Source organism: Medicago sativa, chromosome 5 (genome assembly GCF_051527215.1).
Source record: "Medicago sativa cultivar Bolivia chromosome 5, Bolivia_mono, whole genome shotgun sequence".
Lineage (NCBI taxonomy): Eukaryota > Viridiplantae > Streptophyta > Magnoliopsida > Fabales > Fabaceae > Medicago > Medicago sativa.
Genome location: NC_140753.1, coordinates 78,681,512 through 78,753,600, shown reverse-complemented (window position 1 = coordinate 78,753,600; position 72,089 = coordinate 78,681,512). Strand labels below are relative to the sequence as shown.

The following is a 72,089-nucleotide window of genomic DNA, read 5'->3' as shown; positions in this document are numbered from 1 at the left end:
CAGAGCTGGTTACGATACCTAGGAGTTGAGTTTGTGCGAAAAAAATCAACGGAAAGTGAGTTTTCAAGTGAGCAAGGAGTTGCCTTTGAAAAACTTCACTTTGCGGCCATTTTGTTCGCGAAACTAACACCTTCATTTTGTTCGAGCGAAGAAATCAACGGAAAGTGAGTTTTCAAGTGAGAGCAAGGAGTTGCTTTCTCAAAACTTCACTTTGCGGCCATTTGTTCGCGAAGCTAACATCACCAACAAAACAACCACGCACCGCCACGATCTTCACCCAAAAAAATAATCATCAACCACCATTGTCAAAATAATGCCACCTAGAAGACAAAATCAAAGATCTTTTCATGAAATTGAAATGGAAGAAATGAGGCGACAAATTCAACTACTACAGGAGACTGTCAATGTCCAACAAGCCTTATTGGAGGTACACCGAAGAAGATTTGATGATGATGGCTCTGGCAGTGACTCTTCATTATCTAGAAGCAGTCGCTCGCACAGATGTCAACCTCGGATGAATGATATCAAGATCGACATTCCAGATTTCGAAGGAGAACTGCAACCAGACGAGTTTGTTGATTGGCTCCAGGCTATTGAACGTGTATTTGAGTACAAGGAGATACCAGAGGAGCACAAGGTAAAGATTGTTGCAGTAAAGCTAAAGAAACATGCTTTAATTTGGTGGGAAAATGTTAAAAGGAGACGTAAGTGTGAAGGGAAAAGCAAGATCAAGACGTGGGACAAAATGCGTCGGAAACTAACCCGTAAGTATTTACCTCCTAATTATTATCAAAACAATTTTACTCAAAAACAATTAACCAAAAAATATTCATACAAACCACTTTCCTCCACCAAAAATCATATCAATTATCACAAACCCCTAACCCATCAACCTATTTCCTCATTTAGACCCCAACATAACACAATCACAAAGAGAAATACCAAGATACCTAAATGTTTCATTTGTCAAGGGTATGGACACATAGCCTTAGATTGTGTCAATCGTAAAGTAATCACCATTGTCAATGGGGAGATAAACAATATTTTTGAAGAAGAAAGAGAAGACATCCATGAATTATTTGAAGAAGATATAATGGGAGAACCAATCTATGATGAAGAATATGTTGGTGCTGATATTTGTGAAGTGTTTGAAGAAGAGCGAAAAGGAGATCCAATATATGATGATGAATATGTTCCCGATGATATTCATGAAGTTTTTGAAAAAGAGGAGAAGGACAGACCAATATTTGATGAAGAATATCTTCCTGCTGAATATGGTGAATCTTTGGAGGTTAAAAGAAGTTTGCAAACAACAACAACCAAAGAAGAACTATGGTTAGGACATGATATCTTCAACACTCATTTCACCCTGCAAGACATGGCTTGTAATGACATCATCAATATTAGAAGAAGTGAAAACGTTCCGTCACACTACATAGCAGAAAAGTTAAAGTCCCAACCGATTGAGCACCAAGATCGATGCAAGCTACAGTGGCTAAACAAGAACAATGAGGATGTGATTAAAATCAAGCTGACACATCTACCACTCAATGAAGTCAATGAGGGAAAAGAGGAATTTAAGCCACTTGAAATTTTAGTCCCAAAGGAACCATTCAAGGAGAAAACAAAGTTATACATGCATCGTCCAGTTCCTAAGCCACCTTGGGAAGATGTAACTATTGATTTTTCCCTTGGATTACTTTGGTCTCGACAACTGAAAGATTCTAAAATAGCAGTCGAAGAAAAGTTTTCAAGAATGACTCATTTCATCCTATGTCGGAAGTTTACGAATGTTGTCTTGAGGACGAAGAAGAAGAGCTTGACTCGAGGACGAGTCTTCTCCAACCCGGGGAGAATGATGGAGAATAATATGGAAGACTCTAGAATTCTAGAGAATAATGTGGAAATCTTTAGAACACTAAAGAATAATATAGAAGTCTCTAGAATACTAGGGAGTAATAAGGAAACTACTAGACACTACTAAATAAGCACTAGGGAAGTCTTAACTTTTCTAGATCCTTCTAGGCTTATGTACTAGAGTATCCATATCTCTAGACTTTTCTTTGTTTCTAGATATTTCTAGTTGGTAATGGAGAGCCTTCCTAGAGTAGTATAAATAAGGCTCACCACCTAGTGTTTTGGCATCATCAAGCATTCAAGCATTCAAGTAATAACAACTTTCTTTGAGAACATTAGAGAGTTTTCTCTATTTTCTCTACCTTTCCTTTTGTCCCTGAGCCATATCGGTTATGTATGGTTACATTATTTTCATTGATTCGATTATCTTCTATGTGGTAGGACCCGTGCGGTAGCACGGGTCAATGGTCTAGTTATTATAAAAGCTAGACTTGCTTGGCTATCATGGGTGCCCTAATCCTCCCTACTTTGCCCTAATTCCCTAGCTTTTTTCCCTCCTAAACATGTACTACTTGCTCGAGTAATCTCATCCGTTCAAGCACTTGATCACATCCGTTTATTCAAACTTGAAAAAAGTTCTCTCACTTCGTTAATGCAATTGAATACGTATTAAAGCCTAATCAAGTCGGTCAACATTCCCATACACTAATTGCTAATCAGAAATAACTAATTCCCCTACACTAATTGCTAATCAGAAATAATATAAACATCCCTTAGAAAGCGGCAATTGAAAATGTTTCACGCATACATTTTTTACTGTTTCACGCATACACTAATTCCTATCACATTATTCTACTAACATTTCAATGTTGCACGCATGCATTTTTTAAACTATAATGTGCTATCCGATATAGAGTGATAGGAAGATATGCGTTTCAAGGTGAAATTTCCCTCGAATTTTACCACTAAAGTATGCACTAATCACTCTACCAATTACTACCTATTAAAAGCAATTATGACCTACTTATTTCAAATATTAACACGTATCAAGGTTGATTTGATTTTGAATATGAATTATTACGTATTGTTAAAGGCAATTAAGAACGTAGTTAATGGCTTGAAAACGTCGTTAGTGACAATTAAAAACTTTTAAGTCGCATATTTTTGTATAGGAATTACTTTTAATTGCTTTTATGCATTATGCACACCAATCACTCTACCAATTACTACCTATTAAAAGCAATTAACTACGTACTTATTTCAAAAATTAACACGTATCAAGGTTGATTCGATTTTGAATAGTAATTATTACGTATTGTTAATGGCAATTAAGAACGTAGTTAATGGCTTGAAAACGTCGTTAATGACAATTAAAAACTTGAAAGTGGAATATTTTCGTATAGGAATTACTTTTAATTGCTTTTATGCATTATGCACCAATCACTCTACCAATTACTACCTATTAAAAGCAATTAACTACGTACTTATTTCAAAAATTAACACGTATCAAGGTTGATTCGATTTTAAATATTAATTATTACATACTGTTAAAGGCAATTAAGAATGTAGTTAATGGCTTGAAAACGTCGTTAATGACAATTAAAAATTTGAAAGTCGAATATTTTCGTATAGGAATTACTTTTAATTGCTTTTATGCATTATACACTAACCACTGTACCAATTACAACCTATTAAAAGCAATTATGACGTACTTATTTCAAAAAATAACACGTATCAAGGTTGATTCGATTTTGAATAGTAATTATGACGTAGTGTTAATGGCAATCAAGAACGTAGTTAATGGCAATTAAAAACTTTTGAATAGTAATTATTACCAATAGAAAACTATGATTAATAATCACATTTGAAACTAACGAAGAGAATTGCCAATTACCTATTTAAATACCACTTAGTTGTGCTAATACAGCCATTCTCGACTTTAAGCAAATATAACTCTTTCTTGCATTTGCTAATATGGCAAACATATTCACCCCCATTTCAGCTGTGACAGGTGGAAAGAAGGATTTGAAGTTGATTGTCTGTGTGGCCCATATATGGCTGATCCGTGATAAGGAAAATCCAGACGATATCATCTTTATGAACATGATATTGGTTGATGAGAAGGTATATTATATAAATCGATTGAATAAATAAATGATCCTTTTTTCAAGTTGCCACTACGATAACATATACTATGGTTTATGTTAGTGACATGTTATTTTTTGTTTAGCGAGGACGGATCCATGCCACTGTTCATAAGTTCCTGGTGCCAACGATTCAAGGAATGGTTGAAAGAAGGAGGAACATATAAGCTAGAGAATGTCATGATAGGATTTAATGAGGGGAATTACAAACTCTTGCCACACAAGCACAAATTTATTATGGAATTGGTCTAAGGCTTGGATCAAGTTTCAAAGGAGTCAATTTTTGTTTGTTTTATTTGTAATGACTATTAACAAGAGTTACTTTAAGAGATGAGTTGAATACGTAAAAAAAAAATGCTATTCTAGTGGAAATAGAAATAGAAAATCCTGTTATATAGGATTCACCAAGTAATTACAAACGTTCTATTTGACCAAGCAACAAAACCACAATAATGTGCATAATAAATATTAATATTCTGACAAAAAAAAAATAAAAAAATATTAATTTTTTTTGAGGGATAAAATAAAATAAATATTAATATTAATTAATAACAGTTTTTTTGGGGGGAATTAATAACAGTCATATTTGTTCTTAATATATCCTTATTTATTAATTTTGTTACGTCTGCAGCAACTTAACCTAATTTTTTCCCGGTCATTTGCTTTATTAGGTTTGCAATTATTTAACCTAACAAATTTCATCCAAAAAAATGCATTGCACACCAATTTGATTCCTATCGGCTTGCCTTGTTTTTTTTTTAAGAAAATATTTTCTACCATATCAATGATCACGTATTATCCTTCTATTTTATACTTTTTTTTTTGGTCAAGAATTTTACACTTTTTTTTTGAATTTTTTTTTAATTTCATGCCTTTAATTTTTTTTCTACCATATCAATGATCACGTATTATCCTTCTATTTTATACGTTCTTAATTGCCATTAACACTACGTCATAATTACTATTCAAAATCGAATCAACCTTGATACGTTTTAATTTTTGAAATAAGTACGTGATAATTGCTTCTAATAGGTAGTAATTGGTAGAGTGATTAGTGAATAATGCCTAAAAGCAATGAAAAGTAATATTCCTATACGAAAATATGCGACTTAAAAGTTTTTAATTTTCATTAACAACGTTTTCAAGCCATTAAATACACTCTTAATTGCCATCAACATTACGTAATAATTACTATTCAAAATCAAATCAACCTTATACGTGCTAATTTTTGTAATAAGTACGTAGTTAATTCCCTTGATACGTGTTAATTCCCTTGCTCTTAATTGTCATTAACAGTACGTAATAATTATTATTCAAAATCGAATCAACCTTCATACATGTTAATTTTTGTAATAAGTACGTAGTTAATTGCTTTTAATAGGTAGTAATGGGTAGAGTGATTAGTGCATAATGCATAAAAGCAATTAAAAGCAATTCTTATACGAAAATATGCGACTTAAAAGTTTTCAATTGTCATTAACGACGTTTTCAAGCCATTAACTACGCTCTTAATTGCCATTAACAGTACATCATAATTAATATTCAAAATGGAATCAACCTTGATACGTGTTAATATTTGAAATAAGTACGTCATAATTGCTTTTAATAGGTAGTAATTGGTAGAGTGATTAGTGTATAATGCATAAAAACAATTAAAAGTTTTTCCTATAAGAAATTATGCGACTTAAAAGTTTTCAATTTAGAAAATAAAAGCAATTTCAATTTAGAAAATAAAAGCAATTTCAATTTAGAAATATGCACCTTAAAAGTTTTCAATTGCCATTAACTATGTTTTCATGCCGTTAACTACGTTCTCAATTGACATTAAAAGTGCGTCATTTCGCTTTCAATTGCATTAAAAGCTTGTAATTCGTTTTTAATAAGTGTTAAGTAGCATTATGCAAAATTACTTTTCATTATACACCGTTAATGACCAATAAGTTTCTATTATTCAGAATCAAAAATCACTAACAAATTCAATAAATATTTAATTGATTTTATTGATACAAAGCTCTTAACAATTGAAATGTTACATGGATGACGGTCAAATTTCAAATCGATTTTATTGATACAAAGCTCTTAACAGTTGAAAATTAAAACTAAATTACTTTTTCTTTCATAAAAGAACTTAACCTATTATTAATAAAAAAACTTCAGTCATGCTTTTATCAACGCTTGGATACGGTAACATATTTTTTGTCCATGACACACTTGCACTTGAAAATTAACACGTCTCCGACCTCAATACCATTGGCAGCACAAAAACTTGTCAAGCCTTTTCCAAACATCACAATTGGTATGGGGTCGTCTGTATATTTAAGTCTCACAGGAATGACGTAGTCATATGGAGCGCACAACATGACGTAGTCGTGATGTTTCACTCTAAGGAATTTGCCAAAAGTATCAGGTAGTTCCTAAAAAAAACAAAAAATTCAGAATAACATACAAAAATATACCGTATTAAAATAGCATATATAAACCTCTAATTGAATAGCATGAAAAAAACAACAAACAACCTTCGGTGATTTCGTCGATCCATATCCAGCGATAGGAATTTCAAAAGTACAATAACACTATGCTACCGCACTCATGGAATGGTAAGGTGGATAATCAGCTGGAGTAATGTTATGAGCAAAAACAAAGATTTGAAATCTACTTCCACCAAGGTACTGGAAAGCAATAATCTTACTTCCACTAAATTCGTTGAATAATCGCAATGCACTCCAACCATCTGTCAACAACGGCCGACTAACTGATTTGTTTAACATGACGTTGTGAGTATTCCATCACCATCTAGCAAGCGCCATTGCTCCGGTAGCTCGTAGAAATATTGAGCAACGAAGAATGGTTGTAGTTCTCCAACATCCTAGAAGTCAAACAGTGTATCAAAAAAGGGAAAACAACTGCAAGCTGGATTCAACAACAACAAAAAAATATTAAATCCAACCAAAAAAGAATTTAATTTTCATGCACATTAAAAGTTTACGGACTCTGTTCATCTTATGTAAATAGAAAAAGGTTAAATCTAGTGGTAAAATTCGAGGGTAAATTCGACAACAAACCTGATTTTGCAATGCACTGTGAAGAACGAACATTTAACTTTAGTGGTAAAATTCGAGGGAAATTTCACCTTGAAACGCATATCTTCCTATCACTCTATATCGGATAGCACATTATAGTGTAAAAAATGCATGCGTGAAACATTGAAATGTCAGTACAATAATGTGATAGGAATTAGTGTATGCGTGAAACAGTATAGTGTAAAAATGCATGCGTGAAACATTTTCAATTGCCACTTTCTAAGGGATGTTTATGTTATTTCTGATTAGCAATTAGTGTAGGGGAATTAGCAATTATTGTAGGGGATTGTTGACCGACTTGATTAGACTTTAATATGTATTCAATTGCATTAACGAAGTGAGAGAACTTTTTTCAAGTTTGAATAAACAGATGTGATCAAGTGCTTGAACGGATGAGATTACTCGAGCAATAAAGGATGTTTAGGAGGGAAAAAAGCTAGGGAATTAGGGCAAAGTAGGGAGGATTAGGGCAAACATGATTGCCAAACAACTCTAGCTTTTATAATAAAGGATGCATTGCACACCAATTTCATTCCTATCTGCTTGCCTTTTTTTTTGAAGAAAATATTTTCTACCATATCACGTGTTATTTTTTTCACCGTTACCAATTATATATTGCATTTTATTATATTATCACGTGTTATTTTTTCACCGTTACCAATTATATATTGTATTTTATTATTGGTATGTCAATTTTTTTACAATAAACCCGAGCGGAGCACGGGTCAAAAATCTAGTATATACATAAATTGTATTTATAACTGTAAAATAAATTCAGCGGAAAAATATTAGGTTAAATTGCTGCAGAGAAATTAGCTTGCGATTTGCGATTTAGGTTGCGATTTGCGATTCTCCAAGGCTATTGCGATTTGCGATTCTCCAAAAATAATTGCACCGCTAACTAAACTAAACACAACGTGGGATAGGCAAACAATAGCTTGAAGTACTATTGGTGCTGATTGATTGTCCACATTCCTGGTGAATTGTGATTACGGTTTAGCAAATTCTTTGTGGTACATGTATAAAAAAATAATCCTTTAGGTGCCACCGATCTCTTGCTTTGTTTTATCACAAACTGCCTAGTCATGATTGCTTGAAGATGGAAACACTGCTTGGTGGGTTCATCACAAGGGTTCTAACTATCGTTAGAAAATTCAACACATTATTAATTTTAACGGAATGATTGACCACTGAGAAGACATACGCTACGTATTCCTGAATAGAGCTACCATTGAAATTCATTCGTCTACCTCTATTAATATCAAGTAAGGATGCCCTCAACCTATTTGATGAATTACTAAGAATGTTTTTTGGTTTTCCCTTTTAATAAGGAGTATTGATTTTCCCTTTCAATAAGGAGTTTTGTTTTTCCCTTTCAATAAGGAGTATTGTTTTTTCCCTTTCAATAAGGAGTTTTTGTGTTTAACGGAGACAATGAGTTGCATATCTTGGAATTGTCGTGGGCTTGGTAATCTTCGAATGATTAGTGCGTTCAAAAAGCTCTTACGCGATAAAAATCCAACATGCGTATTTCTCTCAGAAACCAAGAAAAAAGATTTTGAGATGAACAGGTTTCGGAATGTTCAAGGTTTATCTGGTGTTGTTGCAGTTAGTTTTTCTGGAGAAGGTAATAGACGTGCCGGCGGTCTTGCAATGTTTTGGAAGGAAGGAGTTGAAGTGGAGGTATAATCACTTTCCTCTAACCATATTGATGTCTTAATTGCTATTGAGAATGGAGATGAGAAATGGAGGCTTACTGGGGTATATGGCTTTCCGGAGTCTCGAATGAAGCATAAAACGTGCGAGTTAATTGACCAGTTATCATTGGTGGAAAGTACTGATAAGTGGCTTCTCATGGGGGATTTTAATCTGATTCTTTCACAAGATGAAAAGGAAGGTGGAAATTTTGGAAGCTCTCATATGATTTTGATGTTTTGGGATACTCTTCAAAATCACAATCTCTCTGACTTAGGTTTTGAGGGGGATAAATTTACTTGGCATAATAGACAAGATGGTATGTCAAATATCAAGGCACGCCTTGATAGGATGGTAGCGACGCCAGCCTGGTCCTCGTTTTATCCTTCGGCTTCAGTGGTGCATTTAACGAGATATGCTTCAGATCATTTACCTTTGTGGTTGCAGCTTGCTTCTAGGAAGCCAAAGAAAAAACAAAAATTTCTTAAATTACAACGGTTTGAAGAATGTTGGTTGCGTGATAGCGGAATTTTGGAAGCAATGAAAGGTTCTTGGGAGGTGGCAGGAGATTCTATGTCTGATAAAATTAATCAATGTGTGAATGATCTTTCTAACTGGAGTAAGGATCGTTTTGGTGATGTTCCCAATCAGATAAAAATTGTTCAAAAGAAATTGGATGATCTTAATAAGGAAACTCAACATGAATGGGTGATGTCAGAAATTAGACGAGTTGAGGCTAGATTGAATGACTTGGTGGAGAGTGAAGAAATTTGGTGGGCTCAGAGGTCTCGTGCTTTGTGGTTAAAGCATGGAGATAAAAATACAAAAGAATTTCATCAAAAAGCTTCTCAGAGAAAATCTAGAAATTGGGTGGAATCTATATGTGACGATCATGGGGAAAATTTTGATGATGAGGAAGACATTGCCAAAGTTTTTAATAATTTCTTTCAAGATCTTTTCTCTACAAGTCACCCAGAAAGAATTACTGAAGCTGTGCAAGTGGTCAAAGATAGATTATCGAATGTTATGCATAACATATTGGAAGCTGAGTTCACAGAAAATGAGGTTTTCTTAGCCGCTAAAAATTTAAAGCCTCATGCTGCCCCGGGACCGGACCGTATGCCTGCGTTATTTTATCAACAATTTTGGAGCATAGTTGGCAAGGATGTGACTTCTTTCGCTTTGAAGATTGTCAATGATGGTGGAAATCCGAGCAACATTAATTATACATATATTTGTCTCTTTCCAAAAAAGAAGAAGCCAAAGGTGTCAGGTGATTTTCGACCTATTTCTCTTCGCAATGTCATTTTTAAAATTATTACAAAAACAATTGCAAATAGGTTGAAATTGATTCTTCCGGATATCATTGGAAAATTCCAAAGTGCTTTCATGCCGGGACGTTTAATTACTGATAATGCCTTACTAGCTTTTGAATCTTTTCATTATATGAGAGAAAAAAAAAAGGCAAGAAGGGGTGTGTGGCGTTAAAGCTAGATATGTCAAAAGCATATGATCGTATCGAGTGGAATTTTTTGATCGAGGTGTTTCAGTCTATGGCAGAACTTGATTTTCAATTGTATTTCCACTGTTTCTTTCTCTGTTTTGTTGAATGAAAGTCCTTGTCAAAAGCTTTATCCTCAACGAGGCCTCCGTCAAGGGGACCCTTTATCTCCTTACCTATTTATCTTATGTGCTGAGGTTTTTTCTGGGCTTCTAATAAAGGAACAAGCAGAAAAAGGCCTTCATGGAATTCAAATTGTTAGAGGAGCGCCAAAAATCAATCATTTATTTTTTGTAGATGATAGCCTCATTTTCTGTAGGGATTCTTTTCAAGATTCTCAGACAATTCAGGAAATTCTTAATACTTACCAATCTGCTTCTAGTCAACTTATTAATTTGGACAAATCTGAAATATCTTTTAGCCGAAATGTACCTGATAATCGTAAAATCATGTTCCAAGGTTGGATGCAAATTAAGGTTGTGAGTGTCATTCAAAGTATCTAGGGCTGCCTGCTTTTGTTGGTAGGTCTAAGAAACAAGTTTTCAATTTTGTCCAAGATAGGGTGTGGAAGAAGCTGAAAGGTTGGAAAGAAAAGTTTCTATCAACTGCTGGGAGAGAAGTTTTGATCAAATCAGTGGTTCAAGCTATTCCTACGTATGTGATGAGTTGTTTTCTACTTCCAATGGGTTTATGTGAGCATATTGAAAGTATGATTTGTAAGTTCTGGTGGGGTAGCAAACAAGGTGAGCGTAAAATTCATTGGATTAAATGGGAGACATTATGTAAAGAAAAAAAGAAAGGTGGAATAGGCTTTCGAACATTTCATGAGTTTAACCTTGCAATGTTGTCTAAACAAGGTTGGCGTATTATCCACAATGACGACTTATTGATCTCACAATGTATGAAAGCAAGGTATTTCCCTAGAAGTAATTTCATGAAAGCTTCAACTGGTTACTGCCCAAGTTATACATGGAGAAGTATTTTGCAAGCACGAGTGGATGTTATTGAGAAAGCTGGTATTTGGAGAGTAGGAGACGGTCGTCTAATTAATGTATGGGAGGATAATTGGCTTCCTTATCAAAATGGGCACAAGATTTGGTCTCCTAAACCCTCTAATTGTGATATTATGTTTGTCTCAGATCTCATTCACCATGACATTCGATGTTGGAATGCTCCTTTAATTAATGAAATTTTTCTCCCTTTTGAGGCTCAACAAATTCTTCAATTGCCAATTTCTTTTTCTCAATTGCAAGATGAATTTGTGTGGGGTGCTTCATGGTCAGCTACTTTTTCTGTGAAGAGTTCATACCATTTCTTAAAGGCAAGGCGTGAAGCAGATGACTCACATAGCTCAATGCAGGATAATAATCACCAAGTGTGGAAAAAATTATGGAAAATAAAAAGTATTCCAAGACACATCCACTTTTCTTGGAGGATTCTACATGAAAAACTACCAGTAAAAAATGATCTTTTTAAAAAAGGAATAAGTAGTGATCCATTGTGTGTTCTTTGTGGGGAACATAATGAGACAATTTCACACCTCTTTATGGAGTGTCATTGGTCAAAGCATATATGGTTTGCTTCCTCTTTAGGTGTGGTATTTGATTCACATGATTCCAGGTACGTTCCTTTTCATAAGTGGTTGGAGGAAAATATTATTGATGTTGATGAGGATATTATAGTCCATGTTTTGGCCTTGTGTTATGAGATATGGTGTGCTAGAAATAAGAAATGTTTTGAGGGGACTGAGGTTGATGTGGCTGTCACTATTCAAAAGGCACAAAGAACTATTGGGAAGTGCTAGTTCGGTGTTAGTGGAGACACTAAGTGGAGGTCCAATTTTGCCAATATCTGATGTTCATTGGACACCACCTTTTAGTGGTTTCTATAAGCTTAATGTTGATGCAGCAGGTCCGGTAGAGGGTGATAAGTGGGGTATTGGTGTTGTGGTGAGAGATAATGAAGGTGTTATCGTTGGTGCTAGTTCCTGGCAAATCTTTTCATTACCAGATTCAGAGGTTGCAGAAGCTTTAGCTATGTGGAAGGGTCTGGAATTTGCAAAAGACATGTCTTTTCTGAATCTTATAGCAGAATCAGATGCTTCTAATGTGGTTTTAGCGTTGAATGATCATCAACAATCTCCCAACTATGTTGGCTCTATTATTCGAGATTGTATTAGTTTTAAGGGTAGTTTTCGTAGTTTAAAATTTTTGCATGTTAGGCGTGAAGCCAACCAAGCTGCTCATTATTTAGCTAAATATGCTCTTAAGAATTCAGATGGCATATGGATCGAAGAAGCTTCGCCTTGTATTTCTGCAGTGTTGGCATTTGATTTATTGTCAGACCTTCGTTAATGAAATTGTCTTTAACGTCAAAAAAAAAAACTGTAAAATAAATTCCTCTAAAAAATATTAAAATAAAATAATATAAAATATTTTACAATCCCCCGCAATTTATTTTATACATAAATAGTGTTATTTAGAGCGTGAAACAACAATGTATAAGCACTGAATGTCGATGAAATCATAACCTCTATGAACCTCATTCCAATTGTGAATCAGGAATTTCTTCCGTCTCGTCCAAAGTTGTTCAAAGTCAAGTTGTGCATTTTAGCCTTGCACCTCCATCCGAATGTGTTTTATCTTGGTTTTCGGGTGTCAAACATTGATTACGTTTGAACCTTTTAAACCGGTGATATCTTATTTTTTCTTGGGAAGGGAAAAAGTAAGCAAAACCCTTGAGAATCGAGGTCCGGGAGTTGTTTTCGCTACGGGAAGGTGTTAGGCACCCATAACGACTATAGTAACCTATAGGAACCGTCTCTAACTTCTACGCGCGCGCTTTATTTTTAAATGCTATTTTGAAAAGTATTTATTAAACCTAAGAGTTTCTAAGTGAAGAATTGTAGGGAGAAGAATGTTTTTGGATTTTTATTTTAGTTGAATTGAAGGAATTTTGTTCCTTGCCTACGTACCCGATTAAGGGATCAAATCCACCGTAGTTCTCTCTCAAAATGTTTTTGTTTTTGTTGATTGATTTTAAGTTTGAAAATGGATTTTGAAAGAATAGAAAGAGGCCTCAAAGGGCATGAGATTGGAAAATAGTGAGGTTGAATTAGTGAATTGCAAAATATGGTCAAAGTAGGATTAGAGTTCATTGAAATTTGATTAAGAAAATGGAAAAGAAAATACAATGGGATGTTGGATCCCAAGGTTTATTTGGAAAAGCTTTGAGTGAAGTTGTTCACATTTGTTTGGAAAATTGGTTTTTTCTAAGTTTAAAGCCCTAGGCATTCATCTAAACATACAATCCTAACCATACATCTAAACATGCATATTCTAGCTATATTATAGTGATGTGTGTGCATGTGTCGGTGCTTGTGTCGGTGTACATCATTAGAGTCCATTGTCCTTTACATCATACCCTAGATACATTCTATGGCCTCTTTGCCAAGAGAATTAAAAGCATGAAAGTAAAATATTACAAAAGCTCCTAAATGTTTACATTCTAACTTTGGTACAAATTAAGTTGCAAGAAAGAAATAGAGATGAACATGGGATGAAATGGAGATGCTTATGAAATGATGAAACATGAAATGAAAAGAGTTAGTAGGACATGACAATATCAAAGAAGTGAGGTAAGAGAGATACTAGAATATAAAAGATAGAAAATAAGTGCGAACATGGCTAAAATTTGTTCATAAAATGCAAGAACCAAGTGACCCATGATTCTCACATTCCAATTGCATTTTAAAGGTTTAGAAACAAGTTTTGGAATGGGAATTAAGGCTACATGATTTACTTGACATTTTTAAAACAAATTTGGAGCATATTTACATTATTTAACTACCTAATGACTTGTAAGCTAAGTAACCTACCAAAATTCACAATTAAGCAACAAAATTAAACACAAACAGTAGCCAAAATCCTATGAACTCAAGTAGTATAGGTCACCAACATCCATCAAGCAAATTGGATTAAAATCAAGTGAATTTTCATTCATTTTTAGCACAAAATACCACAAACTAGTAAGAAAATTATCCACATTATGTTCACCAATTTTATTATGTAAAATTGACACAAAAACACCACAAAGTCATCAAGAAATGTGTATGAAAATTTTTAGAATTTTTAAAGCATTTTTAAACATCAAAACACACAAACTTTCACAATTTCTTAACAAAAATAGAAAACAATTAACAAGAAAATACGACACACCTTTTTAACCAAGATTCAACATATGACAATATCACACAAATATCAAAAGATGATCAAGAAACACATAGGGATTTTTTTTTAGATATTTTAAGGGACTTTTTTGGACTCAAAACACACAAATACTTCACAGATTTGGAAAAAAAAAGTAGACAAATTAACAAGAAAATACTATACATATCCCTCTTAGGTTTTAACACACAAAACCATCACAAAAAGTTCAAGAAAAATACCAACAAACATGTGAAAAATCTATGGAATTTTTTAAAGAATTCTTAGGCAAGACAGGGGGTGCAGTGAGCAATTTTTCAGCAAGAACGCAGGAAACAGGGGTGTGTACTTAGCAATACTGCAATGTGAACGTGGGAATGGGCTTAGAAAGGGAATGGACGGGTCCAGGAGCGGGTCAACCCGGTCCAGGCTCTATATAAGCCTAGGAACCGGTTTGTTCCTCATTCCTAACCCTCCTTTCTCTCTCTAACTTCCAATCCTCTCACTTCTCTCTCTAGTTGCAGACACGTCGGAACTGAAGGTAGAAGACGACCGGAGCGCCTCCGGTGCGGTGGTCGGCCGTAGCGCCGCCGCACCGGAGTGTCTTTATGCAAACTTTTTATACCAAAAGCTTCGGTTTGTCCTCCTCTTTCTTAATCCATCATCAAATTTTCGAAAACACGCACCAAAAGCTCTAGATCTACACTTAACCGAATCGGACGAAAATGTCAAGAAAATGCAGGAATCAAAGAATACCTTTATTTCAAACGGAGATTAGTGAATACGACGGGAGTATCTTCGCGTAATTCTCGTCTCCTTGCTCAGATTCGTCGAAATCCAGAAGCATGCGATGATATTGCTCTGATTCGGTTCCGGTGAGGCACAGACTCGTATCTGAAACGTTGTGTTTCCTTCACTGATCCTGGACTTGTTTTGCGTCACGCTTGCTCTTTCTTGTGAATCTGTTTTGCTTCTTTGATCTGAGCCTTTGTCTGATTCAGTGTTAGAACTGGAATCAGATGTGTGATTTAGCACTGGAGTCTTCGGATTCGAATCTGTTATGGTTCGGAACTGGATTTTTGATTCGATTTTCTTTGCGTGATTTGGTGGCGTTGTTGTTGAATTCAGACGAGTTCAACTTGTTACTGAGAAATTCGTGGTTACTTTGATGAATTTGGCTCGGATTGTGATGGTTTTTGGAGAGAAATTGAGTTTGTTAGGGTTTGGGATTCATGTGTTCTTGATGAGATTCATCAAGTTCATGTGAATCTTGGTGATTTGATCTGTTTCTGGTGGAGAGAGAGAAAGAAAAAGTGTTTTTGATGACTGTGCAGAAAAATGATTGGTGAATTTGACCTTTGACCAGTGAGTTGGCTTTTATAGCTGACTGTGTAACTGCCTGGACCAATAACAAACTGCCATGTGGCGCTGGACCTTGTAACAAACTTTTGGACAGATGGACAAATGAGAAACTGACACGTGTACAGACCTGATGACTTGGACAAAAGGACTAAAATACAATTTTTAGGAATTTTAGGACTAAAAATAAAAATAAAATGAATTAAAATTGGTAATTGGAAAATAACGTAAAGTGAAACGATTAAAATTGACAAAACGGACTAAAACGAACCAATGGCCTAAATGAGGTACTTTAAAGTACCTCTCTGCCGAAATTTCGTGTGAAATGACCAAAATGCCCCTAGGGCTAAAACGACTGAAAATGACTCAGATGCGAATTTTAAAATGGATTTTTTAACAGGGGTTTAAAGCAAAGACTTATACAAGCAAAATTAACAGACTCAGAGACAAATTTAAGGGTTTAAACAGAGCTTTAACACATGAAAAGACTAAAATGCCCCTAGGGGCAAAACTGACTTAAAATGACTTCAAATGCAATTTTTGGAAAGGGTTTTGACATAGAATGAAACAAAGACTTATTCAAACTACTTGAAAGAACTCAAACAAAATTTTGAAAGATTGAGAGACATTTGACATAGGAAATGACTAAAATGCCCTTGTATGTAAATTTTGCAAATAACATTGAAATAAAATGCAGAGAAAGATGCAATTGATCAAAGATAGTTCAAATGACTTATAATGCAAGAAAAGAAAAATTGACTAGTATTTTTAGGTCCAAAATTAGGGTATAACAGCTGCCCCTATTTAAGTTTCTTTGTCCGGAGAGTCAAGAGACGAAGTCTTAGAGTTGACGGGACGAAGATACTTAAATATTAACATTTGCACTGCTTTTGGACATAAAAATACACTTTCAGATTTTCAAACAACATGAATGCCATGCAACATTTCATTTATGAATGCAAGACAATCGAACCGGAATCTACGGGCTGTGTCACACCACCAAGGGATTTATAGACATCAAGGTAGAAAGAACGGGCAACAAATAGACAGGTACAAGCTGCTCTTGGGATCGAACTTGGCACTTGACCAAAAACATAGACATATAGGCAGATACAAGCTGTTCTTTGGATCGAACTTGACACTTGATCGGAAGCATAAACATATAGGCAGATACAAGCTGTTCTTTGGATCGAACTTGACACTTGGTTGAAGATACAAACAGATAGGCAGACACAAACTGTTCTTTTGGATTGAACTGGCTGTTTGGCTGGAGACGTAGACAAAAGGGTTGATACAAGCTGTTTCTTTGGATCGAACTTGCTTGTTGGATTATCACCACATCATGTGGGAGAGTGCAGACTGTTCTCTTAGATCGAACTTGTCGTTTGACCGATAACAAAGCATAAGCTGGGTACAAACTGTTCTTCAGATTGAACTTGCCGTCTGACTGATAACAAAGCATAAGCTGGGTACAAACTGTTCTATCGAACTTGCCGTTTGACCGATAATAGAACATAAGCTGGGTACAAACTGTTCTATCGAACTTGCCGTTTGTCCGGAAGCATAGGTATATAAGCAGGTACAAGTGGTTCTTCTTTTGAATTGAACCTGGCACTTGACCAGTAACAAGATACAAATTGAAAGTCTGGTTTAACAAGATACCAACTGAGGGTAAATTGTCATTGACTTGATTTGAAAGTAGACATGACCATTTTTGTTGGCCCAAGAGTAAATTGACATTGATTTGAGTTGAAAATTGACATCGACATTGACATTGACATTGACATTGGCTTGGCAATTGAAATTGACATTGACATTGACATTGACATTGGCATTGGATATTTGACATTGACATTTGACATTGACATTGACATTGACATTTGACATTTGACATTGGATATTTGACATTGACATTTGACATTGGATACTTGACATTGACATTTGACATTGGATATTTGACATTGACATTTGACATTGGATATTGTCATTGGAATTGGAATTGGAATTGGAGATTGGAAATTTGGCATTGTCATTGGAATTTGACATTGGAATTGGAATTGGAGATTGACATTGAAATTGGAATTGAAATTGGAGATTGGAAATTGCTTCGAATTTGACATTGAATTGAAATTGAGATTGGAGATTGCATCGAATTTGACAGTTGGAATTGAATTGAACTTGTCATTGGAATTGGAATTGAAATTGAAATTGAATTTTGACAGTTGACAGTTGAAATTGAGATTGAAATTGAAATTGAAAATTGAGCTTGACAGTTGAAATTTGGATTGGATTTGACAGTTGAAAGTTGGATATGCTACATGTATGTATGGTATAACAAGGTTATCGGATGTATGAGCACATAAAATGCATGATTATGCATGTATGAATGCTTGAAATGCATGATTGGTTTGTAGTTTGACAGGGAAAGCTTCACAGAGACAGACAAGACATTGGAAGATTGGGCACGTAGTGGCTCGTGCTGCAACATATTCACAGGGGAAAAACCTCTTTGGAGAGACCGTCGTTGGGAGACGTATCGAAACCAGGGCTGAGGGCAGTAAAACTTTTGTAAAGGAGGACCCTTGGAAGGTTCTTGGATATAGGTCGCCGTTGCTAGGCGTGTCAGTGCTGGGTAAACATTGGATGTTCGCATCTGTGGTCAATGCTTTTTCAATATTTCATTCTTTCATTTCTCATTTTCAAACCCCACTTTTGCCTGAACCGCCCTTTCGGGTTTTCGATTCACCGGGGAATAGATTCTTTGCATTGCCCCATTTTTGCCTGAATTGCCTTCATAGGTTGTCAATCAGCGGGGTGCTCATTTTTGCCTAAGCCGCCCTTTCGGGTTTTCAACTTAGCGAGCTCTTTATTGGTATTCTTTTCATTTTTCATTTTCATTCTGTTTTTTCATTCTTGCCATTGACCACAGATCATCCTGGGGAGTAACCTGTTTGTAACATGTATTGAAATAGACATTGACACTCATTTATTCATGCATGTCTCATTGAAATGTACCATATTGCTCAGGTTTGCTTTCAAAATAGACAGAAAAAGATTTTTCAATTTTTCAAAAATGTTTGTTTCAGATATTGACATTATCAAAATAGAGAGAAAATGTTTTGTGTATAAAGCATTGAAAGTAGAAAGAAAAATGGAGTTTCAAACAGTAGAAAGGCTCAAATTGATGTAGAAGAGTGAGGGTCAGCCAAAGGCATGACTTCACAGATTTACAAAGCTTGGAAAATGGTAATTTTATTGGTTGGTGATACATTGAACACGATGACCGCTACCTTTCATAGAAATTTTGAATTCACAAGTACAGAAGCTTCTGATGAAGATGAACATTGACAGTTGTAGATGCCCCAAGGGGTGATGGTGATTTGCCAGATATAGTTACTTGTCTTTTATCAACCTCATTTTTGCATGAACCGCCCTTTCGGGTTTTCGGCTCATCGAGGCGCTCATTTTTGCCTGAGTTGCGTACAATCTCAGCGAGCTTTTTCATATTCATTTTTTTGTCCCTAACTTTTGCCTGGATCGCCCTTTCGGGTTTTCGATCCACCGGGAAGCGCATTTTTGCCTAGGCCGCCCTTTCGGGTTTTCGACCTACCACGCTGTTCTTTTCTTTCTAGACAAAGTATTTCTTGACTATATCGGCATTGACAGGATTTGGGAGTTCAACACCATCCATGTGTGTAAGAATCAAAGCACCACCAGAGAAAGCCTTCTTGACAACATAAGGACCTTCGTAGTTAGGTGTCCACTTGCCCCTTGGGTCGGGTTGCTGACTTATCCTTCTTTTCAATACAAGTTCGCCTTCCTTGAATTCTCGAGGTCGGACTTTCTTGTCAAAAGCATTCTTCATTCGCACTTGATACAACTGTCCATGAGTCATGGCATCCATACGTTTCTCTTCAATCAGATTCAATTGATCGTACCGACTTTGACACCATTCAGCCTCAGTTAATTTTGCTTCCATGATTACTCGAAGAGATGGAATCTCCACTTCCAGAGGGAGAACTGCTTCCATACCATATACCAAAGAGAAAGGGGTTGCCCCGGTTGAACTGCGCACCGTAGTACGGTAACCATGCAAGGCAAAAGGTAGCATTTCATGCCAGTCTTTGTAAGTAGTGACCATCTTCTGAACAATCTTCTTGATGTTCTTATTAGCGGCCTCAACTGCACCATTCATCTGAGGTCTATAAGGAGAAGAGTTGTGATGTTCAATTTTGAATTCTTCACATAGAGCTTGCACCATGTTATTGTTCAGATTGGAACCATTGTCAGTGATGATCTTGTTGGGAACACCATATCGACAGATGATGTTATTCTTGATAAACTTGACAACCACTTGCTTGGTCACATTGGCGTAGGAAGCAGCTTCAACCCACTTGGTGAAGTAATCAATTGCCACTAGAATGAAACGATGTCCATTGGAAGCCTTCGGTTCAATCCTTCCGATCATGTCAATACCCCACATAGAGAAAGGCCACGGGGAAGAGATAACATTGAGAGCATGTGGAGGCACATGAATCTTGTCAGCATAAATTTGACATTTGTGGCATCTCTTGGCATGTTTGTGGCAGTCACGCTCCATAGTTATCCAGTAATAGCCGGCTCTTAACAGTTTCCTTGACATGGTATGACCCGAGGCATGGGTCCCAAAGGTACCATCATGTACATCATGCATCAACTTCTCAGCTTCTTGTTTGTCAACACATCTTAACAAGACCATGTCATAGTTCCTCTTGTATAGGATTTCTCCGTCCAGAAGGAATTTGCTAGCCCATCGTCTCAAAGTCTTTTTATCCCTGTTGGAAGCACCAGGTGGATATTCACGATGCTGCAAGAATTGCTTGATGTTGTAGTACCAAGGCTTTTTACCATTCACATCTCCATCAGCTTGATCTGGCATATTTTCAATGGTAAACACATGAGCGGGTCTATCAAGACGCTGCACTTTGATTACGGGCACATCATTCCAGTGATTCACACGAAACATGGAAGACAAAGTAGCGAGAGCATCAGCCATCTGGTTTTCATCCCGAGGGATGTGGTGCAGTTCAACCTTTGTAAAGTATGTCAACAGACGTCTTGCATACACTACAACATTTTTGATCTTAGGCAACACTCAAAATGCGTTGTTGTAAACAAGAAAACCGTCCCTAAATCCATAGGCGACGGTTATGCAACGCTTATGAAAGCGTCCCATATACTCCCGTGGCCTATTCTAAAAGCGACGGTTTTTGTGTTTTAGGCCACAGTCGCGTAAAACCGTTGTCTAAAGGACAGAAGAGCAGCGGTTTCTTCAGAGTCATGAGCGACGGTTTCACAGTCTTCAAGGGACGGTTATTCAAACTTTCTAGGGACGGTTATTCAAATTTTCTAAGGACAGTTTTTTTCACTGTTGTTGATTTGATCAAACTTTCTAGGGACGGTTATTCGATTTTTTCTAGGGACGGTTTTTTTCACTGTTGTTGATTTAATCAAACTTTCTAGGGACGGTTATTCGATTTTTTCTAGGGACGGTTTTTTTCATTGTTGTTGATTTGATCAAACTTTTCTAGGGACGGCTATTCAAGCTTTCTAGGGACGGTTATTCAAACTTTTCTAGTTATAAATACATAGTAGATTATTGACTGTTTTTGCAATGCTTTTTTGTTAAATTGAAGTTATAGGAACGATAGTTTTAGATATGTTGATATATATATATATATATATAATAACTACTCAAGATTTTGAATGATAAGAACTTCAATAAAATAGGTAATAGTCTTGCATCATAATATTACATGCGTGATAATATCCAAAACATATACGAATTGAAAGTAACATATGTGTTTGCTTCAAAAAAAACCAAAAAGTATTGGTTTATACACACATTGTTCATAGTTTAGTAGTAGCTGGAGATTATAAAATCTAAACATGCAAATAACATCATCCCTCTTGATCTTCATTTCCAGGATGATCTTCGTCATCAGGTTGGCCTTCCTCGCCAGTTGGATGAATTTCCTGTATTTATAAGAAAGTTTCTTAGTCCTAGTGATATTATTGATTATAACCAAGCACAAGGTGTATTGATTACAACCAAGCACAAGGTGTGCAAGCAGCAAGAAATATCTCTTAAATTGACTTTACAACACCATTTCCCTTAGCATGCTAGACCGCAAATGACAATACAAAGTCCATGTACCAGACCATGAAAATTTACACAAAGAACATTTCTATAAATCTGAAACTATACAAGCCTTATATCTAACTAAACTCCAATCAAATACTACAAATACTTACAGAATAAGATCATAAACTTTTAAATAAGTCACAAGTATTACCTTTTCAACATTCCTCGTATGCATTGATGTGGAAGCACCGCATTCAACATCCATAGCATTCTCCATGATATTGTCCAAAGCTTCATCATCCAAATCAGGATTCACTTGCTTTAACAAGCATTTAACTAGCCCTTGTAAGCCGTTAACTTGCTTAGCCATACGAGCCGTCTCTTTAGAACATTGTCTTTTAATATCAGCAATTTCTTCATTTCTCTTTAACACAGTTGGTGTTACCATTCTTCCAAAACAACGAACTCTACCAGCCTTTTCTTTTCCAAACAGTGATTCAAAAGTCTTCCCAGCACATTCTTTTGACTCTTGAATGGAATCATGAAGTTTAGTCTAGTAAAAAAAGGTTAAACATAAGTTCAAATAACTTCACTAACAACAATGTTACTTGGTAAACATCTCTGTCAAGTACAACTAGCACAAGATCAGTTAAATTTCATCGTTATAGTATGTCACGTCAAAAGTAAATTAAGGTATTATACCACTTAAGCCTCGAAAATACAATAATAGACATGCAATGATCAAACACGTTCCTGGATCTCATTATGAAAGGAGCTCTACAGTACTAGTTGTCCTTACACTACTCTAAAAAAACCATCCATGTTGCTATCTTAGTTAATAGCAATCTCACAAATAAACAATTGTTGGAAATGTTTGAAACAAACTGTGTTCACTTCTAAAACACAGTAATATGAAAGACAACCCCTAATTACCAAATGTCTTTTAGGCATGCTAAATTCAAAACAACCCCACCCCTAGTTACAAGATTAATTGTTAGACCAATAAATAAAATCAAAGATTTAAAATATGACAAAGGAGAATACAAAACACTAGAGAATACAAAACTGCACACAGAGGCATTACACCCACTGCCACATGAATGACTAAAGTCTGTTTTGGTTTTCTCTTTCACTTCTCCGTCAACTTAATTATATGTCTAACAATTTGCAACTTATGTTATACTTGCAACTATGTATATTTGAACTTATCAATTTTTAAATACTTAATATACTCGTATTTACTCTTATACTTACAACAACATTTTGCGTATCTTGATCCACTTCTTTTCCTTTTCGACTTGTGCGGGTTTCAATGAACATTTCTGCTTGAGTGACATCTGATCCATCCTCCTTCTTTGCCCGCTGTAACAAAATAAATAATAAATCAAAAAATTATATTTATTAGAAAAGTTACTTCTTTGAAAGACAAACATATAATACCATCTCTGCCTTAATCCTTGCAAAGTTTCTTGTTCCCATACGGTGCATATATCTCTGTTTGGCCCTATTCACAGCATTCTTCTTACATATATCCTGCATTATGTAGAAGAAATTAAAGATTGGTAGTAAAGTACAATATTATAATCAAATAGATATAGTAAAATCTTACTTGAACAATATTGTTCCCCCAAAAAATCATTAATCTCTTGAAATCTGGTCCAGGTACCCTCTTGGGACGATGTTTTAACCTTTCTCTCAAGTTGGGGTATTTCAAGAAATAATTCTTCCTGATGTAATTCTTGTAGCGTCTCCAAGCATCATTGATGCGAGAAAACACTGTTTTCTTTCCTTTTGGAGGAATAATGAATCTATCCTGTGAAAAGAAAAACATCATCACCAACAATATTTGAAAGGTATTTGAAATATGAAGGAAATATAAAAATTACTTTCACATACAGTAACATATTCCCATATGTCTTCTTTTTCTTTATCTGTAAATGCTTTGAAGTTGGTGTAAATTAGAGGGCAGAAGCTAGCATTCCTTGCAATAGTGCCTAAGAAATAACACAAATCATTCACCACTTTATCATTTGGTCCAACAAATTCGCCAAATTCATCTAATGTAACTTCTTCACGCTCTTCAATTTCTCTTGAATGCACATGTAAGCACCGTGTTGGCCCTCGCGTTCCTTTCTTTGGTGCACCTATTTAAACATGGTTCAAACATATTGTAAAATAATATTGCAAAGATTACTTAAGATAAAAGCAACCAATTTGACCAATGTCACCATTAACAACACTACCTTCCTCTTCGAGTGCATTTTCTCCTTCTCTTTCTATGTCTTCTTCTTCAGCTTCAATTTCAAACTCCTCATCTTCAACTGGCACACCATGTTGTTTAAGAAAGGCATCAATTAACATTGGTCGAAACCCAGGCATTCTTTTTGTCTTCTTTGGTCCTTGCTGCTCTTCATGGGAATCATTATGACCTGAAGCCCTTTTGCCGGGTTGCTTGTGGATTTGCCACTTTTCAGGGGGATCATTAACTACAGCTGCCACAACCTTCTTTGTCACACGACTCTTTGGATCTTCAATCTGTATGCAACCTTTGCTTTGGGTATTCTCCTTCGTCACCTTTGTCCGACTTTCGTCACTTGTTGCAAATTTAGAGTTCTTTTCTTGTGAGTAGCTTGCAATGGAAAAAGAAGGCAAATTAATTCTCTTAGTTTGCTTATTATTATGTCCTTCAACTTCATTTGTAGGTATCTTAGCAGCATTAAGTGATGGCTTCTTTGGCTTGCTTCTTTGTCCTTCAACTTCTACCATGGTTGCTTTAGTTCCTCTAACATTCCTTGAAGCTTTGATGCCTTCAATTTTGTCTTCCTGTGCCTTCTTCTCACGCTTAACTTGTAAAAACTTCATTAATTCAGCTCTTGATTTAACCTGAGCTCCAAAATTGTAACGTGTCCTTTCAACCCCATTCTTTCTCTTTGAAGTGACTTCGTTCTGCATTTTTAGTCTACAAAAAACAAAGAAAAGTATAAGTCCAGATCCAGCAAAGAAAACAGTCCAGAATAAAAAAAACAGATGAAAATAAACCAGGATAAAACTAGAAAACCTGTCCAGAAAACAGCAAAAACATATAGAAACCACAAATTACACAAAACAGCAAACCATAATACAATATTGTCTCTTTCATTACTATAAGACACTTAATAAGTACATAATTATAGCGTCTCTTTCATTACTATAAGACACTTAATAAGTACATAATTATAGCAAACTCTACAATCACAGATTGTAACAACGCAACAAAATGGATCTAAACAAATGTTCAATTGTAATAATGCAACATAATATAAATAACAAATTCATTTTACACATTAGTCCATATAATCAAATAATGTGTCATCAAAATCAGAATCTTCCTCATCCCCATCTTCTATTCCTTGTAAAATATTTGAAGGCTTCTCAAGGATTGTTCTAGGTATGTCTTCCCTAACCAAGTTGATTTCATCTGCTGCATTTACACTAGTAGCTTCAAACTCTGATTGGTTGCCCATTTTAAACAAATCTCTTGGATCTGTCTTCAAAGCATAATGTCTATTTACATTCAAAGGATCTTGAACATAAAAACATTGCTGAACTTGAGAAGCAATCACAAAAGCATCATCTTGATAACACTTTTTATTGAAGCACACACAAGTAAGTCCATATTCATCTTCTTCAACTTCATACCAATCACACCTAAATAGAACAAATTTGAAGTGGCCATAGTAGTTCAACTCAATTATATCATTAATTGCTCCATAGAAATTGACTGGTTCTGTCCTTGGATTTTCATCTTTCGAGCTTGCAAAACTTGCAGTTAACGAAACCAAAGTCACACCAGAATTTTGAGTCTTGCGTCTTGCATCTCGTTGCATAGTATGGAATCTATATCCATTAACAAGATATCCAGAAAACCTTTTTGCAACATTATTTGGTCCTCTAGAGAATTCTCTTAGCTGAGGTGGTACATCATCTCTCTTGGCTCGAGTTTTGAACCAGTCACTAAAATTCAGGCATTGAGCCTTGGCTTTATCCCACTTACGTTTTTTAGTGTGGCTATTAACAATACCTTCATGCTCTCTATACAGAAAACAGTGGCATTCATTAGTCAATTTCTAAATAGGTTTTAGGTTGAGACAAATAAAGTAAAAAATGACATGTGAACACACCTGATATATACTTCAATTTCTCCACAATTGAATAGGAGGTATCGATGGGCCTGGGCTAATGAATCAAAATCCAAATAAAATGGCTTCCCATTTTGCTTTCCCCCTAAAGGACGACCAATACTTGAAAAGTAATCAATTTCATCTACCTCTAATAAATCACTATCATCATAGTTCCGATTCTTTCTGTTTGACCTTGTATCCACACCTTTATGCATATATCTTGAACAAATAGTTATGCCCTCTTCAGCCACATAACCCTCAGCAATAGAACCTTCGGGACGACTTCTATTACGAACATATCCTTTAAGCTTACATAAATATCTTTCTACGGGATACATCCATCGAAGTTGAACTGGGCCACCCAATCTAACCTCATTCGAAAGATGAATAGCTAAGTGAACCATAACATCAAAAAAACTAGGAGGAAAAACCATCTCTAGTTGACAAAGTACTTCAACAATTTCTTCCTGTAAGTTGTCCAGATCTTGGATGTGGATAACTTTTTGGCATAGAGTACGGAAAAAACGACTAAGACGAATGAGAGGTTGAGCCACTGCTTTAGGCATTGTGCTTCGTATTGGTATCTGCAACAAGTAATGCAGCATGAAATGTGCATCATGACTCTTATAACCACATATTTTCTTTTCAGAAACTTTCACACATCTTGAAATATTTGAAGCACTACCATCTGGTAGTTTTGCACCCTTCAGAACACCACAAAACATAGACTTCTCTTCAGAAGTCATGGAGAAACATGAATTTGCAATCGCGACACGACCCCCACCAACATCCCTTGGATGAAGATTTTTTCTAATGCCCATTTCTTGCAAATCATAACGACCTCTAACATGATCTTTTGTCTTTCCTGGTATATCCAATAGAGTCCCAATGATGTTATCAAAAATATTCTTTTCGATATGCATTACATCAAGATTATGACGTAGTGTATTGCTAGCCCAATATGGCAACTCAAAAAAAATTGACCTCTTCTTCCATGGACCATCAATTTTTTGCTTGTTTGTCTTCCCAAACACATTGTTAAAATCTTTTAAGATTTCTAATATTTCTGTCCCTTCTAACATAGTCGGTGCAGATCTAAGTTCCTTTTTTCCATTAAAAGATTTTCTATTTTCTCTCCAAGCATGGTCCATTGGCAAAAATGTACGGTGATCCATATAGCACATCTTTCGACTGTGTTTCAAATAGGTTGAAGAAGTGTTGTTGTTACAGCATGGACATGCCAACTTCCCTTTTGTGCTCCAACCAGACAACATGGCATACGCGGGAAAATCACTAATTGTCCATAACAAAGCAGCACGCATTTGAAACATTTGATTTTTTGAGGCATCATATGTTTCTACTCCAGATTCCCATAACACTTTCAACTCCTCAATTAATGGTTGAAGGTACACATCAATATTTTTTCCTGGTGATTGTGGCCCGGGAATTAGTAATGACAACATCATAAATTCAGGCTTCATGCACAACCAGGGAGGAAGATTGTATGCTACTGTCACAACAGGCCATGTACTATGTGATATACTCATAGTTCTAAAGGGGTTGAATCCATCACTAGTCAAGCCAAGTCTTACATTACGTGATTCAGAAGCAAAGTCTGTATGAAGCCTGTCAAAGTCCTTCCACGCCTGGCCATCAGCAGGGTGCCTTAAGCACCCATCTTTAGTGCGATCATCTTTATGCCACCTCATTGAATCAGCTGTCTTTGAACACATAAACAACCTTTGAAGCCTAGGAATCAAGGGAAAGTGTCTCAGAATTTTTTCAGCAACTTTATGATCATTTTTGGGTTGCTCGGACTCACAATCCACTAGAGGGGATTCTTTCCACCGAGAAGCTTTGCAAAATCTACAAAAATTGTCATCCTTGTGTTCTCTCCAAAATAGCATGCAATCATTGGGGCAAGCATCAATCTTTTCATAATCAAGACCAATGTCCTTAATCATGGCCTTTGTTTTGTTAAAAGAATTGGGAATGTTAAGATCAGGCATTGCTTCTTTCAATAACTCTAAGAGAGAAGTGAACGATGCATTGCTCCACCCATGAAGACACTTCAATAAGTACATCCGAATAATGAAGGATAAGGTAGAGAAATTTTCGCATCCTGTGTACAATGGTTGTTTTGACTCGTCCATTAACTTGTAGAATTTCTTAGCATCCCCATTAGGTCCCTTGTTAACTCCATCGGTTTCTACAAAATTTCTAAATGTGTCAAACAATAAGCCATCAATGTCATCATGTGAGTCTTCTTGAACTTCCATGGGATCATCAATTTTTGTCAACCTTGATCTTCGCTCCCCATGGTATACCCAAATTTTGTAGCCTTCAACAAATCCATAGGCTACTAAATGATCAAAAACCACTCTTCTTTTTTCATACCAAGTGTTTTTACACTTGGCACAAGGGCATAGAATTTCCCTCCCTTCTGGCTTTCCTTTAGTAAAGGCAAAATCTAAGAAAGATACAACACCTTTCTTATATTCACGACTAAGCCTTGGTAGCTTAGTCCACTCTTTGTCCATCACTACCAATATAATACAGTGTAATACAAAGTAAGAATTTGCATACAATAAAATGTTATCCACACACTTAACATCACAAGTTAAACACTCAATCATGTGCTAAATACGGCAACATATATATACACAAGATAAGTTACATTTGCAAGCTGGATGAACTTAACATATTTTTTGGATATAAAAACACAAGTATTTATAGGGAAGTAAGTGAAGTGACAGTCTCACAAATCAGAATTCACCAACATATAATTTTTTTAGATGCAGTGGCCTTGTTAACCCTCCCTCCCATATTTTAGTTCTACATGAATCATATTTTCAATGGTTGATGATATAATTGTTAACCATAAGACCATTCTATATCTATGAAACACGGATACGAACACGGACACTAACACACCGACACCGTTAATACTTTAAGAAAATCATGTGTAACATGTCCAACACCGGGACACGGCTTATTCGAAGAGTGTTTGTGTTTCATAGTTATATATCCATTTATTTTATATAGTCCATTTGTACAAGAAAATTTATCTCTAGCTATCTATGGCACACAGAACCTATGCACCCAACACTATATGTTTAACTTCAAACATATATCCATTTATTGTATTAGTCTAGTAGCAACGTAAGTCTACTTACTTATTTACCATTCAGGGGTTAACTTGGGATTTTATCGTTAAAGATAAAGTTTGATAAACTATGACTCACAATAATCTTATATGACCCACTTGTTTTACAGCTAACAGCCATACACAGTTCAGCATTCATATAAAGCAGCCACATGCACTATCTAATGCTAGTTTTTACTTAAGTATAGATACTACTAGACACTAGTATGTAGATAAAACTTGATAGCTTCCAGATCTTAAAAAAATGAAAAGCATAAAAACTTGAAAGCTTCTGGATCTTAAAAAACTAATAAGTCAACCTTATCTCTTAAAGGATTACACGTTTTTTTGATGGAGCTTTGGTGGGTAGTTAACTTTAAACAACACTATATGTTTTTAATTCTTCCTTCTAGAAAAAAGAAAATCTAAATTAAATATTTGTATAAAGTAGAAACATATTACAGAATATGACTTTATACAAAGCAATTAATAAAAAATAAAGTTGTTCCTAGCACTAAATTTACTCAGTTCATAGACTTGACATATATTTTCATTGGATTAATGTTGGTCTAATAAACACACAATGAATATACTTCCTACCATATACACGGAATGGAAACTAAAAACAATATCAATTCATCAAGAACAAATTTCTTGCTACTGTGTTAACAGTACCCAATCAGGGATAAACTAAAATCTAAGTGTGATTATCAATTACCTTGTACATAAAAATCATATAGCCAAAACCCTCATCTGCTATTTATTCAAAAATAATTTCTCTCTAGCTATATTTGACACACACAACCTATGTACCCAGATGACTTTAACCCCAAATTTTAATAAGCTAAATAAGAAGGGTACAGTAGTTTCACGTTTTCAACCAAACAAAACCCAAATTACTAGCTTGAAATAACCCCCAAATCTGGTCATTCATGTTCTCAAAAAAGTGTACAACGGGATTCATAGACTTAATAAGAAAAAAGAATACAAAAAAAAAAATCCCCAAATCTTAATAAGCTGAAAAATCAATCCATTACCACAAATGACTTTAACCCTAAATAGTTAGTATATCAAACAATTAGTAAAACAAAGGATAGGGTAAGATTGAACTCACTTGAGATGAATGATTGACTCAGAAAATGAGATGAATGAGCAAAGCTATCGAACTGAACAAGATGAGTACGAAATGAACGAAATAAGTACACGCTTGAACAGGAAAACGATTAAGTAGGAATGGCTAAAAAAATGAGATTGAGATGAGAACGGTGGGTGATTCTAGTTTCTTCATCTTTCTTCTTCTTCTGGTATGTGTTGTTCAACAAACACAAATGGGTCTTTCTAGCTTCTTTTTCTTCTTTTATCTTTATTCTTTTAATAATTTTTTATTATAAATATATTAATAAAATAAATAAAATTATTTGGTTCTTTTCAATTGAGCGGGATAGTTCCCGCGGGCTGAATATTTTGTCCTTTAGGGACAACATTTAACCGTTGGTAAGAAGAATAAATTCACCATTGCCTATACATGGTTCTAGGCGCGGTTTTATGACGGTAGGTATAAACAATAAGTACGGTGTTGAAATGCGTCGCCTAAACATGGTTTTAGGGGCGGTTTTATGACTATTGGTAATTATGTATGCAACACGACAAATACTGCTGCCTATTCTATGTTATTGGGACGGTTTTTGAGAGTTGCAAAAAAAAGGGTTGCTTAAAGTCAAAAATGTTGTAGTGATAGTCACGGTATGGGATCAGCTTCTCATGATGAGTCTCCCATTCACCCTTTATCTGATTGATAACAAGTGCAGAATCTCCATAGATGTCAAGGTGCTTAATCCTCAGATCAAGGGCTTCTTCAATGCCCAAGATGCATGCTTCATATTCAGCTATGTTGTTTGTGCATTCAAAAGTTATTCGAGCGGTGAAAGGAATGTGGTGCCCCTGCGGAGTTACAATGATGGCTCCAATTCCTTTACCATAAACATTAACAGCTCCATCAAACACCAATCCCCATTTGCTATTGGGATCTGGCCCTTCATTGATCAGTGGTTCTTCACAGTCTTTTGCTTTCAGATACATAATCTCTTCATCAGGGAAATCAAACTTAATTGGCTGGTAATCATCAAGAGGTTGACAAGCAAGATGCTCAGCAAGGACGCTTCCTTTGATTGCTTTCTGAGCTTTGTACACAATATCATATTCAGACAATAACATTTGCCAACGTGCAATCTTTCCAGTAACAGCAGGCTTTTCAAAGATGTACTTGATTGGATCCATTCGGGATATTAACCAAGTTGTATGATTCACCATGTAATGACGCAGGCGTTTGGCAGCCCAAGCTAAAGCACAACAAGTCTTTTCAAGCATTGTATACCGAGTCTCACAGTCGGTGAACTTCTTGCTCAGATAGTAGATAGCATGCTCTTTCTTACCAGTCTCATCTTGTTGACCGAGAACACAACCCACTGAATCATCCAACACTGACAGATACATAATCAAAGGCCTTCCTTCCACTGGTGGGACAAGGATAGGTGGCTCTAACAGGTATTCTTTGATGCTATCAAAAGCTTCCTGGCATTCATCATTCCATACAACAGGCTGATTCTTTCTGAGCAATTTGAAGATGGGCCCACAAGTAGTAGTCATGTGAGATATGAACCTTGAAATGTAATTCAGACGCCCGAGGAAACCTCTGACTTGCTTTTCAGTTTGAGGGGCCGACATCTCTCTGATGGCTCGGACTTTGTCAGGATCAACTTCGATGCCTCTTTGGCTGACAATGAAGCCTAGCAACTTTCCAGATCTTACACCAAATGTGCATTTATTAGGATTCAATCGCAGCTTGTACTTTCTCAATCTTTCAAACATCTTTTTCAAATACACAACATGCTGCTCTTCATCACTTGACTTCACAATCATATCATCGACATATACCTCAATCTCTTTGTGAATCATATCATGGAACAGAGTGGTCATACCTCTTTGATAGGTAGCACCAGCATTTATCAAGCCAAACGGCATCACTTTATAACAGAACGTTCCCCACGGGGTGATGAAGGACGTCTTTTCTCTATCTTCAGGAGACATTCGTATTTGATTATAACCAGAGAAACCATCCATAAAGGAGAACACCTTGGACTGAGCAGTACTGTCAACAAGCACATCAATATGAGGCAATGGGAAGTTATCTTTTGGACTGGCTTTATTCAGGTCTCTATAATCAACACACATTCGAACTTTCCCATCTTTCTTTGGTACTGGCACAATGTTGGCAACCCACTCAGGATATTCAGCTGTCATGAGGAAACCCGCATCAATTTGCTTCTGTACTTCAGCCTTGATCTTAAGAGCCATGTCTGGACGAGACCTTCTCAATTTCTGTTTGACAGGAGGACATTCAGGTCTTGTCGGTATCCGATGTTCCACAATCTTGGGATCTAAGCCCGGCATATCCTCATAGGACCATGCAAAGACATCTGGATAATCATGGAGAAGCTGAATAATCTTCCTTTTCACTTCTGGCTCAAGTGCAGCACCAGTCTTGATCTCTCGCTTGTTTTCTTCAGTACCCAGGTTGATAAGCTCAATCTCTTCCTGGTGAGGCTGAATGGCTCTTCTTTCTTGCTCAAGCAGTCGAGTGATCTCATATGGTATCTCTTCATCATCATCCTCATCTCCAGCTTCATATACAGGGAATTCAAAATTTGGATGAACCATAGGGTCACTGTGTTCAACGGGTTTATTATGGTTCAATCTGCATAATATGATTGGGATGATTTTAGAAAAAGTTTTTCATGCAGATTTTTGAAATTAATAAGAAAAATACAGATGTTTTGGTTTTTTCTGGCATTACCATTATTTCCAAGAAAAAAGGCACTAAAAAAAGTAAAAACAAAGAGTCGTGAGAAAAACGACAACTTTTATTGACAACGGCAATGCCGAGACAAACACGCCCTTACAAAGATATCACTTTCGCCTTGGGCAGAGCGAAAGGATTGTTATTTTGAAAACAAGAAACATGAGCAACAAAACACATTACATGGAAGCATGCATGACTAAAGGAACATCAATGGCTTCCCAATTTCTCACAGTGCCTCCTGGTACAACAAATGTAGGCACATGGTTTCTTTCAGCAGCATCTTCGGTAATAGCATTGATGAACCCAGCACTGTAGAAAGTTCCCTTTGAAACAGCAGATGTCGGGGAGAATCCAAGGCCTTCTTTACGCTTGTTTTCCAGAATCTGAATCACTTTGCCCCAGCCAGCAGCTTGCCCTGCTTGAACAGCCTTCTGGGCATCTTTCAGTGAAGCCATGCTAGCACCAGCCCTCCGGGGCTCTGCACCCTCAACAGTCAAGCCTTGGAATGACGTCCCTTCTGCAGACCCTGCTTCAACACAAGAGAACGATGATATTTGGCTAACCAGAAATGCCTCCTCACCATATACGGTGACAACCTTACCGTTTCTCATGAACTTGAGCTTCTGATGCAAAGTGGATGTGACTGCTCCAGCGTCGTGGATCCATGGTCTTCCGAGGAGACAGCTGTAAGAGGCATTGATATCCATGACTTGGAAGGTTATTTGGAATGTCTCGGGTCCAACGGTAATTGGCAAGTCCACTTCCCCGAGAACATCCTTGCGGGATCCATCAAAAGCTTTAACCAGATAACTGCTACCCCTCAGAGAAATTCCATGATGGCTCAATTGCCTTAGCGTGGATTCGGGCATTACATTCAGAGACGATCCAGTGTCTACCAATACGTTGGATATCAGGTCAGATCCACAATGTACTGAAATATGTAGAGCCAAGTTGTGGCGTTTCCCTGCTTCGGGGAGCTCATCGTCACCGAACCCCAAGTTGTTGCAGGCAGTAATATTACTCACTATCCCATCAAACTGATCCACAGAGACCTCGTGGTCAACATAAGCTTGCTCGAGTATCTTCATTAACACTTTCCTATGAGCCTCAGAGCTCATGAGCAGAGACAGGATGGATATCTTTGAAGGAGTCTGTAGCAGCTGGTCAACAATCTTATAGTCACTTTTCTTGATAAGTCTCAGGATTTCGTCCAGATTGGACTCTTCAATAGATTGGCCTGCTGGGCCGGTGTTCTTGTCAACTGGAGGGACAATTGGTGGAGTTACCGTAGCAATGGGTGTTACTACCTTCTTTTGAAACAACGGTGGACGGACTTTTCCACTTCTCAGAGTTGTAACTTCACTAGCAACATTATCAACTGTAGCTGGGGATACGAGAGGCACCTCCACCCCGTTTTCAATCATGGTTGCATTGTATTTGTAGGGAATTGCTTTGGTAGAGGTATAAGATACCGGGCCAGGTAGCCTGATCACCAAAGGCTCAACATTCTTTGCCTGAGATACACTTTCAACAGGAGAGTCATGGAACACTGGCACAATCACACATACATCACTGGCAATCAAGTACTTGTCATCCATCAGGCTCTGGATATCATTTTGCACAACACAACAGCCCATAGGATTCTGCAGACATTCTGAACAAGAATCATGATCATGTTTGAACAGATAAGCCTGGCAGAGCTTGATATGTAGAGGTACCAAGGGAGTAACGACATTGCGGACATCCAACATGGGATCCTCTTGAGGAACGGGAATCCTTTCAAAGGCCTCAATCATATTGACAGCAGCATGGTTTGGAAGCGGGTTGTCAAGGACGTGAGGAACGCTATTCTCAAAAGTCAACCGCCCTTTTTCTATCAGATCTTTCACAATATATTTCAGAGCAAAGCAACCTTCGACATCATGGCCTTGAGCACCCTGATGGAATTCACATGTTAGGTCCTGACGGAACCTGGGAGGCAATGGATTAGGCGGAGGCCTGCCTGGTCTAGTGACGCAGTGTCCCTTAGCAAGTAGAGTTGGGAGCAGCTCACCATAAAGCATTGGTATTGTTGGAAAAGAAGGTTTGGGTCGGGGACCCTGTTGTTGCTGCCGTTGCTGTTGAGCAGGAGGCTGTTGTTGTACTTGCTGGGGGATAGCATTGACGGGCATTGGTGGTTGACCCGGTGGTAGAGGATATTGCTGATAGAATGGTGGGAAGAAAGGATGTTGAGAGTATTGCATGTAGTGATAAGGCAGGGGTAATTGTGTAGCAGCTGCAGCTGGGTTACCAGACACCATCCCTACGTCAGATTCTTTCCTCTTGTGATGTCCGTTACCGTACTTCTTTGGTGCACTGTTTGAAGATTCGCCCTTCTCAAGGACAATAATACCATCTCGGACAGCCTCTTCTAGACGGGTTCCCATTGTAACCATATCAGAGAAGTTGTTAGGAGCAGAGACTATCATTCTCTCCTTATATTCCTTCTTTAGAGTCTTCAGGAATGTCTGCGTTAATTCTTCCTCATCAAGTCGAGGAGAAACACGAGCAGCTGCCCCTCTCCACCTCTGAGCATATTCTCGGAAGGTTTCATCTGATTTCTGAGATAGGGCTTTAAGAGAGTCCCTGTTTGGCCTTAGACGGGTATTGAATTCATATTGACCTTCGAAAGCAGCAGCGAGTTCCTCAAAAGTATGAATGTTGTCTTTGCTCAGACTAGTGTACCAATCTGCTGCATCATCTGTCAAGCTACTCTGGAAGCAGTGGATCATCAGTGCATCATTGTCGGCATAGTTAGCCATCTTTCGGACATACCGGATAACATGGTTATGGGGGCAAGAAGTCCCATTGTACTTGTCGAATTCTGGCTCTTTGAATTTCTTAGGAACCTCAAATCGGGATACCAAGCATAGATCACGAGCTTTAGCAGGAGCACCATTGTTTCCCCGGCTAGCCTTGACCTCACGGAGTTCTCCAGCCAACTCCCTCAACTGTTTCTTCATAGCTTCCATTGCGGGATCTTGTCCACGCGGAGTATCAATTACCTGTTGCACAGTGTGTACAATAGGGTCGGTAACAACGGTAGTCACCTGAGGCATAGCAGTAGACACAGGAATCTGTCCTTGACCAACAAAACCAGAGACACCAGCGGCAGTATTAGGAGAATAGTAAGCTGAGAGGCCATAAGGACGGCCGTTGGGCATAACAAAACGAGCATCAGTAGCCACAGTAGACAGTGGGATAGAGGGAATCACCTCAGCAGTAACTGGAACAGAAGTGGCTGGTTGTTCCTGTGCAGCCATCATAGCGGACATAGCGTCATGAGCCTTAGCCAAGTCTTCTTTTATAGCAGCCAATTCGGCACGGAGCTGAGCATTTTCTTCTTCAAAGTTAGCCATTATCCTTCTCTTGTGAAATCTTGTCTGATGAATTCTATCTGGTTGGTAGACTTTGCGAACACGAGCCACTTTTCAGACTGCGGCGGACAAAACCAGGAGGTAATGAGCACGAGAGAAGTTTTTTGTGGTCAATGAATGCATATGATGCATGAAATGTGCTGATGTATATGCAAAAAAAGACCTTTTTTTAGGTTATCGAAGGGTTTTAGACAAATTATGAACTCGTAATCATTACTAAACAACAATTAACATAAACGGGAATCAAACAACTAACATATAGTTTTAAAAGACAAATGGAAATAACAACAGGAAATGGAAATCCTCAAGCATAGGAAGTGGAAGCGTCGTCCTCAGAGTCGGACTCATAGTCGCAGTATCGTGCGTAGAAGTCACGGGCACCCCTAGCTCTCTTGGAGTCCCTCATAAGCAGCCTATCTTTCTTCTCAATCTCTCTCCTAGCCTTAGCTAACTCTTTCTTCAGTGTCAAGACCTCATGAGTCTTCTGCTCATCCTTTCCGTCCAAAGTCATGATTAAATTCTCAGCCTCATAGTATCTAGCTCTCCACTGATGCTTCTCCCGACTCTCCATAGCTAGGTGCTCCTGATACATCTCCTGGGTAGGTGGGAGTAGAGGCAAAGGCATGGTAGGAACAGTTGCAGACACATATCTCATAGAGGGGTAAGGCGTACCAGCCTCCTCAGCTCGGTTTATCACCCACTGTGTATAGGCCTCATGAGCGATACCGGACCTCACACCCATATGCTTTACCTCTTTCTTCCGAAGCTTGGTCCAAGCTTGCATGAAATCTTCTCTAATGCCTGTGGGAGCACTGGAGTAGTGAAAGAAGTAAGGAGCTGTAGCAAGATTGATGGGCTTATCTTTCATCGGAAAACCAAATTGTCGCAAAGCAAGCTCCGGGTTGTAGTTGATTCCACCCCGGGTACCAAGAAGAGGTACATTAAGAAACTTTCCACCACCAAAGATGATTTCCTTGACCCTAGAAGCGGGAGTGAGCCAAACCACTTCATTAGGAGTGAGAGCCATAATCCTCTGTGAAATAGACCAATTCCTCGGATTGTCGTGGAAAGACTGCGGAAGGTGCGAAATAAACCACCTATAGAGGAGAGGCACACAACAAAGAATGTATCCACGACCTTTGCTGGAACGATCGTGAATAGCATGGTATGTGTCAGCTAGCAAAGTAGGAACCGGATTCTTGGAGTGGAAGATCATAATAGCATTCATGTCCACGAAGCCGTCAAGATTCGGAAAGAGAATAAGCCCATAGATGAGAAGTGCAAGAATAGCCTCGAGAGTGTCCTGACAAGTGGTGTTGAGGTTGGCCTTCCCAAGAAGATACTCTGAAGTGAACCCTCGGATGTGTGCTTTAGTAACAAGATTCTTGGAGACATCGGTGGTCTTGAGATAGAGATCTTTAGCAATAACCAATGGAGGAAGAGGATTTTCAGGTCCTGAGAAGGGTACCCCCTTAGCAATAGATAAACCCATCAAGGAAGAATAAGCCTCTAGAGTAGGCACCAACTGAAAGTCTGGGAAAGTAAAGCACCGATACCCCGGATCATAGAATTGCACTAGAGTGTGCACAAGCTTCTCATCCACATTAGTATGGAGAATAGGGAGTAAAGCCCCGTAACGGCGTCGGAAACCAGTCGGATCCTCAATCTTGAGTGCCAAATCCCTCAAACTAGCCAAATCCACTTCCTTGAACTTGTAGGATTTAGTCATCTTCATTCCTACAATGTTTACAAATTCAATTTGTCTAAGCCCTTCGATAACAATGCATGACAAAAAGTTTATGCATGTATGCATGTATGCATGAATGCATGATTATGTTCAAGTTCGGAGAAAACATGGTGGGTTTGAAGTTCAAAGTCGAGGAGTCATGGGTGGACACGGTGTCCGGTGAAAACTAGGGTTTTAGGATAATAGTAACCGGGTTCTAAAAAGGTTCCCAAGTTGCAACCTCTCCGACGTATCTCATGGTGTCACGAGACAACCCTCGCTCCATGATTATACGTGGAAGGTCTAACTTGAGTGTAGTATCGCGTGACGACTAAAACTCGAGACAACACTCGGTTTAGCCTCCGCACTACATCCTAGAAAATGGCCATGGATGGGTTTGGTTATCTACGGTTCATAGCGTCATAGAACAATTAGGAGCAAAGTGCCTAAACGCGACAACTCGCGCCGACAACATCACCCCCAAAATGTCTCAGCTATGTGGGATTGATCGCATAATCCAAAACACGAGGCAACCCCCGGAATGAATTGTCGATTATATCCCTCCTAAATCCTAAGTTCACTCAGCCCGGGTGCAGGACTTTTGATATTCTCACCCCACACGTTTGCAAGAATTTAAACATTTATTCACATAGGAAAGCAAGTAAAAGAAACAAGTAAAAATACAAGCGCAAGCGTGGAAATAAAGACTAGGCGTAACTCTCGAGAATCCCCAGTGAAGTCGCCAGCTGTTTTATCTTGGTTTTCGGGTGTCAAACATTGATTACGTTTGAACCTTTTAAACCGGTGATATCTTATTTTTTCTTGGGAAGGGAAAAAGTAAGCAAAACCCTTGAGAATCGAGGTCCGGGAGTTGTTTTCGCTACGGGAAGGTGTTAGGCACCCATAACGACTATAGTAACCTATAGGAACCGTCTCTAACTTCTACGCGCGCGCTTTATTTTTAAATGCTATTTTGAAAAGTATTTATTAAACCTAAGAGTTTCTAAGTGAAGAATTGTAGGGAGAAGAATGTTTTTGGATTTTTATTTTAGTTGAATTGAAGGAATTTTGTTCCTTGCCTACGTACCCGATTAAGGGATCAAATCCACCGTAGTTCTCTCTCAAAATGTTTTTGTTTTTGTTGATTGATTTTAAGTTTGAAAATGGATTTTGAAAGAATAGAAAGAGGCCTCAAAGGGCATGAGATTGGAAAATAGTGAGGTTGAATTAGTGAATTGCAAAATATGGTCAAAGTAGGATTAGAGTTCATTGAAATTTGATTAAGAAAATGGAAAAGAAAATACAATGGGATGTTGGATCCCAAGGTTTATTTGGAAAAGCTTTGAGTGAAGTTGTTCACATTTGTTTGGAAAATTGGTTTTTTCTAAGTTTAAAGCCCTAGGCATTCATCTAAACATACAATCCTAACCATACATCTAAACATGCATATTCTAGCTATATTATAGTGATGTGTGTGCATGTGTCGGTGCTTGTGTCGGTGTACATCATTAGAGTCCATTGTCCTTTACATCATACCCTAGATACATTCTATGGCCTCTTTGCCAAGAGAATTAAAAGCATGAAAGTAAAATATTACAAAAGCTCCTAAATGTTTACATTCTAACTTTGGTACAAATTAAGTTGCAAGAAAGAAATAGAGATGAACATGGGATGAAATGGAGATGCTTATGAAATGATGAAACATGAAATGAAAAGAGTTAGTAGGACATGACAATATCAAAGAAGTGAGGTAAGAGAGATACTAGAATATAAAAGATAGAAAATAAGTGCGAACATGGCTAAAATTTGTTCATAAAATGCAAGAACCAAGTGACCCATGATTCTCACATTCCAATTGCATTTTAAAGGTTTAGAAACAAGTTTTGGAATGGGAATTAAGGCTACATGATTTACTTGACATTTTTAAAACAAATTTGGAGCATATTTACATTATTTAACTACCTAATGACTTGTAAGCTAAGTAACCTACCAAAATTCACAATTAAGCAACAAAATTAAACACAAACAGTAGCTAAAATCCTATGAACTCAAGTAGTATAGGTCACCAACATCCATCAAGCAAATTGGATTAAAATCAAGTGAATTTTCATTCATTTTTAGCACAAAATACCACAAACTAGTAAGAAAATTATCCACATTATGTTCACCAATTTTATTATGTAAAATTGACACAAAAACACCACAAAGTCATCAAGAAATGTGTATGAAAATTTTTAGAATTTTTAAAGCATTTTTAAACATCAAAACACACAAACTTTCACAATTTCTTAACAAAAATAGAAAACAATTAACAAGAAAATACGACACACCTTTTTAACCAAGATTCAACATATGACAATATCACACAAATATCAAAAGATGATCAAGAAACACATAGGGATTTTTTTTTAGATATTTTAAGGGACTTTTTTGGACTCAAAACACACAAATACTTCACAAATTTGGAAAAAAAAAAGTAGACAAATTAACAAGAAAATACTATACATATCCCTCTTAGGTTTTAACACACAAAACCATCACAAAAAGTTCAAGAAAAATACCAACAAACATGTGAAAAATCTATGGAATTTTTTAAAGAATTCTTAGGCAAGACAGGGGGTGCAGTGAGCAATTTTTCAGCAAGAACGCAGGAAACAGGGGTGTGTACTTAGCAATACTGCAATGTGAACGTGGGAATGGGCTTAGAAAGGGAATGGACGGGTCCAGGAGCGGGTCAACCCGGTCCAGGCTCTATATAAGCCTAGGAACCGGTTTGTTCCTCATTCCTAACCCTCCTTTCTCTCTCTAACTTCCAATCCTCTCACTTCTCTCTCTAGTTGCAGACACGTCGGAACTGAAGGTAGAAGACGACCGGAGCGCCTCCGGTGCGGTGGTCGGCCGTAGCGCCGCCGCACCGGAGTGTCTTTATGCAAACTTTTTATACCAAAAGCTTCGGTTTGTCCTCCTCTTTCTTAATCCATCATCAAATTTTCGAAAACACGCACCAAAAGCTCTAGATCTACACTTAACCGAATCGGACGAAAATGTCAAGAAAATGCAGGAATCAAAGAATACCTTTATTTCAAACGGAGATTAGTGAATACGACGGGAGTATCTTCGCGTAATTCTCGTCTCCTTGCTCAGATTCGTCGAAATCCAGAAGCCTGCGATGATATTGCTCTGATTCGGTTCCGGTGAGGCACAGACTCGTATCTGAAACGTTGTGTTTCCTTCACTGATCCTGGACTTGTTTTGCGTCACGCTTGCTCTTTCTTGTGAATCTGTTTTGCTTCTTTGATCTGAGCCTTTGTCTGATTCAGTGTTAGAACTGGAATCAGATGTGTGATTTAGCACTGGAGTCTTCGGATTCGAATCTGTTATGGTTCGGAACTGGATTTTTGATTCGATTTTCTTTGCGTGATTTGGTGGCGTTGTTGTTGAATTCAGACGAGTTCAACTTGTTACTGAGAAATTCGTGGTTACTTTGATGAATTTGGCTCGGATTGTGATGGTTTTTGGAGAGAAATTGAGTTTGTTAGGGTTTGGGATTCATGTGTTCTTGATGAGATTCATCAAGTTCATGTGAATCTTGGTGATTTGATCTGTTTCTGGTGGAGAGAGAGAAAGAAAAAGTGTTTTTGATGACTGTGCAGAAAAATGATTGGTGAATTTGACCTTTGACCAGTGAGTTGGCTTTTATAGCTGACTGTGTAACTGCCTGGACCAATAACAAACTGCCATGTGGCGCTGGACCTTGTAACAAACTTTTGGACAGATGGACAAATGAGAAACTGACACGTGTACAGACCTGATGACTTGGACAAAAGGACTAAAATACAATTTTTAGGAATTTTAGGACTAAAAATAAAAATAAAATGAATTAAAATTGGTAATTGGAAAATAACGTAAAGTGAAACGATTAAAATTGACAAAACGGACTAAAACGAACCAATGGCCTAAATGAGGTACTTTAAAGTACCTCTCTGCCGAAATTTCGTGTGAAATGACCAAAATGCCCCTAGGGCTAAAACGACTGAAAATGACTCAGATGCGAATTTTAAAATGGATTTTTTAACAGGGGTTTAAAGCAAAGACTTATACAAGCAAAATTAACAGACTCAGAGACAAATTTAAGGGTTTAAACAGAGCTTTAACACATGAAAAGACTAAAATGCCCCTAGGGGCAAAACTGACTTAAAATGACTTCAAATGCAATTTTTGGAAAGGGTTTTGACATAGAATGAAACAAAGACTTATTCAAACTACTTGAAAGAACTCAAACAAAATTTTGAAAGATTGAGAGACATTTGACATAGGAAATGACTAAAATGCCCTTGTATGTAAATTTTGCAAATAACATTGAAATAAAATGCAGAGAAAGATGCAATTGATCAAAGATAGTTCAAATGACTTATAATGCAAGAAAAGAAAAATTGACTAGTATTTTTAGGTCCAAAATTAGGGTATAACAGAATGTCATAAAAATCTCTAGAGCGTCTGTCAAGCATTCATATAGGCGGATCCAACTGGAACTTAATAGATTAATATAGATTAACCTATCAAGTGTACACTACAGAACTTAATATAGATTAATATAGATTAACCCATCAAGTGTACACTACAGTAAAGTACACCATTCGTTCTTGAGCTATAGATTAATTCATCAAACATAAATATTAGATGGGTGCACCTTCCTAAACATGTTTTGAACCACACTTTTAACCTCCCCTCTACACATTTTAGAAGATGTTGTGAACATTTCTCAGATCGAGAGAATCCCAACATATCAATAATTCACCGTACAAATAGTATACGTGCCACAAATACACGCTTTAGAGATTAAATTGAAAAGTAATGTACATTTGGAAACTAATATAAAAGAACATGTTAATATTTTGATATCTCAAATTGGTTGTGAAACGAACCAAATAGGCAAGACATAATTCGTAAACAGAAAGGTATAAGGTTCAGATTCAACACAAATATCCCAATTAGTTCATTTTAGATAATGGAAAGGCTACTGCAGAAGCGGCACAATAGTTACACCATAAGCAAGAAAATATTAGTTATAGTCGTATTGATATTGCAAGTCGCTGATAAAATTTTCCAAATTTAAGCTATATTTTCGATAGAGTAAGTTACTTCTAAATTAAGTTTTTTTTTTTTTTGAAAAATCTAAATTAAGTTTCTTAGCTTTTTATATTGAAATTAAAAAAAAAACGAATATTTTTAATCTTAATTTACTTTTTATATAGAAAACATATTTTAAAATACCTTCTCAATTAAAGTTTTTTTGTTTACTTTTCAATTAAGTTATGGTCAAATGATAATACCTTCATCAAATATTTTTTTTATTTATCGATCTACCTGATCCCTTTACCACTTTTTTTTTGAAGGAAGATCCCTTTACCACTTATGATATTGATTTTCAAGCATAGAAAAATATATGAAAATACCTTCTCAATTAAGTTTGTCCCGTTACTTCTCAATTAAGTATACTCAGGGAAAACCATCTTTAAATACCTTAATCAAATATTGATTTTTTTTATATATAAATTCAATCCAAATCCCAACAAACAACTCCAAAAAAAAAAAAAAAAATCGCAATTAACAATCCTTTTGCGTTTGAGATCGCTTAATTTGCAAATGGGGAGAAGCCAGTCCCATATACCTGACGATCTTTTCAACTCTGTTCTCTTAAACCTACCTATCAAATCTTTGAAGAGGTTTGGATGTGTACGCAAATCATGGTCGCTTTTGTTTGATGATTCATATTTCATGACTATGTATCGCAGTAACCTCTTAACAAAGGATCATCCTTATTATCGTGATGTGTCTTTTCTACTACATCAAACATTTACTCCTTTTGACGGTTTTTGTCACGATGAAACATTTGATTTGTATTCTATTTCTGGTGAGAGGTTTGAGAATAAGATCAAATTAGATTGGCCAAGTGTCAACTTAGATCCTATATATCGATATAAAACGGAGTATGATTCTGGTTTTAATATTTTAGGTTCTGGTAGCGTTCATGGAACTCTCTGTCTGTTTTGTGCATCCCAGGTGAATATTTTATTGTGGAATCCTTATACTAAGGAATTTAAAATCATTCCTCCCAGCCCTTTTGATTCTCAACCTAATTGCTATGTTTTTGTTGATCATCGTTCATTTGGTTATGATTTTGTCAACAACGACTATAGAGTGATGCGCCATGGAATAGTTGTTGACAGAACTAATCACGAATCTAATTACGGGCCCTATATATGGGAGATATATAGTCTGAGAAACAACTCTTGGAGAAAACTTGATGTCGATATGCAAAAAAAGCCTATGGGTGAAGAACAATTGTACATAGATGGACTCTCACACTGGATGTGTAAAGGTGAAACAAATAATGAAACACATTTGTTGTCATTTAATTGGAGCAATGAGGTTTTCCTTACCACACCCATACCTTCAGACATGGATGCTAGTTTTGATTGTTATTCGGTGCGGAGAGACTTGGTGCTATTAAATGGGTCTATTGCTTTCATCTTAAATTACAAAGAGACGGGTACATTTCACATTTCAATTTTGGGTGAACTTGGTGTAAAGAAATCATGGACTAAGATCTTCATTTTAGGGCCCTTACCTTGCCTTGAGTATCCTATTGGAGCCGGAAAGAAGGGTAATATGTTGTTCAGCAAAAAAGACGACAATGGTGGACTAGTTTGGTTTGATTTAAATACCCAAATGATGGAGGAGCTTGATTTCAATACCAAAAAAGAGGATGACCGTTTCATGGAAATAATTTCTTATTTTAAGATAATGATACATAAAGAAAGCATTCTTCCATTTGAAGGAGCAAACATTTAACTTTTTTCTTCTTACTTTCACCCGAGGTATATGATTGTGGTAATTAAAATTCTTTGCCTCTTTTGAATTTATTCTCGTTCTATCCGCAAAGGATATGATTTCGCTTTCAATTGTAAGAATGATCTATTGTTTTTATTGAATGGTCTTTAGCTTTTATATATAAGGAGCTTACATTTGATAAATTAATCTAATGAGCAACATATATGTGCTTGAATTTCATTACTTTCTACTTGCAATATCTATACAATTACGCTGGAAGGATAGATTCTTGCTTATGGGGTCACTATTTTGTTTGTGGGGTCGCAAATTTTATCTGAGTTGTGAGGTCCAGTGTAGCCAGGATCGAGTGCTGACTCGTAGGGTAGGATTGTATGATTCTACGTCCCACAGCACCTCGACCGTGCTTCGACTTTACTCCGGTTTGTTTTTGCTCTGTTTCCTCTGTTTTTTGCCATTTTCCCTCTAATCCCTTTGTTTTTTGTCGTTTTCCTTCTGTTTCCTTTGTTTTTCTCTATTTTGTTTCTTGGTTCCTCTGTTTTTCCTCAATTATCTGTTTTTATACTTGGTTCCTCTGTTTTCCTCTATTTTCTCTATCTATTTCTCTGAACTATATCAACAACCTACAAATCCTACTTACAAACCGTGTTACGTTTCTAGTGTTTATGTTCTTTCACCGGCCGACTATCCTATGTAGGATCTCGATTCGAACTACATTGGTGAGGTCTACCTGCTATTTGTTTGTCATGCTTAAATCTGAACTTTACCTTACTATTTATGAATTATGATAGGCCTGTATTTGGTTTCTTTCACAACCGTTTGATGATATATCTTACGCTTGCGAGTTCTGATATACTAAATTTCAGTTTACATACTTCTTGAACTTCATTCATTTCTTCAGTGTGTATATACAGTTAAGATTCAATTAAGATTTTCTGTAGTCTATGTTGTCCTTCATTCTTTTTTCTCAAATTTGGAGCTAGGGACCATAAGCTCCTATTGTCAAGGATGAAATTGTGATGCCTAGTTTGAAGTTTCTCAATTTTTCCAAATATTTTTCATTACTAAATGAGCTTATGTGTAGCTATTCAAGTTAAAATGTAGTACATGTTTTGATCAGATTTTGAAATTTCTCAGCTTTGAAATCCAGAAGCTGCATCTTTTCTATGCTTTAAAGATTCCTCTGCGTCAAATCTCAATTTTCCTTTAGAAAACTCTTCTTCGCATTATTGCAATATTCCAGTATCATGTCACCAAAATCAATCCACATGGTTTTTCAAAATAGCAGTTTCATTGACAATAATGTCAATGTCAACAGTAACACTTCCTTTGATAATGTTTCATTTATGTAATATTTTGGTAAAGCTAATGAAGAATAAATGTCTATGATGGAAACTAATTGGTATGACTTAGAAGGTTTGCAATCTCCTACATATGTTTCTCAGATGTTGTTAAGTGCTTCTTTCTTCTTTGATATTTTTTCATCGCATAATTGATGGTTATTATATAATCACAAATGGTATGCTACTAATAATTTTCCTGAACCTCCCATAATTTTTTTTTTTCTTGAACCTTGTTGATGAATATGAACCTTTCCTTGGGAGATTATGAATACCATATATAGTTCAGAAAAATATTAAATGACGAAAGAACGTTTTGAGTTTACATACAACTTAAAAAGTCATCTATCATTGAATTTGAAAGTTAGTCGGTGACTCGGATAATAGTTCCCTATAGTAATTGGAATTCTGTTTAATACCTCCCTATTTCAATATAAACACATGTTGTATGAACAATTAAGAACTCTGTTTTGACCATTATCTACTATTTTCTAAATGACAAATACAAAACATCGTGAGAGTGGGAATAAAAAGTAGAAGAACTAAAGTAGACGAACTAAACTAAATATCTCCACACTCTGTCACGCTTCAGCTGTTGGACATCCCTCGTCTGAGTAGGGATGCAGCTACTCACCGAATGATGTGTGCTCATTCTAATAGTGTCAACTTATCAAGGTTGACTATTTACAGAAGGTGCAGCGAGACTGTGGAAGATTTTTTGCATGTGATGCGAGACTGTCTGGTAGAAATAACCTTCGAATGTTGCATAATTGGATTTTAATAATTAATATTTTAATTATTTTATATTCAACAATGCTGTCATACATATTGAAGAGTTGTTAGAATCTATTAAAGTTTTATCTTGGAGGTGGTGTTTGGGGAGATTGAATTCGCCAGCGTGTTTGTTTTACGAGTGGAATTGGAATCCGAAGGATTGTTTGATGCGGTGTAGTGGTTCCTAGGATTCCTGCTGTTTGTTTGTTTGTTGTTCGGCTTTTTTTAGCAGGTTTGGTGCTATCTGTTAGTGCGCCACTACAGCTGTGTAGCAGGCCTGTGTCTTTTGTAGTTTTTGGCCTTCCTTTTGTTTTGCTGTTTGCTCTGGTTTGTTTTGTTTATGGTATCTCTCTGATAAGGAACATAGGGGGTTTTTTAGTGAGGCTTAGGTGGTGACAGATTTTGTCTTTGTATTGTGCCTAATTGTACTATTTTTCCTCCTTGCGGGTTAGCGCGCCTTGTGCTAACTTTGCTTAAATAAGTTTGCTGATTCAAAAAAAAAAAATTTATATTTTAAAAATATTATTACTATTTTTTTATATCATTGTTATAGATAATCAGTATAGAATTATTATTTTCTCTCTCAGCAATTATTTTAACCGTTTTTCCACTTTTTTGGGTCAAAGGGTGAATTTTCTCATCAAAACTCATGGCTCCCTCATTTTTCTCATCTTGAAATAGTCATATGTGTGGCTCTTTTAATTTTAGCAGTTTTAAACTATTTATGCTACAGAAAAATCCATACATCCAAGAACAGACTCGCAACAACAACAAAATACACAGAACACCACACGCCTCTACATCATTAAACTGAAAAACCACTATGATCGATGACAGAGCAGAAAATGCAACTCGCATCTGTATCAAAACAATGTCAAGCATTTTTTTCTTTTTAAATCAAGTTGTTGGAAGATGCTTATAGAGTTGCGTCGGTGACCATATTCTACAACAATCTAAAGGGTTTTCCTTTTATTGGTTAAACTCTATAATTCACAACTAACTGTTGCGAGCTACTGACGCCGCTTTCGTCTGCTGGTGAAAGAAAAGAAAACGGAAGGGAAGGGAAAGGGAGGTGGCAAGAAGATAGTGAGTTAGATTTCCGACTTTAACAAAACAAACCATCTGCTGGTTAGTAACTGGAATTTCCTTTTCCAATTTTTTATGGTTCATTTGATTGGGATGGGGAAGTTGGAATTCGAGATGAGTTTTAAGTAGATTTTTAAGTATCCAAGCCATTGAATTTTGAGTATTCCATGAAAAATCTGATTTACTTCAATATTGGACGAATAAAAACCTTCAAAGCTACATGGAAACCACTAAAGTTGAATCTTTGAAGACAAAAGATTTAGATTTCTTCAGCAGATCATCACCAATTCTGATGGGATTCTATCTGGTCATGATGGTACTAGCAGCAGTTTATCAATATTTGCTCAGATAAAAATTTTGCACACATAGTTGTTCCTGATTCAAAAGACTTCGGCATTAATTGCACCTATCGATAGTGGCGCTGCACTAAGAAGTGTAGCAATCTTAAAAGCACTATGGGGTGATGCTTCATCTGATGATCAGGATTTGACAGATATGCAATATCATAATTATGTCGATGATGGTAAAGATGATACGTCATTTACTCCTTTTGTTTCAAATAGAAAGAAGAAAAATATATCCAGCAGTTTAGAGGACCAAAAAATGAGTGCATTCAAACCCGTGATAAAAATCAGGACCTGAAAATGAAGTTGTTGTTGCTTATTTTGTACTTGACAATTGACATGAATATTATTCGGCGGCTACCAAAAAAGTTAAATATTATAATTCTTCTATGTGTTGGCCTTGGTTTAGGCTTTAGTTGCTATTTTCATGTTCTTTTTTTGCTTCTTTGGGTATAGGCTTGCTTTTGTCCCTCCAAACTTTCCTTGTAAAAAATTTCTTAGCAACAAAAACCACATATCAAAATTTTTCTTGTGTTCAAACGCCTTAAAGCTGAAGAATTTCATAATTGCAGTGAAATAATAATGACTTTAATTGTTACTACACCTAGGCTCATCCTTGTTATGAAATAGAATACGCTGAATAAATGAATTTCCAAAAGAATATAATATAAAAGAACTCTCTAGTGTTTTGATATCTAAAATTGGTTTTGAAAGCAAACCAAATAGGTTTGACATAATTAATATACAGAAAGTTCATTTCAGATACACAGAATTAAGGGTACACCGTACATTGCAGAACTGGAATCAGATAAACACGTTTGTCTGAACTTTAATTTCACTCATGCTGTAAAGAAATGATATAATTTGAAGAGAAATCATATAATTTGTGGATAACACAAGCAACTTTATTGATACAATTGACAAGCCACTCTTTGTACAAGGTAAAATCTTAATAACCACAACCATATACATCTTGGGTGGAAATAAGAAAACAGTTAGATATCTGCTCCTTCAAATGGAAGAAGGTTTTCTTTATGAATTAGTATCTTACAACAAAATCTCTCTATTATTATACCAAGTTCCTCGATCTTTTGGGTATTTAAATCAAACCTAACTAGTCCACCATCTTTTTTTCTGAACAACATATCACCCTTCTTTCCCACTCCGATAGGATACTCAAGGCAAGGTAAAGGGCCTACAATGAAGATTTTAGTCCATGATTCCTTTACACCGAGATCACCCAAAATTGAAATGTGAAAAGTAAATGTGTCTCTGTAGTTTAAGATCAATGCAATAGAACCATTTAATAGCACCAAGTGAATCCACACTGAAAAATTATGAAATAAATCATCCATGCCTGAGGGTATGGGTGTTGCAAGAAAAGTCTCCTTGCTCAAGTCGAATGATAACAAATATGCTTCGTTATGTGTTGCACTTTTACATAGACAATGAGAAAATCCAACCTGGTCACCGATTGGCTTGTATTCCATATTCACATCAAGTTTTCTCCAAGAGTTACTTCTTAGACTATATATCTCCCACATATAGGGACCGTAATTAATTTCGCCAATAACTATTCCATGGCACATCACTTTATAGTCCCCATTGACACAATCATAACCAAATCCATGATGATCAACCACAACAGCCCAGTTAGGTCCATAGTCAAAAGGGCTAGGAGGTAGAAGCTTAAATTCTTTAGTAGTCGGATTCCACAATATAATATTTTTTTGGTGTGCACAAAGGAGACAAAGAGTTCCGTGAACACTGCAAGAACCTAAAATATTGAAACCAGAATCATACTCTAGATTATCCCAATACATCGGATCAAACTTGATACTTGGCCAATCTAATTTGACCATATTCTCAAACCTCTCACCAGAATCAGAATACAACTCAAAAGTTTCTTCACGAAAATCATCACTATCTTGAGGTTCAATTTTTTTATGTAAAAGGAGAGATGTATCATCGTAATAAGAATTATCATTTGTTAAGAAATTATTGCGGTATAGGGTCATGAAATGCGGGTTATCAATTAGAAGAGACCAAGATTTACGAACAGATCCAAATCGTTTCAAAGATTTAATAGGCAATTTTGAGAGAATAGAGAAAAAAAGATCGTCAGGTATATGAGATTGATTTCTTACCTTAACCTTATTATTTGTTGAGACCACCGGAACACATCTCTCCATATTGCAATCTGAATTTGAAGCCGCAATCAAGATGCTGGAAATGAGATTTTTTGTTTTGTTTTTAAAGAAGCTAAAAATGTGATTTTGTTATGAAACTATTAGAATAAGAACAAAAATAAAGAGAAGAAGAAAGAGGATTATATTATTCTCTTGTGATATACAATATGTTACATGTGATCTCTATTTATAGAGAAGTATAATGATATGACTTAAGAGTTAAGTATTTAAGGGATAAGTACATAAATGTGTGACTTAAGAGTTAAGCAAAGGTGTCACTTAATAGATAAGCACAGGGAGGTGGACATCCACTTATAATATTCATAACACCCCCCCTTGGATCTCCATCGAGGATATGCCTCATTAAAACCTTACTAGAGAAAAACCCAATGGGAAAAAATTCTAGTGAAGGAAAAAGAGTACAACATCATTCTGTGTCATAATTTGCCTCATTAAAAACCTTATCAGGAAAACCCAATGGGATAAAACCATGGTTAAGGGAAAAGGAGTGTTGAACACATTTTTGTCTCCCCCTCATAAAGACCATTATATATGACACGAAGAAGTTTAAATAATCCCTAATTACTCGAAACCTCTACTTGGCGGTGACTCTGTAGAAAGATATGATATATCTCCATACTCTTCTCCAAATTAGCAGCTCTTGAGATATCTTCATATTGAGTTGTTGAAAGAACCTCCTTTTAAAAATTAGAAAATCACAAGTTTCTTGTATGTGTAAAATATAATCCTTAATAAAGAGCATTCTCCACTTCCTTGATGTAGTGCTAACAATTTCAAATGATCGGATAATATTGTTGTTTTTCTAAGATACAAATTGTATGCTTGACTTTGCTGCAATATTTGTTTTTACTAATATTGACAAAAAAATACCACGATATATATAATAAGCAAAATAAATTTGTGTCCTCATCTGACCAATTCAAATTGTTCATAATATATAACAAAATAACCTCTTACAACTCTTTTACGCTGCCTTTTTCTCTTTTCAAAAGTACCCTCAATTTTCAATACAAATAATAACACATGTAACTGGTCTGATTTTTCAACGAATTCACAACAATTGGCTCCCACAGTGGGGCAAGGATCAAATCGATAATCAGGCACCATGGGTTCGAAGTGGGATATTGAGAAGTTTATCGGATATAATGATTTTGGGTTTTGGAAGGTAAAGATGAAAGCGGTGTTAATACAACAAAAGTGTGAGAAAGCCTTCAAAGGTGAAGGTGTTGTCTCTCATCTTAGGACTGATGTCTTATAGAGTTGTGGTCTTCTGAAGAGACATTAAACGCTCAACATTATCCTTGAGAGGCGGTGAGAAAAATACTCATGGTCAGTCTGAAGAGGCGGAGGTAAGAATACTCATGATCAACCTTTGAGGTGGAGTTGCAAGGTGAAAGTTATAGTGGATGTACGCATTTGCTAGTTGAGGTACATAAACCTCAGCTTGAGGTGGAGTTGATGACACCACAAATAATGGTACAACTATGGAGACTTTGGGTGATATGCTCTAGTTGTGCGCAAGGGAATTCTTCAAGAAGATGGAAGGCATTCTGGAGTTTGAAGAATCTTTGGCATGGCTTTTGGGATTACCAGAAAAGAACAAGGGTAATCGGAAGCAAGTGAATCTTCAAGAAGGCAGAAGGCATTTCGATGGTTGAAGAGGTTATGGTGTAAACTTGTGGAAGCACCTAAAATTCCTAAACCCTTTTTTCCAGGCTCTCTACACTCAAGGTTTTATCTAATACAAGGTTTATATTTGGGTAGTGTTAACTTGTGTCCATATGGCACATGTTAAGAAATCCAAAAAAAGAAATATTCTCTTAAACTTTGTGCATTCAATTCATTAAAACATTAAAAATTAAATTTAATGCACGCATTCCAATACATTATTTCTACATTTGGTTTATAAACTTGTGCCTTAAGGGCACAAGTTAACATTTCCCTTTATATTTATAGAGAAATATAACTCATCAATTTGGAATGGATATCACGCTGAAGATCCGTTTCTTTTTTTTTTTCTCTCCTTCAGTGGAAGAATATTTGCATCAAATATTCCTTTTTAAAATATATTTGCATCAAATCTTTTTTCATATGGTACAAAAATATATTTATTGTCCATAAATATATTTTCAGCACAAAATATATTTGAAACAAAACTTTTATATTTTTAGCAACAATATTCTTCATCCATCAAATTTTGATTCAATCTACAACAGTAATAAAATAGATAAGAATAAATTTAAATATTAAAAAATATTTGCTCATTTTAGGTTGTAGCCATTAATGGAAATTGACGAATTGAAGATGAAGATTAATGTGTTTTGTCTTGTCATAGCGACGCTGATATTTCTAAGGCGTATCTTTGTTACATATTAATGCCCTGAAGCTAAAGATCCCAAAAAGGAAAACTTTTTTGAGATGTTGAGTCTTTGTACAAACCTTACGTTTGTTGTTAGTATGTTGATCTTCAGGTGTCTTGACAAACCTGCAGTTAAAGAGCGTCAAGAATAGGCTGTTTGATGCTGCAGTTAAACAACTTTTCCTATAATAAATTTGTCGTTGGTGTCGTTAAAAGAATAATTTAGATTTTTTTTGTTATATTCTATTATTATTTATGTCGTTGAAATAGATAATCATGGTTAGTTTGATTTTTTATAACTTGAAAACTTCAAATATTTATATTTATTTAGTTTTAATCAAAATCAAAATTTCTTAAAAAACACCATTCATAATTTTCAACGTTAGGGCAATAAAAAAAACGGAAAGACGAGCACGTGATTGTCCGTCTTTTCGCTAGTTATAATAATAAATATAGAATTCTTTTTAAATCTATATCCATTCATGACTTATGTTAACCGTTTTTGCACTTTTTTGGGTCCAAAGGCTAAGTTTTCTCATCAAAACTCATGACTAATGACATCCCTCATTTTTCTCATCTTGAAAAAGTCATGTATGTTCCTCTTTTTACACTATTTTCACTATTTTTTATGATCTTGAAAAAATGACCCCTTTTTTATGATCTTGAAAAAATGACCCCTACAAGAAGTCCCATACACCAAGGTCATAAACCCACAAGCCAAGACACCCTTGGAAAACTGGATGCAAGATGTAGACAACCTCCGACTAAAAGAAAGTTAAAACAACCTCCCAGAGCAATCAATTCCACCACAACAACCATACAACCAAAAATTATATTACCAATCAAGATTCTCGTTTTATTGATTGTACTTTATAATCCACAACTTACCGTCTTAAGATATTGACGCCACTTTCATCTGCTTGTAGAAGAAAAGACAAAGAGAGGTAGGCAAGAAGATAGACAAAGAGGTTAGTAATGTGCACTATCGTTTTTCAATTTTTTATGGTACATTTCTTCAAAAAAAAAATTATGGTACATTTGATTGAAGAAGTTGGAATTTAAGATGAGTTTTAAGTTTTTTTTTTTTTAAAATATCGATGCCATTGAATATTTGATGAAAAGATAACAAATATTAAAATTTATGAAATGTTTGATTAAATCATGAAATTAATTGTTTTTATATACTAATAATTGATTGGTTCAATGGTTATTGATGCTGACATTATTGATTAAACATATATTTTGAGCGTGACTGTTGATATGGAATTAATGGTATAGATAAACCCTTTTGAAAACATTCCTTTTATTGACGCTTCAATTATTCGTGTTAGAAGATAATAGTCTCAGTTTTTCTTTTTTTGGTTACAAATGCAAATGATAATAGTCTCAGTTTGATGTAATCTAATCTTATACTTAGTGATTCACATTCAAACCTTAAACTGAAATGTTGTCACTCTCTGAAACACATTAGTATAAATCTAAATGATATTAAGTATGGTCAGTATAAATTTAATGTAAGTTTATAATGGCTTTGTTAGACATTCAAAGGACTTTTTTCAGTTACAATTTGGAAACGGTTTGTTGAAAGGTAATCTTAGGGATTTTTTGTGTATGATAAGAGACATAGAGTGAATTGTTGAGTTTAACATGACACATCATCCTCCAATCTCATGTGGCAAAAGTTGAGTGATGTGGCATAGAAGGATGTGAGATATCATGAGGATATACCTCTTGGCAGGAAATTTTGTTTTGTGGTCCATCAATTGAAAATGGCAAAGAGGAAATCTCAACCAAATATTTCAGCTAAATGCTAATTAACAATTAGTATATTCAAAGACATGAACTTTTAATGAAATTTTCTATGGAAGAATATGATAGCTAGTTTAAGACTATGATTAGTAAAAGAAGAGAATGATGAGAATCCCTTTGCTCCTAAAATTGAAATCCCACAAAAAACTTTCCCATAGAGTGCAACAATTGAGAGTAAAACCAGGACATCAAAGGATCAACTAATAGTTATGGTTTGATACCAAGGAGTAATCAATGGGGCCACATCCATGACCATTGTAAAAGGTAAAAGTACAACACTGTCAACTAAATATAGAGGGATGAGAAAATGTTGAGGGGAACTTGAAAACTTGATTGAAATTAAAAAGGAGAATATTGCAGACGGAATGGGATTGGTCATGTGTACAACAAAACATCATTTTTTTTTAGGGGACCAACAAAGCATGTTGTGTTTGACTTTGAATAAAAGAACCAAATATTGCATATGGAATGGGCTAGGTTTTAAACCCTTGTTTTTTTGTTTTTGTAGAAAGAGGGTTTGAAAAAAAAAATATATGCTATAAGTGGCATAAAATGAGGATCTTGTAGATTTGATGATTATTGTGTGGACCAACATCACAAAACAATGTGTTGTTCGTCCATACAATAAACATCCAACCTGCAAGATGTTCTTTTTATGTCACTAATTGCATATAATTTTTTTTAAATGCTCTTTCTACAAAAATCAAAAAAATAGGGGTTTCAAACTCATACCATTTCATATGCAATATCTTGTTATTTTATTCAAACTCAAACATTATATGCAGTGTTGGTCTCCTAGAAAAAGATGTTTCGTTGTACACATGTCCTGTCTCATTCCATTTGCAATATTCTCCTTTTCACTCAAGTTTTCTATTTCAAATCCCCCCAAAATATTTTCTCATCCCTCTATTTGTGATTGACAGTGGTGTACTTTCAACTTTTGTAAGTTTTTAGCTGGGACAATTGCATGATTTCCCCATGTTAAGCTCGCGTGTTCTTGCCGGTTACCACCTGTAAATCACCACCGTTTTAAGTGTTTTCTTTCTTTCTTTGTTTTTTTTTTCAATCAGCCAAACAAAAAGTTTCTTTCTTAAAGTGAATAAGTGGGAAATTTGGATATCAAACTTTGACCCTTGTATAGATCATACAATGTCCCTACAAACTTAGTTAAACTCACATTGATCCTTTTTAAGCACTATTACAAAAATGGGCTTAGATAGCGCTATTTTAAGGTTATTTATAGTGCTATTATAAAGGGTGCTGGTAAAGAATAAAGAATTTACAACGCTGCGGCGTAAATGGATAATACTGAAAATAATTTACAAACTAGTTTTTGATGGTCTTGTTTCTTCCATTTAAGTTGAAACCTCTCATGTTGTTCATAAGCTCCCCAATTCAACTTCTATTTGTTGTTACAAGCTTATAAGCACTTTTTCTCTTGTAGTGAAGAACAATAACTTAGATACCTGGCAAACCATTTTACGGTTCATTGCATGAATTATCTTAAGTAATCCGTAACTGAACAAAATACTTCAATATGGGACAAATAAAAACCTTCTAAGCCACGTGGAAACTATTAAAGTTGAACCTTCGAAGACGAAAGATTTAGATTTCTTCAGCTGAAGTTCCACGAACAAATGTAACTTTCTTCATACAGATCATCACCAATTCTGATGGAGTTATATTAGGTAATAATGATACAAGCAGCAGTTTATCAATATTTGCTCAGATAAAAATGTTGCACGCATAGTTGTTCTTGATTCAAAAGACTTCAGCATTGCACCTATCGATAGTGGCGCTCCATTAAGAAGAGTGGCAATCTTAAAAGCACTACGGGGTGATACTTCATCTGATGATCAGGATCTGATATATATGCAATATCAGAATTATGTCGATGATGTGGTAAAGATTATAAGTCATTTACTCCTTTTGTTTCAAATATAAAGAAGAAGAAAAACATACTGCAGCAGTCTAGAGGACCAAAAACTGAGTGCATTCAAACCCGCGATAAAAATGAGGACCAAAAAAAATGACGTTGTTGTTGCTTATTTTGCACTTGACAATAGACATGAATATTATTTGGCGGCTATTCATTAATGCATTTGTACATCTAGGTAGGTTCTTCTCTGTGTTGGCCTTGGTTTAGGATTTAGTTGCTATTTTCATGTTCTTTCATTGCTTCTTTGAGTATAGGCATTTGTCCCCTCAAACTTTCCTTGTATTTTTTTTTCTTTTCTTAATAAAAAAACTAAATGGAAAAATGTGATAATGTGAAGAAGTTGTTCAAGGGAAATTAAGAGATTTGATGCAGAGGAACCACAACTCCTTTGTACTTGTTCTTGCTATCTGAGATAATTTGGTTTGATTCTTCTGTTTTAATCTTCTTAATCCGACTTAATCATAATGTAGAAAGAGAGTGAAAGTAGAGAAATGTGGAGGAGGCTTGCTTCACAAGGTAGCAAATCTTCAGTGGTCGTAAATACATTTCAATCGAATGAATCAACAAAAACCACATTTGAAAATTTGACTTGTTTCAAACGCATTAAAGCAGAAGAATTTCAAAATGGGTAATGCTTCATGTCGCGAGAATCTCTATCACGAGAGCACCACGGCACACAAAAGCGTTTTATTGTGGTACCCCCTTTCTACCTTGACCCACCCATCATTTAATCTAGTGCAAAATCTATCGGCCATAATGCTTTTGCGACAGCTTCGTGAATTTTGTTCTCGGGGATAAATAGCATCACCTTTTGGAAATGTTGAGAAACTTCAAACTGAGAATCACAATTTTATCCTTGACATTATTTGATTATTTTCGAGATCAAGAAATACCTTACACTGTATAAATAGATTATTAGCCACAACAAGCATGCACTGCATAATTGAATTTCGGAAAGAATATCTCAAAATATGCTTGGTATAATTAATATACAGAAAGTTCATTTCAGATCTACCACACAGAATTAAGGACACATTGGAGAACTGGAATCAGATAAACGTGTTTGCTTGAACTTTAGTTTCAGTCATGCTGTAAAGAAATGATATAATTTAAAGAGAAATCATATAATTTGTGGATAAAACAAGCAACTTTATTGATACAATTGACAAGCCACTCTTTGTACAAGGTAAAATCTTAATAACCACAATTATATACCTCTTGGGTGAAAATAAGAACAAAACAGTTAAATATTTGCACCCTCAAATGGAAGAAGGTTTTCTTTATGAATTAGTATCTTACAACAAAATCTCTCTGTTATTATACCAAGCTCCTCGATCTTTTGGGTGTTTAAATCAAACCTAACTAGTCCACCGTCTTTTTTTCCAAACAACATACTACCCTTCTTTCCCACTCCGATAGGATACTCAAGGCAAGGTAAAGGTCCTACACTGAAGATTTTAGTCCATGATTCTTTTACACCAAGATCACCCAAAATTGAAATGTGAAAAGTAGATGTGTCTGTGTAGTTTAAGATCAACGCAATAGAACCATTTAAAAGCACCAAGTGAATCCACACTGAAAAAATATGAAAATAATCATCCATGTCTGAGGGTATGGGTGTTGTAAGAAAAATCTCATTGCTCAAGTCAAATGATAACAAATATGCTTCGTTATGTGTTGTACTTTTACATAGACAATGAGAAAATCCATCGATGTACACCTGTTCAAGACCGATAGGCCTGTGTTCCAAATTCACAACAAGTTTTCTCCAAGAGTTACTTCTTAGACTGTATATCTCCCACATATAGGGACCGTAATTAATTTCATCGATAATTATTCCATGGCACATCACTTTATAGTCCCCATTGACACAATCATAACCAAATCCATGATGATCAACCAAAACAGCCCAGTTAGGTCCAGAGTCAAATGGGCTAGGAGGTAGAAGCTTAAATTCCTTAGTAGTCGGATTCCACAATATAATATTTTGTTGCCGTGCACAAAGGAGACAAAGAGTTCCATGAACACTACCAGAACCTAAAATATTAAAGCCAGAATCATACTCCGCTTCATCCCTAATCATCGGATCTAACTTGATACCTGGCCAATCTAATTTGACCATGTTCTCAAACCTCTCACCAGAAACAGAATACAACTCAAAAGTTTCATCATGAGAATCATCACCATCTTGAGGTTTGAATTTTTTATGTAAAAGGAGAGATGTATGATCGTAATAAGAATTATCGTTTGTTAAGAAACAATTGCGGTATAGAGTCATGAAATGCGGGTTATCAATCAAAAGAGACCATGATTTATGAGCACATCCAAATCGTTTCAAAGATTTAATAGGCAATTTTGAGAGAATAGAGAAGAAGAGATCGTCAGGTATATGAGATTGACTTCTTACCTTAACCTTATTATTTGTCGAGACCACTGGAACGCATCTCTTCATATTGCAATCTGAATTTGAAGCCGCAAGCATGCTGGAAATGAGATTTTTAATCCTTTTTTTTTTTTTGTTTTTAAAGAAGCTGGAAATGATATTTTAGGGATCACGAAAAGCAAAACCCACTCAAAAAAGTTAAATCATCGTTCAGAGTGATAATAATAAAAAGGAGTTTATAATGCTACTAAAAAGGATTTTAAGATATTTTTATGATATTTTCTTCCCTAAAAAAAAGATATTTTTATGATATTTTTAATTACTGTGCTACTGCTACATATCATTTGGTTATAACTTAATTGAGAAGTCACCCAAAAAACTTAACTGAGAAGGTATTTAAAATATTTTCTGTTTAAGTAAATTAAGAGCATAAAATATTTTTTCTATATTAATTTAAAGCTAAGAACGTTATTTTTATTTAAAGCTAAGAACTTTATTTAGAAGTAACTTCAAACATTATGTCTAATCCATAAAAAATTAAAGCTATGTTGTCTTGGGACTGACTGGTTTTTTGGGACTGACCGGACTTTACAAAAAATTTGTGCGTAACTATCCTTACTAGATTGAGATTTTAAAAGACTATTTTAGTAAAATAACCATCTTTAAGATTTTTCAATTTCTGAAGAATGAATCATATAAATATTAGTGTGATAATATTGACTCTGAGACTTTAACTGACTAATTTCTGCACTCAAGGTTTATAACAAAGCAAATTCTACTGTACACCCAACGTATTTGAGTGTACTAGTACACCAAACCCTTAAATTTATAGTTAACTGAGTAGGTTTTTTGAAGGAAAATAATATTTTTTATCATTTATAATTATAATGATTGTATCTTATTCACCAAAAGCATAAACGAAATAAAATTGAATTTTTTTGAATTTTTATCGCTCATAATAGAGAACTTTGATTATTTTATACGGTAATATGTAAAAAAATTACTATGATTCTTATAAACAATGATTGATGTGTTTTTCTTATGAAATGATATTTTCTAAAATATAAATGCCGACAAATAACTATTTATTTCATAAAATTGATCGTTAATTTATATATTTATAAAACAAGAGTCCAGGTACACCTCAATTTACGAATGTATTGTAGATAGGGTTGGGAATAGGTCAGGCCGGCCTACAGGGGCCTACGACCTGGCCTGTTTAAGCCTGGCCTGGCCTGTTTATTAAAAAGGCTAAGCTTAGGCTTTTCAAAAAGCCTATTTAAGTAAATAGGTCAGACTTAGGCTATCAAAAAAGCCTACAAAGCCTAATAGGCCGGCATGTTTATGCATGTTATTAAAATTTATTTTTTATTTATAATAAAATATAATTTATATTAAACATAAAAATAAATAAACAACTCAAATAATAGACTTTTTAAATAGTCTTTAAGGCCTTATAGTGAAATAGACTTTTAAGGCCTTATAGTGATAGACCAGCATTACATTGAAATAGGCTTTAAGGCCTATTTAGCCTATTTAAAAGTAGATAAAATAGAATGTTTAATGACCTTTATAATAAGTAGGCTTGTAAATAGGCTTTCAGGCCAGGCCAAGCTTTTAGATAGGCCAGGCCAGGCCAAAAAAAAGGCCTATGAAAGGCCATAGGCCAGGCTCAGGCTTACAATTTTTTTCGTAGGCCAGGCTAAGGTCTGGCCTGACCTGGCCTATTCCCAACCCTAATTGTAGAAGTTCCCTCATAACAAAGGATTTTAATGGATTTATAGCACTAAAATTTAAGATTTCAAAAGATTTTATGAATTTTTAGGATTTCTTAGGACTCGATAAGTTTCAAAATTATGCTGAATGGAGAAAATAATAAATAAATAAATTTGAATGTATAGAGATGAAATTTGAAGCAAAAGAAGCTCTGATCCCATACACGAAAGGGTACTTCATGCCATGATTGTACAGATTTTCAGATCTAGTTAAAAAGACATGAAGATTTTTGTCGCATTGAAAACACACTTATCGCGCCTAAAAGATTTTTTGGCAGTGGTTATGGGAAAGCATTTTGTGGCCTTGTCTTTTTTATGAGTTGTTTGAATATCCAATCGATTGTTTGACTAGATAGAGGATGATAGGAATTCTAATTAAATTTATTGGATGGTGTGGTTAATACCACTTGTAGTAGATCTCAAAATGTGGGAGTAGGACAACTTGTAGTGTTTTGCATTATCATGAATTAATAAATCTTTTAATATATTATGTGTGTCTATCTCTCTCATAAATTTTTTTATTTTCCTTTTTATCCTTTTTCTTAGGGTTGTGAAACACTTTTAGATTGAAGATAAATTAGTCCCTTTGTTATAATGACTCTAGGTCTAGTTTCTCCTCCGTATATAAACATATTATGGACTACTTTTGATATTCTTTTCGAGTGAGGTTAAGTCAGACTGAGAAAAAAGTAACAAATCAAGATAAATTGCAGAGAGAATATTTATGAATTTGGTAGTGCACAAACCAAAAAATAACAGAAAAACAATATTAATACAGCTTGGTATGATTGGATTTCATTAATAATATTATCTGTTCAAAAATCATTCTCTAATTTAGTCCTTGTAACCGCATTCACGTATCAATTAGAAATATAAAATGGCTCATTCTTTCCCTTTGTTATGCTCATTCAATCCCTGGAAAAACAACACTTTTGTGACACACATCCTATAAAATGGGACAAACAGTTTCTTCTTTTATTTACCCACATTGTTCCAACTCTGTTTCTTCATTTTATGGGGATTATGAACAATTGAAATCGCAACCAGATAATTACCAATTGAAATCACAAGAAGAAGATACTTGTTGTTATATAGTGACGAAGCATCAAGAGTTTAGGGTTCCATGTAATTCTTAATCTTAGTTTTGGGATTTTTTTTTTTATTTTTTATACAAATTTCAGTTTTTTTTCTAATTTCTTATTCTTCGATTTTATTGTGAAACAGTTGAATTGGGAAAGAACATTTCATGCACTGTCCATATGACTAACAAATCAGATGATTTTGTTCGTATCAAGGTACTCATTATTTCATTCTTCAATCATGTTTTCACTTTTTTTTTTTTTTGACTTTTTTTGAGTTTGAGAATTTGTGTCTTTTATTTTTGTTTTTATATTGATGGTGTTGTTGCAGATTAATCCAACGAAACCTGGTGTAATTCAAGGTTTTATTCTCTCTCTTTCTATCATAGGTTTATTGAAACATGTACTCTTAACTTATTTAGATCCTTTTCATTTTATATGACACAAGCATCAAAGATTGTGATTACATCAATTAATTCATTTTTCCGATGTCACTGTGTTGACACCTCTTAACTATTGATATCGTTAGAACTGACCTCTCTATCCGACTTAGGTCAATGTCTGACACTGACAATTGTGATTACATCAATTAATTCATTTTTCCGATGTCAATGTGTCCATGTTGGTGTCATGTCCGGTGTTTGTATCCGTGTATGTGCTTAACAAATCATTGTTTTTTTTAACGGATAAATTTATTGAAAGCATACCTAACACAAGAAGTGAATAGGCAGCACAAAGATTACAAACATGAAACAATGATTTTTACCCTTAAAAGTGAATTGTTCACTTTTGAAACAATGTTTGCATGGGATTAGTTGTATAACGTCACGTGTTCTATTCTTTCATACTCACTTTTCTAACAATTCACACTAAATAGCATCCTTAATGATTGTTTGTGGCATATTCACATTGTAGTTACAACACATGCCGCCAGAAACACGCATCTCATTCAACGCATACTTCTAAGGCCTGGAACAGCCATGAAAAATATCAATCCAGCTGAAATGGTAACAACAAATATCAAATTGTTTCTTGACATAGTTTAGAGAGTCACATTAATATTGTATGTATGAAATGACGTATTAAGTGTACTCTAGTTCTTGAGTCGGATACCGAGTTTTCAAACAAAAATAAAAATGCATTATGTCCACTTTACATGATTGAATCGTCTTTTTTTCTCGTTGCATTTAGTTTAAAAAGGAATCTGGCTATGAAGTTGAAGAATGCAAAGTGACAGTAGTTTATGATGATCCTCCTCAAACACCATCCCCAATTCAAGAAGGATCTGATGAAGATTTGTCTCCTCAAGCATCTATCTTTCCTCGTAAGTTAGTTTTTAGTTTAATTTTTTTAAAGCAGTTCAGATATAATTTTTAAAGGACAAGTTTTCATGTCAGTGTAATAATGTAATAACCGAGACATATAAAATATCATGATGATTATAATGCAGTTTAAGGATCTATCTTTGAAAGGTTTTTGAAAATTTAAATGCCCAAGTTTTAATGTTTTATGAGTTTATGTACTTATTTACTATACTGCTAATCTTTTCGAAGTTGATTACTTCATGTCATTTATTTAGACTTTGTTTGCTCAAACGCGCAGTAAACCCTATTTATGAATGAATTGTTCTTAGTAAGATTTGAATTCGGAAAAATTGGTGCTCATTTTGAATTTCTTATCATGCCAGACAACAGCGCTTTCTTCGAAGTTATCGGATGAGAAGAATTCCGTTATTGAGCAAAATAAGCAACTTCAGCAAGAATTGTTATTGCATTTATTCTGTAAATTTTCTTTTATGATTGCTTATGCACATTTTATCTTGAACGTTATAATGATTGTTATCATATGATCGTATTTTTATTTTTTTTAATTAGTGACCTCCAAAGTGGATATTATAATGAAGTTTACTTTCATCACTTCGAATTTGTTCATTGTAACGGAATTCTTTTTGAAGCGTCCCGACATGTCATATACTATCATGGTTGTTAGGTGTGAGACATTGAAGCTGCCAATTAACTACATATCGAACTTCAAAGCTATTTTTAGGCAGGAAAAGTAATGTTTACTATCAATAGAACTAGTAAAAGATTCATGCATTAACACGCGTCACACAACATTGCGGTAATTTTATAAAAAAAGTACATCATCGTATTCAAGCTGGGTGGTTGAAATGGAGAAGAGCCTCAGGTGTTTTGTGCGATAAGAAAGTACCACTTAAGCTGAAAGGAAAGTTCTATCGGACAGCAGTCAGACCGGCAATGTTGTATGGTACGGAGTGTTGGGCGGTTAAGAGCCAACACGAGAGTAAAGTAAGCGTAGCGGAGATGAGGATGTTGCGTTGGATGAGTGGTAAGACTAGACATGATAGGATTAGGAATGACATCATTAGAGAGAGAGTGGGGGTAGCACCTATAGTAGAAAAGTTGGTAGAAAATAGGCTTAGATGGTTTGGACATGTAGAGAGAAGACCCGTAGACGCCGTGGTAAGAATAGTAGATCAAATGGAGGAGAGTCAGGTTAAAAGAGGTAGAGGAAGACCTAAGAAAACTATTAGAGAAACCATTAGAAAAGATTTAGAGGTCAATGAGTTGGATCCAAATATGGTCTTTGATAGAACATTATGGCGGCATTTGATCCATGTAGCCGACCCCACTTAGTGGGATAAGGCGTTGTTGTTGTTGTTGTTTAAAAATAGTAAATGAAAATTATCACCATTGATACAATGTTTCTATTAAAAAAATTGTATGTAAAAATCCGTTAAATATTTACATCGCATCAGTTGTAGATTTTATTTGTTTATATCACCAAAACCAAATTTTTATGTGGTAATATGAGATGCGTCAAAAAAAAAAATGTACTAATATGAGAAAGTCAATATTATAAAATTTTGAAAACACTATTTTCACCGGCTTCTGGAGCGTGAGTAGCAGCTCTTGGATGAACATAGGTGGCTGTTGTTCAATGCTCTAATGTTTGTAAATTCAAATCAAATAAGGCTAATTAACATGATAAGGTTATTTCTTGTAGAAAAGTTTCAGAGAATAATTTCATATATGTCATCATAGAATAAAGCAACATTACATATATACACAAGACTCCCTATAATTCCTCCTCTATTAAGGGAATATGTCGCTACACATATATACAAAAGACTCCCTATATTCCTCCTCTATTCAGGGAATGTGTCTGCCAATTAACTACACACAGTACAATTGACTATCATAATATATTTACTGCCTAATTTAGTTAACAGGATATTTGACTTATCTTAACACCCCCACTCAAGTTGGTGCATGGATATCACACATTCCCAACTTGAATAATGACTCATTAAACACTCTGCTTGTCACTCCTTTGGTGAGAACATCAGCTAACTGCAGTTCTGATCTTACAAAGGGAAAGGAAATTACTCCAGCTTCAAGCTTTTCTTTGATGAAATGTCTATCAATCTCTACATGTTTTGTTCTATCATGTTGGACAGGGTTATGAGCAATTGCTATTGCTGATGTATTATCACAGTACAACCTCATAGCTTCCTTTGGTTTAAACCCCATATCTGACAAAACATTCCGTACCCACAAAAGTTCACATACCCCAAGTGCCATGCCTCTAAACTCTGCTTCAGCACTAGATCTTGCTACTACTGGTTGTTTTTTACTCCTCCAGGTTACAAGATTTACTCCTACAAACGTAAAGTAACCAGAGGTAGACCTTCTGTCATTTTTTGACCCTGCCCAATCAGCATCGGTGTACCCTTCAACCTCTAAGTTTCCATGATTTGAGAATAAAATTCCTTTTCCGGGAGTAGACTTCAAATATCTCAAAATCCTCTCAACAGCATCCATATGAGGCTTGCGTGGATCATGCATAAATTGACTAACAACATTTACTGCATAGGTAATATCAGGACGTGTATGAGACAAATAAATTAATTTTCCCACTAGCCTCTGGTACCTCCCTCTATCTATGCTAGCTGAATTTGAACATTGAAAAAGCATATGATTTTGTTCAATTGGGTTATCAACTGGTTTACACCCAAGCAACCCAGTTTCAGATAATAAATCAATAGTATATTTTCTTTGACATAGAAAAATACCATGGTTTGATCTAGCTACTTCAATACCCAAAAAATATTTGAGGTTTCCAAGTTGTTTCATCTCAAATTCAGATGCAAGATATTTTTGCAAACTAGAAATCTCATCTTGGTCATTTCCTGTAACTATCATATCATCTACATAGATAATTAAGGCTGTAATTTTACCTTCTCCTTTCTTCAAAAATAAGGTATGATCATAGTTACTTGCTCTATAGCCAAAAGCCTTCATAGACTTGGTGAACCTTCCAAACCATGCTCTTGGGGGTTGTTTTAATCCATACAAAGCCTTTTTTAATTTACAAACCTTCATTCCATTTGAATTTATCATGGAATCTGCCATACTTGGTGGAAAATCCATATAAATTTCTTCTAAAATTTCTCCATGTAAGAAAGCGTTTTTCACATCAAATTGTAAAAGAGGCCAATCTTGGTTTGCTGCTAGTGACAAAAGTATTCTCACAGTGTTGAGCTTGGCTACCGGTGCAAACGTCTCTTGATAATCTACACCATAAGACTGAGTGTAACCTTTAGCAACTAGGCGAGCTTTATACCTCTCAATACTTCCATCAGCTTTGTGTTTTATTGAAAAAACCCATTTGCACCCCACTGGTTTCTTCCCACTTGGTAAAGTCACAATATCCCAAGTGTTGTTCTTTTCTAAAGCTGTCATCTCCTCAGCCATTGCTTCCGTCCATCTAGGATCTGCCAAAGCTTCCTGTACATTACTAGGAATAGAAATTGAGGATAATTGAGATACAAATGATGCATATGACCGAGATAACTTGTGAGTTGACACATAATTACTAATGGGATATTTAGCTTTGGATTGAGGGTCTGGTTCATATCTGACAGGAGGTTGACCATGATTAGACCGGGGTGGAAGAATATATTGGACGGTAGTCGACTCAGTGTTAGGTGTGATGGTGGTCTCATGTAAACCAGGATCAATTTCATGATCAGTTTCATAATTAAAAACATGATCAACTTCATCTGTATATGTATTATCAAGGATAGGATAAAGAGATACCTCTGAAGAGTCATGTTGAACCTGTGGAGAAGATTGAGTTAGTTGGATATGATCGGAAGACATTGTATTATCTAAAAGTGGAATGTCCATATTTAGGACTGGTTCACTTCCTGCAGAGTGATCCTCACAAGATAATTTTACATTTGAAAAGTCAAATAGACTAATATCATGATGTTGCACTTCATTTTCATTCCCCCCTTGAAGTGTAGAATCGACATAAAAAAAATTATCTTCATGAAATGTCACATCCATAGAAATATAAAATTTCTTTGATGTGGGATGGTAAGCAAGATAACCTTTTTGAGTTGATCCATACCCAACAAAGACACATTTAACAGCTCGTTTTTCAAACTTTGTACGTTGATGTGGGTGTAAGTGCACATATATAACACATCCAAAAACACGAGGAAGTAAATGAACAATGGAAGGAAGAACACAATGATCAGACAACACATCTAGAGGTCTTCTAAAGTTAAGCACACTAGAAGGGGTTCGATTAATCAAGTAAACGGCAGAGTTCACAGCCTCGCCCCACAAATGTGATGGAACATTACCATCTATTAAGAGTGATCGTGTCACTTCTAATATATGTCTATTTTTCCTTTCAGCCACTCCGTTTTGTTGGGGTGAGTAAGGACATGTAGCTTGATGCAAAATGCCTTTAGAGTTCATGAACTCCATTAATTCCTTTTTAAAATATTCCCCTCCATTATCAGATCTAATCACTTTTATACATGTGTTAAATTGTGTAACTATCATTTGATGAAAGGAACGAAACACATCATACACATCACTTTTATGTTTTAACAAATATACCCAAGTTACCCGAGTACAATCATCAACAAAACTGATAAACCATTTTTTCCCATTATGCGTAGATCGTGGGGCAGGGCCCCAAACATCAGTATGTACTAACGAAAAAGGAAAATCAGTTTTTTTATTGCTTAAAGGATAAACAACACGATGGCTTTTTGCCATTACACAAGTTTCACAAAGAAAATCTGAAATATGGCATTTATGAAATAACGATGGAAATAATTTCTTTAGATAACTAAAAGAAGGATGTCCTAATCGTTTATGCCATAGCCAAATTTCATTTTTATTTTTATCTTGTATTTGATCACTTGCAATATGAACCAATGCTCCATTATGGATTTGTTGTGATACATTTTCAAGATAATACAATCCTTCACTTTGTCTACCACTGCCAATCTTCTCCTTGGTGTGAATATTCTGTAAAAGACAATGAGTTGGGTAAAACATAGCAACACAAGAATGTGATTTGATTAATTTGCTGACAGAGAGAAGGTTACAATTCAAAGTAGGAACAAATAAGACATCAGATATTGATAAGGAGGGTGAGAGGGATAAAGTACCAACACCTTCAATAGGAGAAGGGACTCCATTGGCATTAATAATGATAGTTTTAGAATGAGAACTACCAGGAAAAAAATTAGTAAATACATGACGTTCACAAGTCATATGGTCAGTAGCCCCTGTATCGATTATCCAATCTCTACCCCTAGTAACAACAGAAAGATTAAGAGCAGAGTTAGATATACCTGATTTGGTTACGAATCCTGCAGCTGTAGAATTATGACTTTTCATATTTTCTGCCTTATTGCTGGAATTATTTTTTCCTTTTGGATGCCAATCTGGATATCCATGGAGTTTAAAACATGCTTCCACTACATGATTATCACCATTACAGTGGGTACACTTACGAACTCCTTTCTTGGGATATTTCTTCACAGAGAAAACAGACCCCTCAGTAGGCTCACTACCAAGCATAGCTTCTTGGCGATTTGCTTCAGCACAAACAGTTGCATACACTGATTGAACATTTGGGAGCGGAGTGGTAGCAAGGATACGACCACGAACTCCATCCAAATGTGAATCCAGTCCAGCCAGAAAAACATAAACTCGTTGGGAGTTAATCATCTTGTTATACTTCTCAACATCTTTAGGGCATTCCATGGTACAATCATTTATAGCATCATACTCTTGCCATAACCTCTGCAATTTACTAAAGTATGTAATAACAGATCCACCATTTTGTTGAGTAGAGATTACCTCACGATACAATTGATATGCTCTTGATGCATCTTGGTTTACTGAATACGTCTCCTTCACGGTTTCCCAAATTTCCTTTGCCGTAGCCAAGCGAATGAAGAGGGATCTGGTTTCTTTGGTCATAGAATCCAGAAGCCAAGACTTGACCAAGCAGTTTTCATCTTCCCATGTTTCATATTCCTCAGATTTCTGGTCTTTTGGTGCAGCCTTTGTTCCGGTGACGTAACCCCAACGTTTTCTGCCTCTGATCTTGTTTTGTGCATTCAACGACCACTCGACATAGTTGCTGCCGTCAAGTCGTTCCGGAGTTAGTGCATCATGATAGTGGATAGCAGCAGAAGAATTGTGTAACGGTTTCTCCGATTTATCATTCTCGGAAGAAGCCATAAGAAATTATTCAAAGAAACCTACAAGCACTAATTCCTATATTGTAGAGAGGAAGTCAGTGTTGGCTCTGATACCATGTAGAAAAGTTTCAGAGAATAATTTCATATATGTCATCATAGAATAAAGCAACATTACATATATACACAAGACTCCCTATAATTCCTCCTCTATTAAGGGAATATGTCGCTACACATATATACAAAAGACTCCCTATATTCCTCCTCTATTCAGGGAATGTGTCTGCCAATTAACTACACACAGTACAATTGACTATCATAATATATTTACTGCCTAATTTAGTTAACAGGATATTTGACTTATCTTAACATTTCTTACATACCGTAACTTTTAGAAATACTTTGCAGCCTTCGAGAAAGCAGGAGCTAAATGATAAAGAAAAGGAATTATGGATAAGATGATTTATTAGTCTACATTTCAATTTCATTTTTAATCTTCAATAATGTGCTGCCTCCAACATCTCATTCTAAATCCTGTATTCTATGGTGTACTACACTAGTGAATTTCAAAACTGAAACTGAAATAGGAACTAAAATTTCACAGGTTTTTGACGGGTTTTTTGGTGATACAATTTGAAGATATGCCAATGAACTGTCATGCAAAACTGTTTTAACTTTTAATAAATTAAAATAATAGACAGCCAAACCCAATGTAGCACATGTATAAAATACTTACTAAATCCCCTTCAGAGTGTCTAAACTAAAAGCCTTGCAAGAAGCATAATATTGTAACCAAAATTCTTCATGAATTTTTTTCCAAAGCAAGGTTATTCAAAGTAGATAGTGAATAAGTGTAATAATATTAGTGATCAATGCCACATATGCCTCACAAAAAATCAAACTTAGGAGACCAAAATGTTGGTTTTTTAAAATAGGCTAAAATATGGTTTTAGTCCCTGCAAATATGTCTCGTTTTGGTTTTAGTCCCTGTAAAAAAAAATTGTTTTTGGTCCCTGCAAAATTTTTTGTTTTTTAAAATAGTCCCTGACCTCATTTTTGTGATGATTTGCATACGTGACACATGATGACTAAATCCATTTTGTAGTTTTTGGTCCCTGCAAAATATTTTGTTTTTTAAAAAGGTCCCTGCAAAGTTTTTTGTTTTTTAAAATAGTTCCTCCAGGGACTATTTTCAAAAACAAAAAATTTTGCAGGAACCAAAAACAATTTTTTTTACAGGGACTAAAATCAAAACGTGACATATTTGCAAGGACTAAAACCATATTTTAACCTTTAAAATATGAAGATAAATTTTTTTTTTTTTGAAATAGGAGGACCAAAAATGCATTTAAGCCTTAAAACAAACTCTTCTTGTAAGTAAATAAACAAAAAAAATATCATTTTTTAAAAAGGAAAAGCTAAATGGTACAAGGCATGAGATGACGAATAACAATGAATGCACACAAAACCGTTACATCACCTTCTGCTTTTTATGATCTCTTATTTTTATTTATGTTAGAGATACAAAAGCATTGCACCACTTTTATTGTAGTAGTAATTAATGTTACATTTGTCGTCCTCCATAGGAGTCCTCTTTTTAAAAAGAGCTAGTATGCGATATAGTGCGAATGATTGATTCACGAATACTCACAAATGGCTTGTTACAATGTTTTTTAAACCGGCTTTCCATGTGTCTAGTTACTCTCCACTTAAAAATAATAATACTTTTTTTTAAAATTATTATTATAGATAATCAATATAGATTTTTTTAAATCAATTTTCTCTCAATAATTTTTTTAACCATTCCAATTTTTTGGGTCAAAGGCTAAATGATCTCATGGCTAATGTACGGCTCATTTTTCTCATCTTGAAATAGTCATATACATGTCTCTATTTAAATAGTCATATACATGTCTCTATTTATTTTTGTAGTTTTACACTATTTCTACCACAAAAATTTACACTTCCCATACATCATACCCTCACAAAAACTCTCGATTGTCATCTTCCTGTATACAAAAATTCTGATTTGTCATCTTTCTGATACTCTTTAAACACGAATCCAAATACTAGATGTTGTCGAAAAACAAACAAAATAAAATAAAATAGAGTTGACAGAGAAAACAGGCCTACATCATTAAACTGAAAAGCCAATATGATGACAGAGAAAACACACAACGTGCATCAGTAAGCTAAATAGCTAGTAAACCTTTTTAAACAGACTCCTGTTGATTGTGGATTAGTCAAATATAAAGAGCAATATTGAAGTTGATTCAATCTCTCCTGTTAGAAGATAACAATCTTAGTTTGATGTAATCTAAAATTTTA

The 72,089-nt window shown here is 35.5% G+C and overlaps 7 protein-coding genes and 1 pseudogene across 7 annotated transcripts; 2 read left to right on the top strand and 6 right to left on the bottom strand.

Moving 5' to 3' along the window:
• Positions 1–21,597: 21,597 nt before the first annotated feature.
• LOC146925403 (uncharacterized) lies at positions 21,598–30,996 on the bottom strand. Its single transcript, XM_085710326.1, has 8 exons — positions 30,385–30,996; positions 24,209–24,924; positions 23,862–24,109; positions 23,575–23,778; positions 23,406–23,498; positions 23,220–23,327; positions 22,177–22,518; positions 21,598–21,856 (listed from the first exon to the last, which is right to left on the bottom strand). The coding sequence occupies exons 2-8, from the start codon at positions 24,915–24,917 to the stop codon at positions 21,782–21,784; spliced, it is 1,779 nt and encodes a 592-aa protein (XP_085566452.1). The 5' UTR covers positions 24,918–24,924; positions 30,385–30,996; the 3' UTR covers positions 21,598–21,781.
• Positions 25,180–27,048, bottom strand: LOC146925405 (uncharacterized). The gene is made up of 2 exons (XM_085711973.1): positions 26,126–27,048; positions 25,180–26,036 (listed from the first exon to the last, which is right to left on the bottom strand). The coding sequence occupies exons 1-2, from the start codon at positions 27,046–27,048 to the stop codon at positions 25,289–25,291; spliced, it is 1,671 nt and encodes a 556-aa protein (XP_085568099.1). The 3' UTR covers positions 25,180–25,288.
• On the bottom strand, positions 26,985–30,378 carry LOC146925404 (uncharacterized; annotated as a pseudogene).
• A 12,843-nt stretch (positions 30,997–43,839) lies between the features above and the next one.
• LOC146925402 (putative F-box protein At3g16210) lies at positions 43,840–45,324 on the top strand. Its single transcript, XM_085711011.1, has one exon. It carries the CDS (start codon positions 43,918–43,920, stop codon positions 45,124–45,126), a length of 1,209 nt encoding a protein of 402 aa, XP_085567137.1. The 5' UTR covers positions 43,840–43,917; the 3' UTR covers positions 45,127–45,324.
• Positions 45,325–49,547: 4,223 nt separating this feature from the next.
• LOC146925401 (F-box/kelch-repeat protein At3g06240-like) lies at positions 49,548–50,989 on the bottom strand. The gene has a single exon (XM_085710325.1). It carries the CDS (start codon positions 50,857–50,859, stop codon positions 49,663–49,665), a length of 1,197 nt encoding a protein of 398 aa, XP_085566451.1. The 5' UTR covers positions 50,860–50,989; the 3' UTR covers positions 49,548–49,662.
• Positions 50,990–58,112: 7,123 nt separating this feature from the next.
• Positions 58,113–59,559, bottom strand: LOC146925400 (F-box/kelch-repeat protein At3g06240-like). Its single transcript, XM_085711010.1, has one exon. The coding sequence runs from the start codon at positions 59,464–59,466 to the stop codon at positions 58,228–58,230; it is 1,239 nt and encodes a 412-aa protein (XP_085567136.1). The 5' UTR covers positions 59,467–59,559; the 3' UTR covers positions 58,113–58,227.
• A 2,304-nt stretch (positions 59,560–61,863) lies between these two features.
• Positions 61,864–64,137, top strand: LOC146925399 (vesicle-associated protein 1-1-like). Its single transcript, XM_085711009.1, has 6 exons — positions 61,864–62,267; positions 62,367–62,437; positions 62,553–62,583; positions 63,137–63,228; positions 63,413–63,545; positions 63,909–64,137. The coding sequence occupies exons 1-6, from the start codon at positions 62,096–62,098 to the stop codon at positions 63,938–63,940; spliced, it is 531 nt and encodes a 176-aa protein (XP_085567135.1). The 5' UTR covers positions 61,864–62,095; the 3' UTR covers positions 63,941–64,137.
• Positions 64,138–68,440: 4,303 nt separating this feature from the next.
• On the bottom strand, positions 68,441–70,122 carry LOC146925398 (uncharacterized). The gene is made up of 2 exons (XM_085710324.1): positions 68,907–70,122; positions 68,441–68,577 (listed from the first exon to the last, which is right to left on the bottom strand). The coding sequence occupies exons 1-2, from the start codon at positions 69,802–69,804 to the stop codon at positions 68,543–68,545; spliced, it is 933 nt and encodes a 310-aa protein (XP_085566450.1). The 5' UTR covers positions 69,805–70,122; the 3' UTR covers positions 68,441–68,542.
• Positions 70,123–72,089: the final 1,967 nt, after the last annotated feature.

Bases quoted from the DNA above. Each gene is read 5' to 3' on its own strand.
- LOC146925400 (XM_085711010.1), bottom strand. From the start codon at position 59,466: ATGCTTGCGGCTTCAAATTCAGATTGCAATATGAAGAGATGCGTTCCA.
- LOC146925402 (XM_085711011.1), top strand. From the start codon at position 43,918: ATGGGGAGAAGCCAGTCCCATATACCTGACGATCTTTTCAACTCTGTT.
- LOC146925401 (XM_085710325.1), bottom strand. From the start codon at position 50,859: ATGGAGAGATGTGTTCCGGTGGTCTCAACAAATAATAAGGTTAAGGTA.
- LOC146925399 (XM_085711009.1), top strand. From the start codon at position 62,096: ATGGGACAAACAGTTTCTTCTTTTATTTACCCACATTGTTCCAACTCT. The intron at 62,268-62,366 runs GTAATTCTTAAT...ATTGTGAAACAG, and splicing joins TCAAGAGTTTAGGGTTCCAT to TTGAATTGGGAAAGAACATT. The intron at 63,546-63,908 runs GTAAGTTAGTTT...TTATCATGCCAG, and splicing joins TCAAGCATCTATCTTTCCTC to ACAACAGCGCTTTCTTCGAA.
- LOC146925403 (XM_085710326.1), bottom strand. From the start codon at position 24,917: ATGCAGAACGAAGTCACTTCAAAGAGAAAGAATGGGGTTGAAAGGACA. The intron at 22,519-23,219 runs GTAAGTATAAGA...TTTTTTTACTAG, and splicing joins AAGATACGCAAAATGTTGTT to ACTAAACTTCATGATTCCAT. The intron at 21,857-22,176 runs GTAATACTTGTG...TTATAAATACAG, and splicing joins ATACGAGGAATGTTGAAAAG to GAAATTCATCCAACTGGCGA.
- LOC146925405 (XM_085711973.1), bottom strand. From the start codon at position 27,048: ATGCATATCGAAAAGAATATTTTTGATAACATCATTGGGACTCTATTG. The intron at 26,037-26,125 runs GTGTGTTCACAT...TTTTCTGTATAG, and splicing joins GAAATTGAAGTATATATCAG to AGAGCATGAAGGTATTGTTA.
- LOC146925398 (XM_085710324.1), bottom strand. From the start codon at position 69,804: ATGGCTTCTTCCGAGAATGATAAATCGGAGAAACCGTTACACAATTCT. The intron at 68,578-68,906 runs GTATATCTAACT...TGTCTTTTACAG, and splicing joins AGGATTCGTAACCAAATCAG to AATATTCACACCAAGGAGAA.